General features: G+C 46.3%; 2 protein-coding genes across 4 annotated transcripts; both read right to left on the bottom strand.

The window, feature by feature from the left end:
• Positions 1–297: 297 nt before the first annotated feature.
• On the bottom strand, positions 298–43,018 carry STX3 (syntaxin 3). 3 transcript variants are annotated; one of them, XM_088017811.1, is made up of 11 exons: positions 42,529–43,018; positions 27,205–27,288; positions 11,922–12,021; positions 9,767–9,841; positions 8,670–8,737; positions 7,056–7,164; positions 6,507–6,580; positions 6,182–6,316; positions 4,347–4,457; positions 2,762–2,875; positions 298–455 (listed from the first exon to the last, which is right to left on the bottom strand). In XM_088017811.1, exons 2-10 carry the CDS (start codon positions 27,223–27,225, stop codon positions 2,792–2,794), a joined length of 777 nt encoding a protein of 258 aa, XP_087873937.1. In that variant the 5' UTR covers positions 27,226–27,288; positions 42,529–43,018; the 3' UTR covers positions 298–455; positions 2,762–2,791. The 3 variants fall into 3 exon arrangements, with proteins under 3 accessions (XP_087873937.1, XP_087873936.1, XP_087873938.1); XM_088017810.1 differs by lacking the exon at positions 42,529–43,018 and adding an exon at positions 42,099–42,325; XM_088017812.1 differs by lacking the exon at positions 42,529–43,018 and adding an exon at positions 27,393–27,462.
• A 9,030-nt stretch (positions 43,019–52,048) lies between these two features.
• LOC114215153 (olfactory receptor 10V1-like) lies at positions 52,049–52,987 on the bottom strand. The gene has a single exon (XM_028111073.1). The coding sequence runs from the start codon at positions 52,985–52,987 to the stop codon at positions 52,049–52,051; it is 939 nt and encodes a 312-aa protein (XP_027966874.1).
• Positions 52,988–71,733: the final 18,746 nt, after the last annotated feature.

Genomic DNA, 71,733 nt, shown 5'->3' on the forward strand with positions numbered 1-71,733 from the left:
AGAAGGCTCAAGCCAAGCCTTATTGTTGCCACACTTAGAAGAATCCCTTTGTGTGGTTAACGATAACCCCCTACAAAATACACTGCAATTTCTGGGAGGAGAACACTCCATGAGGTAGAAAATACAGCACCTTGGGAAGGTTTGGAATGGGCTTTCCAAGGTGCAAGGCATAATTTGACACATTCAGAGGGAATAAAGAGAAGCTGGGTTGGTTCTTACTGTCTGGGAGAGAAGGCACTTCAGAGTTGGTGGGGCAGGAGAAGGTTTTGAGGAGAACTCAGGGTTGCATCAGGTAGATTAGCTTCCTCTGGGGCTAAATTGTTTGCTGGGTGAGGTCCAAGGACGGTTACAAGGAAACAAAGGAACAGGTCGCACTCTCTCTCAGGAAGTCCATTCAAACTCTGTTCCCGTCTGAAGACAAGGGTGGCCACACCAGGCTGGAGTGAAATCAGGTTCTAGGAGAGGCAGGGGAAGGAGGAGCTGATCAGTACACAGGATGGAGGTGGGGAGCAACATTAACACGCAGGCACAAACCTAGAAGGTGGAGACGGAAGATCAGACATCACTGCAAAAAGGAGAGCAACGGAGAAGTCAACAGTAAACCTGAGAAATCCTGTAGACAAACCCAAGACAGGACCCAGAAATAAATATCCTGTCGTGAAAGAAACAAAAAGCCGTATTAAAAATAAATCCCTGGGCTTTTTATAATCCTTCACACAGGCTGTCACATTCCCGTGGAAGGACCTGCCAGGGGGTGGCACAGTCGATCCACAAAAGGTACCCGTTCTCTCTACGAGGACCTCATCAGCACTTTTCAAATACAAGTTCCAGAATTTGAATCTTCTCCGTTACTCCCCTACTCCGCACTTCTCTTACACGGTGAAAAGAATAAAGAAAAGCTCGGGGTCATCATGGCTGCTCCATCTTAAGTGCTGGGTAGGCTTCGGCAAGTTTATTAACTTCACTGTGCTTCAGAAGAGTTTCCAATCTGAAAATGCGGACAATGTTACTATCCTAAAACAGTACCTGGCACACAACTGGGGAGTCAAAGGAAGGCTGTCTTCCCTCCCTCCTGTTCAGAGACCTCTTGCCCTCAGGCCACAGTGGGGGGTGGGGTGGTCCAAACCTAAAAGCAGCAACCAGTCCCAACTTTATGAAACACACTACAGTAAACAGCCCAACACTGCTCAGCGACGACACAGCATTTTGGAGATCAGGTAAGTCAACTAAAAACAATACATTAATTAGTCTCCTCATTAAAAAAAGGAATTCATTTACATTCTCAAGAAGAAGTTGATGTTTAGTGCTATAAATATCTGACTTCGAGACCCTCTGGTCACATGGGAGGAGGAAGGAGGAAGAAGAGGCACACGGAAGCAAAAATGAAGAGAAGAATAAGGTCTCGGTACCAATATGGAAGTATGTGTCAAGTATTAAAGACATTGGTATCTATTACCTCAGCAACCTGACTTCTCTGAATTCATAAGAGAAAAGAGCAATGAGAAAAATAGAGGTTGGTTATACTGTTAATTATAGTAACACAGTAATCACAAAACTCCAACTTTGGGGAAGTATTAAATAATTGAAAGTATATTCACAATCTTGTGTTGAAAATTAGATTTACAAAGAGATTTCAGTGATGTGGAATGATGCATAGGATTTTTGAACTGGATCTAAAACCATCGATAATGTAGTCTGAAGTCTGTGAAACCATGTCTCAATGTGTGAACGTGCCACAAGGTCATCAGCAATAACATTAAAAATTAATTCAGTTCACCTTTCCTGTGTTTTATATGTTTTGTTAATATTACATCCTATATTTTATTCAGAAAAGTAATATTTAAGAAGTCACAAAAGTGTTAAACAGTGCCAATAATTAGATCATGCCCGTTGTGCTGCTACTATGCACATGAAGCCCTGACTCAGTGGTCAGCTCTATTCTTTTTACCATATTTAAAGAAATTAAGAGCCTAAAATTTAAACTTACTCTCCTTCAAGGTTTTCTGGACTTTGTAGACAATGATAAATGGCTACCTGGTTTTATAAAGAGAAGCTAAGATGTAAGAAAGAACTCTCCTAGGCCCACCATCAGCTGTGTGTTCAAACTTGGCCCTGTGACTTAACATCTCTTTAAGCCTGAGTGTCTTCGTCTGTAAAATATGATAAACAACAGTACCTACCTCAAGAAGGTGTTGTGGGGACTCAAGGACGTGTGTATGAGGTGTTCAATACACGGTCTGGCACAACTCAACACTCAAAAATGTTAACTGCTATATCATTCAAGATCCAACCCATCAGCCACAAACAAAACCCCACCACCCCAAACTCCAATCCAAAGCTTTGTTTACACTAAAAAGGGTATGGAAAGCAAGCCCAACATCCATGAAAGTCAGCCAGAATTCAGAAGATGAACCCAGACTCAGGACATAGATTGTACCCAATTAGGAGCATGCTTTCCAAGCAAAAGGAGCGAAAATGTGGTGCTCAGGTGTGCCAGGACAGGTGGCAACACACAGTAGAAGGCAAAGAGCTAGGACAGAGTCCCCAGGAGAGGAATCAACAGGAGCCCGGCCCCGAAGAGAACTTTCCCTGGCACCAGAAGCCCAGAAGAGTATTTCAAGGAGATGAAAGAAGGCACAGGTGATGGAAAGTCTGAGAGAGCTCAGTGTGTCCAAGGGAGGAGCACTGCCATGTGAAATCCCAGGCCAATTTCTCAAGAGGAAGCCAATCCAGAATCCCCAAGACCCTTCCATTTACTTACATTTCAGTGCAGCAACCACTTGGGCCGCCATTACTTCAGCCCAACGGAAAGTCCAATAATCAATGCTAAAATGCCCAGCAACACCACTACTACCACAATGATAATTATCAATTTCTGGAGAGGATAAGAGAAACAAACAAACCATTATTACAAAAAACAACAATTCATCCAAAACCCAACCCCTCTCACCTCTACATTGAAAGCCTCTTATCAACCCAAATAAGACTATAGATCTACATAAAGACATTCTATTAGGATATTTTATAGATCTTAAGGGACTTCCTGGCTAGCAAGACCAGCAGATGGAAATATGGAGCTTCTGTGGGCTCTCGACTCACACTAAGTCTTGCACATGTGGACAGATAAAAAAGCAACCACCAGGGAGTCTCCAAGAGGCAACAAGCCAAGGTATCAAGAGACCAGTTTTTCCTTTTCAAGAAGAAGTGTATGTTTTCAAATAGTCCTAATTTCAAACTTGTCTTTCTTTCCCCTAAAGCATACGCCCATCCATCAGACCCAGTCCAGTGATTGGGGATCAGAAAGCAGGATGGCAGTCCTATTGTGAGCCAGCCTGGATTCATCAGGTGAAATAATTTCCCAACTCCTTGAATCCCTGCACAAGCAATAGGTAAAGTTGGAAGAAAATCAAAGAACTGAAGAACAAAATTATCAGAGCCCAGGAGAATAGTCAGAAAAGAACAGTCTAAAAAGTACAAGCCACCAGAGCTGGCTACCACAATGGGCAGAGAAGCTGAGAAGTTCTCAAGCAACAGGGACACCGGAAGAGGGGTAAATATGCTGGTGTGGGGGAAAGAGCATGATTGGAATCTGAATTTAAATCCCAATCCTATACTTACTAGGTGCCATGAAGCCAATTACTTAACCTCTGACCCTCAACAGTTTCATCTATAAGTAGGAACAACAGGTGCTCCTTAAGATAGGAGGTAATGTTGCATGGAGATCAGCACAGCACTGGGTTCACAGTAGAGAAAAGGGGGGGTGGTCTTCGTTAATGTTGTGGAAGAGAGTGAACAGGTTTCTAAAGAACAAAGGAGTCAAGTGTAACATCTGAAAGGATCATGAGCTCCGTCCAGGAGAAGTCTAGCAGCAACACTGGGCAATGCATCCACCCTGCAGAACTGTCTTCAAGCGTGGGTTCTTGGGGAGAGAGCATGTGAGCCAGATCCATGCAAGGCACACCAAGGGAGAAAGGGCAGCTACTCTCTGGGAAAGGCTGACGAAGGTGTTGGGATGAGGCCAAGACAGAGGGAAAGCATGGGCTCAAGGACACAGGTGGGGAGGACCAGAGAGAGAGGAGAAGCAAGCCAGACCAGTGGAGACTAAGGTGCTCACCCTCCGAGCTTCACTCTGAAACTTGACAGCCTTTTTGGTATCTGCCACGGCCCGCTCCACAAAGCCCACTGACTGGTCCATGTTGTTCTCGATACGGTCAATCATGGCTCCCTTTCCCCAGATGCAAGAGGTGGTGGCAGCAGAAACAGAGACAGGCAGAGGGAAGAGAGAAAGAGCAAGAGACAGCAAGCAGAATGGACTCTCTTCTCTGAAGGCAGCCAGAGAGTCTCACCTTCCGGGCCTGACCCTGGTATTTCACGGCTCTTTTCGTTTCTTCCCGTGCCTTCTCCACATGGTCCACTGTGTGCATGACATTCAGCTCTATGTTATCTAGCATCTCACCCTGCAAAGAACAGACATGAGTCACACCCATAAACCCACGCCAGAGAGTTGGAGCTCACATGGGGACGGGGCTCTCGGTTATAATCCCCACTGCAAAGAGGAGCATCCAGAAGTCTTCTGCGGGGCACACGTTCCATCTTACATGGGCTTACCTATGGCTCCCCAGTCCCTGGTGGTGGTCACTCACTCAAGCAACACTCAGTAAATTACTTCTCTGGGACAGGCACTGCATGGAGCACCTGGAGCACACTGTCGAGATGCCTGGCAAATACATGTTCTAACAGATCCCACCACCACCATTCTGTTTTTAATTAAGCATATGAGGAGAGGAACCAAAATAAGAATATCTTAGGGCATAGTAACTGGGATGCTGGCCTCTTCCTAGTTGTGCAGACCTGAACCAAGTTCATTTGGCCTGAGGCAAGTTTGTCGCCTAGTTCTTCAGAACAGTCCTGGCCAACAGGAGCTGCTCCGTAAACACCTAAGGTTGGGAACATCTGCTTTCTCCAGGAGAAACTCCCAGGCCCCTAAGGTGACAGACATTGGGTTTACGTAAGCTGTCTGGTTACATCTTATATCTCTGTGGTTATTAAGAGACAGTGATCTCTTGGCAAGATTCCCAAACATCTCCCAGCGATAACTTCCTAATGGGGAAGTTTGGTTGCTCCAGTTAATTCTGGGCATCTTAGGATGGGAATGCCCCTCACCTACCTCGACCTGCCTCAACCCAACCCGTTGCTTTACAGCACTCTATAAGCAGAGAAAGGCACTTACCATCACTTGACTCTCAAACCAAGTCCTCAGCAAGGCCGCGAGGAGAGAAGAAAGAAGAGCAGGGAAGGAGGCACTTAAGGAATGGTCTCAAAGGCCAGAAGGGAGCAGAGGAAAGGCACCTGGGCCCTGAGCAGGGGACGGCTGTCAGAAACCAGCCAAGCAGTGCTCGGGCTTCAGGCAGGTTTTGCGGTCCTTCCACAAAGGAAGCCGTTCTCAGTCCCTTCCAGGGGGCAGAACAGCTGGAAGTTCATGGTAACGGCGGCACACCTGGACCCCGTGGCGTCTCTGACTTCGTCATAAGAACCAGCAACCACCTGACCATGTGGAGCCAACACCCTCTGCAGGTGACAGAGACTTAAAACCCAGAGCAAGCATGCCCAGGGACAAAATAAGCCGTCAAACCATGAGTGTTTCGAGTGTTCCTACAAATATTATTCTACCTTTCCTTCCTTCATTTTGTTATGTGTTCTTGTTCCTTAGCAAAAGGGGCCAAAATTTTTGGAAAAACATACAGAAGAAAAAACAAAAATGGGAAAAAAATTAAAACCTCCGCGAAAGCTGACTTTTCATCATGAATTGGGGAAATGATCCTCTTTTCAGTGTCACCCGTGAAATTGTTCCTATCGGGAGACTGCTTTAAGGCATCCTCATTAAGAACCCACATCCCCACTTAGAAGGGAAACAAGAGGTGCAGGCGGAAGGAGGTAGTACTTGACTGAGCACATCAAACCCCACAGTAAGCAGAAGTGAGGCCAAAGCAGCAGGCAAGAGGACAAGGGTGAGTGGGCACTCGGGGGGACATTCCTTTCCTGGGACACTGGGATCCCGTCACTCCATCAAGAGGATTCCCGATGATTCCCCCACCGCACCTCACCGACCTTCCAGTCCGCCCTTCTCAGGAGGACCTGAGCTTTCCTCCCTCTCCCCAGGGTGGTGCCCACTGCCGGTTACCTGATTCTCCACCAGCATGGCGATGTCCATAAACATGTCATGAAGCTCCTTGATGCTGCTCTCTAGCCTCACAATGTCCTTGTGCCGCCCCTCGATCTCACTGAGGGCTTGCTTGGAAATCTGAGAGTCAATGATCTGCAACAGGCCACACAAAGACCAAACATCAGCCAGCACCCCTGCCACAGCCCCGACTCACACTCCGGCCAAGGCCCCTGCCTCCCTGCCTCCCTGCACCTGCAGCCCTTCCCTCACCAACCACACAGAGCTCCACGGCAGTCTCCCCTCTCCACGAGAGGGGCGTGCATCCCAGCTCCCAGACACTCACCCCAGAAGTGAAGATGGCGGGGTTCCCACTCTCCAGCATCTCCTCCAGCTCCTCATCTGTGGTCTTTTTGCCGGCTTTATAACAAAAGAAGTAGAGCATCAAATACAAGACCAAACAAAGCACACCAATTCAAAAGTTCCCTGAAAAGGGCGCCTGGGTGGCTCAGTCAGTTAAGCAGCAGCTATTGACCTGGGGCATGATCCCGGGGTCCTGGGATCCAGCCCCACATCAGGCTTCCTGTTCAGGGAGGAGTCTGCTTCTCCCTCTCCCAGCTTGTGCTCACTCATGCTCTCTGGTGCTATCTCTGTCTCTCTCAATTAAATAAAATCTTTAAAAAAACAAGAAAAGTTCCCTGAAAACCAGGAACACGGAAACGTGGCACCAGATGCACCGGTGCCCTAAGGCCTCTCCTGAGTTTGGGCGCAAATGCGGGCAGAAGCCACAAGCAGGGGTGCTGCTGCTTCTCACTCTCCCAGTTCTCCCGACTTAGGACAGATAGCCCCGTGGCAGGGAAAGGCGAAGGGGCGCGCACCAACTTCAAACACATACTGATTTCGAGCTGCCGCTGGATTCGCCCTTTACTGCGTTCACGGAAGTCCACCTGAGCCTCGTTGTATTTGGTCATCACCTCCACAAACTTCCGGGACAGGACGGAGTGCTGTGGGAACCATGCCAAGTGCAGTGAGCCCCCAGGGGCTGATGGCCAGGGACCCCACACTGTTATAGAGCCCCCACCCCTGTCCCCATATGCCCAGTCTGCGGCAGCACTGGACTTGAAAGCAAAAGACCAGGTATGAGACTCAACTTCCTGCTTTCCTAAATTCACACCATCAGGAGAGTCTGCTGACCTCTCCAAGGCATGTGTTCAGCATCTGTTTACCTGCCCTGCTGACCTCACATGATAATCCTGAGACCAAAGGAGAGCCCTGCATCCACACGACTAGCTGTGTTTTACTGGCACAACCCTTGGCTTGCTTTCTAAAGCTGCCAGACTCCCTTCCAAATCCAACACCTGCCAAAATCCTTGAGTTCTTACCCAACCTGACCTTCCTAACTTCCCTTGCTTATAACTCAATGCATCTGCTCAAGAGCCCCCTGTGTCTGTGTTCCAATCTTCACCATTATTTTTATTCCTTGCCCACCTCTCCACATCAAGGCCTACTGGCTTCTCCTTTGCAAAATCACTGGTATTTGTACCCTTTCCAAACCCACTAGCAGCACGCACATTCAAACCAAAGTCATTGCAAAAACCCAGCAAGAGACCCCCACCTGCCTCTCGCCCGTCCCCCACTCTGGTCCAGCTTTCAGGAGGCCCCCAGACTATCTCCTAACAGACTGCAAGCTGAAGTAAATGCACACAGGCCACCTGATCCTATCCAGGTTCCCCAGATAGGTATTCAAAGATCTCTGGAGTACAGCACTACATTCTCGATCAAAATTCAATGGCCACTAGCCCACAGCCAGCTTTTCTCTCCAGACAGGCTGTTCTCGCCATGCCAGCCCCTCACCCCTGCCCCACCCCCATCAGTACCACTGCTGCTACTAACACACCCCGCTCCTATCCCCAGGCCTCTTAGGGGAACCTCTCGACCCCTGAGCCTGTCCAAGTTGCCACGCTTGCCCATCCAAGGCCCAGCCCCCTCTGGCTACCCCCAGTTCTTCCCGAGCTCTGTGAATGCGGAGAGCACTGTGCACTTCATTGAGTCTTCCTACACTGCTCTCCTGTTAGGTCCCATGTGATAGCGTCCTTCTGCCACTTGAACATGACTGCCAGTTCTTTGAGGACACGGATCGTATCTTTGATGACCACCAGAGAGCCTAACTCCAACTGGACAACTAATGACAACAGTCTTCAGAGAGACCTCTGTCTCCTCCTGAGTAAAACAGGAGGCACACAAACTCTGAAGCTGTGCCCTAGAGGAACCTTGGGAAGTTCTTCATGGGCCTCCTTAGAGAAGCAGAGGGTGACAGAAGGGCCAAAAGGGCTGAACTCCGGCCCCTCTCCTGCTTCGGCCTGGGCAGCTCTCCTTTACCAGTTCTTCCAAATGAGTCCAAATAAGAATCGTACTTTACAAAAGAAAAAAAAAAAAAAAGACTCCACAGCTAACAACAACAACAACAACAAAAAATTAAGACTGGACGACATGACCAGGGAAATCTTACCTGGGATTTCCGAATCCGAAGGTCGGCCGATGACCGGACCTCATCTTCCTCGATGTGCCTCTCCATACCTACAGAGCAGAGCGAGGTTATTCCAGCAACACATCACTGCTCTCCTCCAAGAAGCACACGGCTCAGTGCCAGGCCCCCCCGCACACGCTCCCGCACCCAGCCCACAGAGAGATACAACAGGCTTCTACAGTCTCGACACATCAGCTCCCGAGTGAGCCACGGGCCTCACGTTCCACGCCCTTTACTGTACCAGGTCCTGTCTGACTGCGACTGAGCACAGCGGCTAACAGCAAGAGTCTCCGTCACCAGGAGGCTCGGGCTCAAATCCCTGCACTGCCACTCACTAGCTGTGTGACTTTGGGAAGGCCACGTCACCTTGGTGCTCCTGTTCCCTCATGTGCTGAATGGAGCGAGGACAGCCCCTCCCTCACCACGTGAGCAGGGAATGAGAACGCACACCGTGCCCCACACACTCTCACAGCTACTCCCGGAAGCTGCCCCGAACCACCTCCACCTCTGCCCATGACAACAGGTATTGTGATTCATTTGGGGAAGAAATGATGAATGCCGCCTCCACCCTCTGATCAACAGTCTGCATTCCCAAACCAACTGGGCAAAAATGCAGTTGGAACAAAGAGACCTTTTGGGCCCCAGGGGAACTCAGTCTATGACCTCGCCTCACTGAACAAAGGTCTAAACTGAAGGGGTGGAGACCTGGCCCCCCAAGAAATGTCTGCAGACTGAATAATAATATGTCCTGCACCTAGATAGCTCCAGCATTAGTGTTCACACGGACGTAGGGCTGGGAAACAGGACCAGTAAGAGAAAAGTCAAGGGACCAAGTTAAAACACCGAGTCGCACGACTCGGCAGCCGGCAGCACACTTTGGTTCTGCGCTCTTTCAGTTGCAGTCCTGCTTCCAGGACAGGCAAGATTTCAGGGGCAGTGCCCAACTACAAGCAAAGATGGGACGAGCGTATCATCTGGATGAGTTTCAGTCCAGAAGAGCCGGGCCCCGCAGATGGGGGCGCCGCGGATGGGAGGCGGCTGGTGGTGGGGCTGGCTTGTTGCCGTTGTTCCCTTCTTACTCTTCAGTTTGTTCCGGACGTTGTTGGCCCTCTTCTTGATCTCGGTCGTGAGCTGCTCTAGGTCATCCTTGGTTTCTGGGTAAACAAAGGCAAGCAGAATCACCTAGAAAAACTAATTGCTCTGTGAGCCTCACCAAGCAAGAGGAGGTGGGAGCTTTCTCAGGTACCCACCACCCACAGCAGTATTTATCCTGAGGTACTCCCCAGACATCTGTCCTTAGAATCACAGACAGCTTAATTAATAAGCACTTTTCTAGGCACCCCAGTCCCAGACCTACAGAATAAAAACACCCACAGTTGGAGCCCTACAATCTGTCTTTTTAACAAGCTTTCCCAATGTTTACTGCAGCAATGTCCACAAAAGCCAAAATATGGAAAGAGCCCAGATGTCCATCCACAGATGAATGGATAAAGAAGAGGTGGTCCATATAGACAATGGAATACTACTCAGCCGTCATAAAGGGTGAAATCTTGCCATTTGCAACAACATGGATGGATCTAGAGGGTATTATGCTTAGCAAAATAAGTCAGAGAAAGACAAATACCATATGATTTTACCCGTATGTGGAATTTAAGAAAGAAAACGGATGAACATAGGGGAAGGGAAGGAAAAATAAGATAAAAACAGAGAAAGAGGCAAACCATAAGAGACTCAACTCTAGGGAACAAACTGAGGGTTGCTGGAGGGGAGGTAAGGAGAGCACTTGATGTAATGAGCCGTGGGTGTCATATGCAACTGAAGAATCACTAAACTCTACCCTGAACCTAAAAATACACTATATGTTAACTAACTTTAAGTTGAATTTAAAAAAAAAAAAAAAAAAAAAAGCTTTCCCAAGTAATCCTCTGGCACACAAAATTATGAGAACCTTGCTTTTAGAGAAAATCATCTGGTTTACCATGATGGCTTCAGCTCAAAGGTAGGAGAGAATTTCACGGGATTTCTGAGAAAAGGGATGCCAACAAAGGCTCATCAACCTAAATTCAGGCAAATATTTATGACATACCTACTATGTGCACAATGCTATTCTAGGATGTATGGAGCAAAGGAAGTACTGGCCATGACTATTCATTCAGAAACCATCCTTCAGGACCTGCTACAAGCTTGGACCTGAGCTAGACACTAAGCCATCAGAGAGAAGATAGAGATCCTGCCTTCAGGGGCTCAGCGTCTACTGGGGGACAAGGAACGAATAAATCAGTTGTTCTAAGGTGCAGTGTGGAGTAAGGTGTGAGTTCTGGTCGAAGGTGTGCACAGGATGGTGATGAAGATCCCCTAGCGCAACCTGGAGGGATCTGGAAATGCTTCTAAAGACAGATGATAGTAAGACTGTGTCTTCACGAAGGAGGAAGTGTTAACCAGGCAGAAAAGGAGATGAAGAGCGGAGTCTCTGCGAGGAGGGACGATATGTAAAAGACACGAGGAGACAAGAATCATTTGGGGAACAGCCAAAGTTCAGTCTGGCTAAAGTGCGGGTGACGTGGGGGAAGGGTGGCAGGAGGAAAGGGTGTGGAGGACAGGCATGTGACCAAACCATCCCCATGTGCTCCGCTGAAACATTCCAGCTTTAACCTCCTGGTGCTAGGGAGCCGCTGAACAATTCAGAGCAAAATGATAGCATCTGGCTCGTTTCTCGTCCTTAAGGAACCTAAAATACAGCCCGAAACCCCACTCTAAAAATGTGGAAGTTTGCGGAGGTGGCGGTAACAAATGGGAGTCTCAGGATAGGAGAGACTGAAGGGAATGTGACCCATGCTGGAACAGCTCATGGAAAAAAGATGGCCTTGATCTGGCAGGATTTGGATGGGGGTGGGGGAAAAGCTTCTCAGGTGGGGACATAGCACACGCAAAGGTACAGCCGAGGGTCGGAGATGAGGGACGTGAGAAGCAGTCAGCGTCACTGCAGTCATGAGAGGGGCTGGATGGCAAGGAGAGGAGAGTGTGGCCACATGGATTCCACGGAGCCATGAAGACAAGAGCCGGATGCGCTGGGCGCGTGAGCTCAGGCAGGGAAAGGGGAATGGAGAGGATCCGACGTGCACACAGTGTGGTGTGGTGCACACCCCCCCTGCTGCTCACAAGAGGGAGGAAAACTGGCTCAGCCCCAAAGCCAAGGGCCATTGCTGGGTGACTCAGGTCTAAGTGAACACTCACTTGGCTCTGGAATCGGTGCAGACAGGATGATACTGTAGAGTTTCTTAGCCTCTTCCACATGCTCGGAGATCTTGTCAATGTTTTGCCGAGTTTCCTCAATCTAGAATCACAAAGACAATAGCCTTTGTTGGGAGAGGAAGAACATTCCCACAACTAAGATAAAAGCTTAGCAGAGCTCCCTGGTGAAAGCTCCCACCTTCTGGGTTGTGGGATAACATGAGGACTGAAAAGTCTTCTGCTGCTGGATGAGTGCCCTTTGCATGGCCAGATAAACTAGCATCCAGAGCAGTCACCAAAAACCCACACGCCCTGCTCCCTGAGAAGAACCATCCACCCATCTGGGATGGGAGGCTGTGGACCAGAGTCAAGAAGAGCGAGGAAAACCCAAGAAGACGAGTCAGATGACAGGGCCAATAAACCCTATCAGGCAGACCAGTCAGCCACACCCGGAACGAGAACAACAGAGGGGGGAGGATGGGAGAGAGAGAAAAGGGAAGTCGGGAAGAAAAGCAGTGAAGGGGAGAGAACAAACATAGAGAGTAAAAACAAAGGAGAGAGAGAGAGAGAGAGACTAATAAGCATGGCCCCCCAGGAGACATCGGAGTTTCCCTTGGACATGTGTTCTGCTGGATTCCCGCAGATGATCAGCCTCCAGACACTCCAGCCACAGACCATTTCTGCACCTGACTAAGGTTCCTGATTATGCAAGGTGTGCATCATAAAATATTCCCAGCAGCACTTCATTCCCAGATAGAATAGCATCACAAGGCACTGCTGCACAAGCACTCCCCTGCTGATAGGGGAGCCCGACAGAGACCTCAATGCCCACCAGGTCTAGCTGTCGCACTTCCAGAAGGACAGGCTTGTCAATGCTGTGGCAATTAACAGACAAATCTTGTAAAATACCATCAAGCAGCATCTTTCCATCAGGGATACAATAAAATACAACTCAGTATGCAGTGTCCAGCATACCTTTCTTCCAGCAAATAATTCACTTGATTTTGAAAACCCAGTCAGAGCTCTCCAGATTAAATAGAAAACAGGAAAAATAAAACTTGACTTCTCTAACCCTCGAATGAGCACTTCTGCCAGTGGAACCGTGAACTTTGCCCCTCTACAAATATGCTGGTTGTGATGAACCACAGTTTCAGAGTAGACTCAAGTGAGTAGACTCACTTGCTTCAAGATGTAGAATAAAATTTCAAAGTAATCGTATCATCAGAGTATAAATCCAAATACAAGTCGCTACCCACACATTTGTGAAGCATTTTCACAGCTGGCAAAACAATCCGTGGTGACACATAAGGACCGTTATTCACCTGAGGAACTTAAAGGTTGAAGAGGTCACAGGTCACGTAGTGGGACGACACTCAAATAGGGATGGTTGCATGTTAGAGCACTCCAGAATCCAACTGGGATGCTTTCTGCATTATTTCTAAGACTTGATCTTGTGGCTTCTCCATACTGTTTAACCTCTAGCAGAATCCCAGACCTACCCAACGCTAACAAGGGCCTGTGTTACCACCTGTGAATGCTGGCAGGCTCTAGAAGTGTGACCACCTCAGAATCAGGCCCTTGGGTGAACCCAGAAATTGCCACTTTGCCCTTCCCTTGTCTCTCACATCAAACACTGGCTCCTCTTACAACTCATATAATGTCATTGCATCACACCATGTCCCATTTCCATCATGTGACTGTCTTGCCAAAGTAATTCCACTATATCAAATAGGACTGAGAAAAAAAGGCTCTCTAGGATAAAACGCACAAACCACTTCAAAAAGGGTTTCACATAATAGAATCAGAGAAATAAGTGACACCATGAAGCGTTCCAATGTCAGAATTATTGGGATCCCGGAGGGGGTGGAGAGAGAGACAGGACTAGAAGATACACTTGAGCAAATCGTAGCTGAGAACTTCCCTAATCTGGGTAATGAAACAAATATTCATGTCCTAGAGGCAGAGACGACCCCTCCCAAGATCAAGGAAAACAGGCCAACACCCCAGCATGTAATAGTAAAACTCGCAAATCTTAGAGCCAAGGAAACCATCGTAAGGCAGTTGGGGGAAGAGATTCCTTACTACAGAGGGAGGAACATCAGAATAACGTCAGACCTCTCCACAGAGACCTGGCAAGCCAGAAAGGCCTGGCAAGACATATTCAGGGTACTAAACGAGAAGAACATGCAGCCAAGAATACTTTATCCGGCAAGGCTGTCATTTAGAATGGATGGAGAGATGCAGAGCTTCCAACACCAGCAGAAACTGAAAGAATATGTGACCACTAAGCCGGCCCTGCAAGAAATATTAAGGGGGGTTCTATAAAAGGAGAAAGACACCAAGAGTGATATACAACAGAAATTTAGAGACAATCTATAAAAACAAGGTCTTCACAGGCAACATGATGACAATTAATTCATATCTTTCAATAATCACTCTCAACGTGAACAGCCTAAATGCTCGCATAAAATGGCACAGGGCTGCAGATTGGGTAAAAAGACAGGACCCATCCATATGCTATCTACAAGAGACTCATTTTGAACCTAAAGATACATCCAGACTGAAAGCGAAGGGATGGAGATCCATCTTCCATGCCAGCGGACCTCAAAAGAAAGCTGGGGTAGCAATTCTTACATCACACAAATTAGATTTTAAACTAAAGACTGTAGTTAGAGACACAGAAGGACACTATATCATTCTTAAAGGGTCTATCCAACAAGAAGACCTAATAATTGTAAATATCTATGCCCCCAACATGGGAGCAGCCATCTACATAAGCCAACTGTCAACCAAAATAAAGTCATATTGATAACAATATGTTAATTGTAGGAGACCTCAATACTACACTCTCAGCAAGAGACAGATCATCTAAGCAGACAATCAACAAAGAAACAAGAGCGTTGAATGACACACTGGACCAGATGGACCTTATATAGAACATTCCACCCTAAAACAACAGAATAGTCATTCCTCTCGAGCGCACATGGAACTTTCTCCAGAATAGACCACATACTGGGTCACAAATCAGGTCTCAACCCATACCAAAAGACTGAGATTATTCCCTGCATATTCTCAGACCATAACGCTTTAAAACTGGAACTCAGTCACAAGAAAAAATTTGGCAGAAATTCAAACACTTGGAAGCTAAAGACCACTCTGCTCAAGAATGTTTGGGTCAACCAGGAAATCAAAGAAGACCTTAAACAATTCATGGAAACCAATGAGAATGAAAACACATCGGTCCAAAACCTACGGGATCCTGCAAAGGTGGTCCTAAGGGGGAAATACATAGCCATCCAAGCCTCACTCAAAAAAATAGAAAAATTCCAAATTCACCAACTAACTCTACACCTTAAAGAACTAGAAAAAAGCAACAAATGATGCCTAAGCCACGGATTAGAAGAGAAATAATTAAGATAAGAGCTGAGATCAAGGAATTAGAAACCAGAAACACAGTAGATCAGATCAACAAAACTAGAAGCTGGTTCTTTGAAAGAATTAATAAGATCGATAAACGACTGGCCAGACTTAGCCAAAAGAAAAGAGAAAGGACCCAAATTAATAAAATTATGAATGAAAGGGGAGAGATCACGACTAACACCAAGGAAATAAACAATTATTAGAAATTATTATCAACAACTATATGCCAATAAACTGAGCAATCTGGATGAAATGGAGGCCTTCCTAGAAACCTATAAGCTGCCAAGATTGAAACAGGAAGAAACTGACAACCTGAATAGGCCAATAACCAGTAACGAGATTGAGGCAGTGATCAAAAACCTCCCAAAAAACAAGAGTTCCGGGGTCTGATGGATTCCCTGAGGAATTCTACCAAACATTCAAAGAAGAAATAATAGGTATTCTCCTGAAGCTGTTTAAAAAAATAGAAACAGAAGGAAAGCTTCCAGACTCATTCTGTGAGGCCAGCATTACCTTAATCCCCAAACCAGGCAAAGACTCTATCAAAAAGGAGAATTTCAGACCGATATCCCTGATGAACATGGATTCCAAAATCCTCAACAAAATCCTAGCTAATAGGATCCAACAGTACATTAAAAGGATCATCCACCATGACCAAGTGGGATTTATCCCCAGGATGGAAGCGTGGTTCAGCATTCACAAATCAATCAGTGTGATACAACACATTAATAAGAGGAGGGAGAAGAACCATATGGTCCTCTCAACTGATGCAGAAAAAGCATTTGACAAAATACAGCACCCTTTCCTGATTAAAACTCTTCAGAGTATAGGGATAGAGGGAACATTCCTCAAGTTCATAAAATCCATCTATGAAAAACCCACAGCGAATATTATCCTCAATGGGGAAAAGCTGAGAGTCTTTCCCTTAAGATCAGGAACACATCAAGGATGTCCACTCTCGCCACTATTGTTCAGCATAGTACTAGAAATCCTAGCAATAGCAATCAGACAACAAAAGGAGATAAAAGGTATTCAAATTGGCAAAGAAGAAGTCAAACTCTCTCTTTTTGCAGACGACATGATACTTTATGTGGAAAACCCAAAAGATTCCACCCCCAAATTACTAAAATTCATACAGCAATTCAGTTATGTGGTAGGATACAAAATCAATGCACAAAATCGGTTGCTTTCTTATACACTAACAATGCAACTGTAGAAAGAGAAATTAGAGAAACGATTCCATTGACAATAGCACCAAAAACCATAAGATACCTCGGAATAAACCTAACCAAAGAGGTAAAGGATCTATACTCTAGGACTACAGAACACTCATGAAAGAAACTGAAGTAGACAAAAAGATGGAAAAACATTCCATGCTCATGGATCGGAAGAATAAACATTGTTAAAATGTCTATGCTGCCCAGAGCAATCTATACCTTCAATGCCAACCCGATCAAAATTCCAATGACATTTTTCAAAGTGCTGGAACAAACAATCCTAAAATTTGTATGGAATCAGAAAAGACCCCGAATCACCAAGGAAATGTTGAAAAAGAAAAACAAAGCTGGGGGCATCACGTTGCCCGATTTCAAACTATATTACAAAGACGGTGATCATCAAGACAACATGGTACTGGCACAAAAACAGACACATAGACCAATGGAGCAGAATAGAGAGCCCAGATATGGACCCTTAACTCTATGGTCAAATAATCTTTGACAAAGCAGGAAAAAATATGCAATGGGAAAAGACAGTCTCTTCAATAAATGGTGCTGGGAAAATTGGACAGCCACTTGCAGAAGAATGAAACTCGACCATTCTCTAACACCATACACGAAGATAAACTCAAAGTGGATGAAAGACCTCGATGAGAGAGAGGAATCCATCAAAACCCTAGAGGAGAACATAGGCAATAACCTCTTTGACATAGGCCACAGAAACTTCTTTCAAGACACATCACCAAAAGCTAGCAAAAATGAACTTTTGGGACTTCATCGAGATAAAAACCTTCTGCACAGCAAAGGAAACAGTCAACAAAACAAGGAGGCAAACCACAGAATGGGAGAAGATATTTGCAAATGACACTACAGGTAAAGGGCTGGTATCCAAGATCTATAAAGAAGTTCTCAAACTCAACACCCAAAAAACAAATAATCAAGTCAAAAAATGGGCAGAAGACATGAACAGACACTTCTCTGAAGAAGACATACAAATGGCTAACAGACCCATGAAAAAATGTTCATCATCATTAGCCATCAGGGAAATTCAAATCAAACCACATTGAGATACCACCTTACACCAGTTAGAATGGCAAAAATGGACAGGGCAAGAAACAACAAGTGTTGGAGAGGTTGTGGAGAAAGGGGAACCCTCTTGGTGGGAATGCAAGTTGGTACAGCCACTTTGGAAAACAGTGTGGAGGTTCCTCCAAAAATTAAAAATAGAGCTACCCTATGACTCAGCAATTGCACTACTGGGTATTTACCCCAAAGACACAGACGTAGTGAAAAGAAGGGTCATATGCACCCCAATGTTCATAGCAGCAATGTCTGCAATAGCCAAACTGTGGAAAGGGCAGAGATGCCCTTCAACAGATGAACAGATAAAGAAGATGCGGTCCATACATACAATGGAATATTACTCAGCCATCAGAAAGGATGAACACCCAACTTTTACATCAACATGGATGGGACCGGAGGAGATTATGCTAAGGGAAAAGTCGAGCAGAGAAAGTCAATTACCATATGGTTTCACTTATTTGTGGAACATAAGGAATAACACGGAGGACATTTGGAGAAGGAAGGGTAAAATGAAGGTGGAGGAATCGGAGGGGGAGAGGAAATATGAGAGACTATGGACTCCAAGAAACTGAGAGTTTTAGATGGAAGGGGGGTGGGGGGATGGGTTAGCCCGGTGATGGGTATTAAGAAGGGCACATACTGCATAGAACACTGGGTGTTATACGAAAACAATGAAGCGTGGATCACCACAGCAAAAACTAATGATGTATTGTATAGTGACGAACATAACATAATAAAATAAAATTTAAAAAATAGGTTTCACATATCTTAACACATCTTAAGGTCTTAGATGTTCCATGTTCAACAGATTGGATGTCTCAGAAAATATATTCTGGAATATTATTTCATAAAGCGAAGAACATCCTGATCCGAACTTTGGTCAATGATAGAAAGATGAGATAGGAAGCTGTTAGCTGCTGGGCCTCAAGTCCAGAGTCACTCCAGACATCCGGAGACTGGATGGTAGATGGCCTATCTGACCCTGTGGATGGAAGGGCAGAGCCCTACGTGCTGCACCCTCAGCCTTCCTGTGAGACTTCCGAGCCCAGGGAGCACAGGCTCCCACTCCCACCTCCTCCATCCTCCGCCCAGTGCAGGCTGGCTGCCCTGTTTCCTCTGTCCTCATCAACCTCACCACTTGGAGGCATTTCAGGGATTCTGATTTAGTAATCCAGGAACTTTGTCAATTCACCAAATAATCACAGGACCCATCTAGGACTTCAGGACGGGCAACTGGCCGATCACAGAGCGTTCTTTTTTGAACTCTGTGTCTTTCTTTTTTCTTAGAAGTGTGGTTTTCCTCCAAAGTGACTTTCTGGGTATTTCATGGTGGCAGCTGCATGCAATTAATTCTCTTTCGTGCATGTGCCAGATAAGCAAAGACTCATGGGGAGGGCAGGGCGGGGGAGGGTACGAACCTAGTATGAAGGCTGAATCTAAAAGCTCAGGGGCCATTTGTGTTTGTTGGGAGTTGTTCTAAATGTCCTGACATTACCTTATACAAGAATATATTTAAGAACTGAATTGATTTAACAAATACACGTGTCAGAAACAAGCTGACACTTCTGTGAGGTCATCCTCATCAGATCCTTTTTGTGCCTGAGAATACTGTGGCTCACAGAACAGGCACTCACTCCAGGCCATGCTGCAGGAAGAGGCAAAACGGGGCATCTGTTAGACACCAAATCCTGTCTCCTGAACCAGGTATAAAAGTGCAAGAACCGCCGATGGGAGGCTCCTGGATCTTCTCTCCCACGTCCCTGGGTATTCAGCTTGTGTCATGTTAATGCTCGTGTTCCACTCCGTTTTGTGAGGCCTGGCTCAGTGGCCGTTTGCTGAGATCAGGTGCCTATTCCTTCCTCCTCTAACCAAGGCTCCCTACAGAGAGCTTCATACACCAAGAGTGCTCGAGAATCGTTGCTGATTGAAAGAACGAATCTGAAAGTTGTATTTTTTTAATCACCATGCTAAACTTGCAGCCAGTACATCCTCAATGCCTGCTTATTGTATGTTACTTTTCAAAATGTATTTTTTGGGGCAACTAGTGGCTTTATTAAGCATCCGACTCTTGATTTCAGCTCATGTCGTGATCATAGGGTCACGAGATTGAGCCCCATGTCGGCCTCTGCACTCAGTGGGGAGTCTGCTTAAAGACTCTCCCTCTGCCCCTCCTCTCTCTCTCTGTCAAATAAATCAATCTTTAAAATAAAATAAAATAATAAAATGTATTTTTCAATGACTTGTCAGTAATGTGGCCATTCAAATAGTACAGTTGGGAAAATGTTAAGAATCTGATGGACACTGGCGAGGGTATGGGCTGTGGTGAGCGCTGTGAGTTGTGTGAGACTGATGAATCACAGACCTGTACCTCTGAAACAAATAATACATTATATGTTAATAAAAAAAAAGAAAAGAAAAGAAAAAGAAAATGTTACGAATCAAACAGGCCAGGCTCAACTTTCAGCTTCACGTCCCAGCAGTTTTATGATCTTGAACAATCCACTCACCCCCCCCACACACACCCAGCCCTGGTTCCCTTTTCTGTGAAACGAGGATTTTCATATTTCCCACTTCCTAGAGTTTTTGTGGGGATTAGAAGAGATAATGCATGTCAAACACTTAACGCAAAGTACATGCTCACAAAATGAAATGATGAGAAATCCAGGAACAGCCAGCAATTACTGCCCGTTTATTACGTGCCAGGTGCTCTGCTTGCCTTCACAAGCACGTCTCATCTACACCTCGCAGCAATCCCCAACGTTAACAAAATGCCCTGTGATGTTGTCAGCAGCCACCCAAGAAAATCAAGAATGACAGCAGGTCAATCACTCTTCACGTTGGGTGCTGCCTCAGGGAACCCATTATGATTACCAGATTATACTAATCACCACCATCTAACTAAAAGGAGGAGTTATTTTCAAGGCATGGATGGTCACCTCCTTCTGGACCTAAGTAGCCAGTAGAATCTAATTAGATAATGGGAAACAGAGAAAGTCCTACTTTGGAGAAGTGGTGGGTTGCCACGGGGTAGGGTGGAAGGCTTTGTCCATTCTACTTAACGAGTCTCTGCCTCCCCTAAGCTGCCACATACTCTGTACCTCTAGTTAGGTATTAATTAATTCCTTCATATTTATTATGTGCCACCCCCTTCCGGTGGCAAAGTAATGGGATTGTAAGGGTCAAAAAAATGACTCCTTTTCACAGTTCATACACCTTGACTATTCCCCAAAACGAGGAGAATCCAAAATAGTCCCTGTATTACACATTCTCAGTCAAGTCCTCTTTGATTTGTTTGCTTCTTTGCTTTGGAAAACACACACTGACTAGAAGGACCAGAGAGGTCTCAGTCCAAGCAACAGAAGTCAAGTCTGTCAGGGGTTTTATCAAGACTAGTGATAAACTAGTGGAACTCCCCTTTCATGAATGAAAAGAAAGGAGCAACCTCAGAGTTACACTGACCAATGAAAACTAGTATTCTTAGATAATAATCTCAAATCAATTAAGTACATTCGGGTTTTGCATCACTCAAAATTTGGTCAGGAAAACAAAAATCTATCTAGTTATTTCAGCCGAAATAACAGAGTGCAGGGGTTCTTTCCTCCAGGATGGAAGAGCTAAGAAGCCAAACAGAGGATGGTGAGGCACTCTGGAAATTCCCAACAGCAGGGTCACCAGAGCCCAGGGCCAGGCCCCCTCTGATGGGAGCCAGAGCATGGTGGAGTGGCCCAGCAGAACGCTTGGAGGCAGGGTCTACCCAGCGACAGTTGAGGCCATGGAGGAGACATGTCTGGGGAGGGAAACCACGACCTCTTCCCTCCCTTCCCTCCTCCTCGAGTCTTCTGCCAGTGCCTCCCCGGGTCAGACACACCAAAGCCAGTGCGCAAGGGAACCTGGGAAGTGAGTGCCCTGCAGTACGGAGCGGAGCCCAGAAAGGGCAGGGGACGGCCCTGAGAGCAAACGGGCACGTGACAGGAGAGGACAAGGCACTGCCCCGCTCACCGACTCACCCAAAGATTCCACCTGGAGAAGGAACTAAAGAATCCTTAACCTGCTAGCTTTGACTCCATGCTGAGGTTTCCATGCTACATTCATTCCGAGGTTCTTAGTTTTAACAAAACTCAAGCCTCCGCAGAAATGCCTCTGCTTCCAGTTCCTCTAAGTAGGCATCGCTCCGCCCTGCGAGGCGCCACAGCCCCCGGCACACACGCCCTGCACTCTCGCCTGTCCCAGCCCTGACTCAGTGACCTCTTTCCAGTTGCACTACCTCACAGCCATCACTGGCCAAGCACAGGGCGTCACTCGGTCTAAGTCTGTTGAAAGAGTAAATAAGTGAATACAAGTAACTTCGGGAGATAAGTAAGCTTCATACACCAGTGGAACTGCGAAACAGCCTCACAGAGTTTTTTCTTAAAACACTTCCCCCTGGGGTACCTGGGTGGCTCAGTTGGTTAGGCCTTCAGCTCAGGTCATGATTCCGGAGTCCCGGGATCGTGTCCCACATCACGCTCCCTGCTCAGCGGGGAGTCTGCTTCTCCCTCTGCCTCTACCCCGTCTTGTGCTCTCTCTCACTCTCTCTGTCTCTCTCTCTCTCTCTCTAATAAATAAAATCTTAAAAAAAATAAAAAAGAACACTTCCCCCGACCCCACAAAAGAAAAAAAAAAAAAACACGAAAAACTTTATAATAGCATTTTCTGAAATGTCCTCATTCACCCTTGCTAACAGAAGTTACACATCAGAAAGCGCTCTGTGGAAAAAATAAATGCTCAGACAAGCAAGTTAAGCAGGTTTCTTTATTACGGGACATCTCAGAGCCTTTAATAAGTTCGTGTATATTTTAATTCCCCATAGGACAAAATGAGTATGAAGCATTTTTTAAACGTATTTGCTCACCATCTGTGACGAGCACTTTGATGCACCAAATAGCCATCCCCTGGCCCTCGCCCTTTCTTGGGAACAGAACTCTGATTTTGTTTGGGCAGCAATGTTGTCAGCCCCAGGCGATGAATCAGGATCAGTTCTCTGTCAACCCTGGCAACGCTGTCCCTTTGCGAAGTACTCACTTCCCCGGTGTCCCTCCCAGCTGAGTGGCTGTGACCACGTGATCCACTGTTGGTCAATGGGCCACAAAGGGAAGTCAACTTGGAGGACTGGGGAGGTTTTCTCGCCTGATAAAAGGATCTGAGGACTTCTCTGGCTTCCCCCTTTCTGACTTCTTGCGATGATCATACACGGTGGTGTCACATGGAGCTGTGGCTCTGGAAGTCTTAAAACATGGCACCGATTCTTTAACGGTCCTCCCACTGAGAGGGGTATCTATGCACTGCTCTTGTGAACCTGACAGGCCTGTGACTACTTTGACATCAGAGTACAGAAGGGATGTGCCATATGACTTCCAGAGCTGGAACCTTGCGCTGGAGCCCTGAGCCTCCACGTAATACCCCGATGATCCTGAGTTGGCCAGGCTAAGAAACCCAAGCCACAGAAACGGGTCGGGTAGAGGCGCTCCAACTGATGGTCTCTACGGAGATTTCCCCTAAGTCATCAGACGTTTGAATAAAGAAGTCTCTATAAGGTTCCAGTGTACAGCTGTCTAAGTCTTCCCAACGAAGTGCCCAGAAATTGTGGAGCAAAAAAATCACCCACCCCCGCTGTTCCCTGTGCCTGAATTCCTAATCCACAGAATCTGTCGGCATTACAAACTGGTTGTTTTGACACCCTAACTGTTGGAGTGATTTGTCATTTGGCAACAGGTAATCAGAACAGACTCTATCTCCCAATCCCAAGGGAAAAGCCAAGAGGATCACAGAGACACTGACCTAGAACCCCACCTCCTCCAACCCACTGCACCACCCTCAATGCAGACTTCTTCACATGGGAAATGATTACCTACCTTGATTGCTTAAGCCACAGTTACTCAAAAGCACCCCTAGATGACACGCCATGCCGCTGCCAGGGTCCCAGATGCGGGTCAGAGCTCCCATCCTCCTTCCCATGAGCTACTGCACCAGCCAATTGCCTAGTCTCTCCATTGCTGGCCTTTCCCGCCCTCCACAAACTGCCACCAGAACGATTTTCCTAAAACACACCCTGATCTCAGCATTTCCTTGCTTAACACCTTCAAAGGCTCCCCGTCACTTTGCAGCGGTTCATAACTGGAGAGGCCAAAGAATCATCCCAAAAATCTGAAAGTCGAAGCCATTCCAGGCCCTCTGAACAAGGCACGAGGATGGGCAAAAGGCTCCCCAGGTGACTCTGCGGGGCAGGTCTAGTTAAGAACCACCGGGGCCTTCTCTCACCTTCCTCTCTCCCCTGCTGTGCTCCCCTAGGACCTGTGGACATTTCTGTTATTGTGACTCACCAGACAAAGAGCCACCAGAGGGCAAAGGACCCTGTCACACAGAATGTTGTGAGCCCCAGCCCTTAACACGCTGTGTGAAAGACAGTAAGCACATGTATATTCTGTTGAACGGACGAACGAATATAGAAGAATAAGCCCCTAATGTTTCTGCCTTCTCAGGCAGGTCCGCTTCCTCCGAAAATGTGTTCTCTCTGCCAACTGAGCAAACGGAGCAAAGAAAATACAAACAAGCACAAATTAGACAATAATCCGAGGTTTATCATTTACCAGCCCCTGGCTTAATCATCCAAGGCCCGGAGACCCAAGGGCCAATTTCTTTCTGTAACAGCTGAGAAGATGTAGAAACCATTTGAGTTTTACAGTGCAGTGCACATTTTGGAAAGCGTCCTGGTCCCGTGACTTCACCTGCACCTTGCACATGCCTCTCTGACGGGGTTGTGATTCACACACTCGGTCCTCGACAAACAGCCGTGGGTGACCTGCTTGTTGGAACAAGTCCAAACACAAGGTGTGTCACAAGAGTGCCTTCCCAAGCAATCTGTTTAGCTATATTCCTGCAGGATGCACTCGTTGTGTTGCCCAGCCACATATGGGGGCCCCCCTCGTTTCCCCAAACCCCATTACCTGGCAATTGCTTTATCCCACTTTCAAGGCTATTTCCAGACCACATTCCCAAACACATCAGGAATGGAACAGTGAGGACAGTTCAAACAGACTGAAGACATACTTACTGTACGTCAGGTGCTGTGCTACGTACATCCACATACGTTCTCGGTTTATATTTACAAAATCCAGAAGGTAACACCACTATTCCTGCTTTAGAGGAAGCTGGGGTTTAGGGTAGTAAAACAACTTTTCCAAAGTTATACCGCTGGTCAGGGCAGTGCTGAGATCCGGACCAGGACCCATGGGAGCCAGAGCCTGCGTGGCCTCTTTCCACCGCCCGTGGCCACCCTCACCCCCTCCCCCACCTCTGCCCCACTGCAGCATTACCCTCCCGGGGCCCCATCAGATGGAAAGCAGGGGAGTGACATTTACCTAAGCCCACACAAAGCACTTTTTGAGTGTCAGCTCCTTTACTCCCCAACAAATCTGCGAGGTGACTAATGTTGCTCCCCACTTCACAGACAAGTTCACAGAGACTGAGGGAAGTCAAGAAATGTACCCGAGATCACAGTTAGTAGCAGATAAGGAACTTAATTCCGAAGATGATTCTCTCTCCACCCCACCGTGCAGTACCCTTCTCCACCCTAAATATGACAGGGCTTGGGTTTATTTTTCCTAAATGACAGAAAAGCATCTGACAAGGAGAAAGCAAAAAAGAAAAGCAGCCCTCGAGGTCTTTCTTGTTAAGGCTCCAAAAATGACTATGATCTAGCCAGCACTTTTCTGTTTAGAGAACGCTTTCTGGATGTGTGATCCTCATGTTATCCTCACAACGACCTTGAAAGGTAAGTGCTGACATTCCCAATTTCCAGAGCAGAATTAGAGGCCAGGGGCGTTAAGTGACTGGACCAACGTCAACTGCTACGAAATGCTTGAGGATGAACTGAGACCACGTCATGGAGGCCCACCATCTTCCCACTTCACAAGGGACACTGCCCTTCAGGGACCCTCGCACTGGGTTAGAAGAGGTGAAGCACAGTTACAGGCAAAGCTGCCTTATCTAAGGGAAGAAGTTCTCTAATGTATCTGCTTATCCAGGGCAAGATCAGAACAAGCTATAGGACCTACAGGGGTCCTCCCTACCCCTGAAAAGGCATTTTCCTTCCAAGATCCACACCTGAGACAGCCCTGGACTCACAAAACTCAAGTGCTCTAGGGTCTCACGGTGACTCCTCGACCAGAAGGACTGACCCACCCAGGGAGAGGGTGGGGAACTGCAGAGCAAGTGCAAGCCAACTTCCCAATCAGGCCAGCACGCACTGCAGTTTGCTCCCACCCACTAACGACTCCCACAGATGACCTGCCATGAACCACCAAGCTATTTAGACAAGAGCTAGAGGGCGACTTTCCACATCCACGATCTAGAGATGGGAGGTGCCCACATTCTTCCTGTGGGAAAGAATGTGGCACTTCTTGTCTTCTTTCCAAAAAAATAAAAAGCCTAAATTTAAAAAAAACAACAACAAAAAAACACAGTATGATGGCAGAAACTTCCGGGACTGAACTTTTCGTGCTTTTGTTTTTGTTTTTTTTTTTTAAGATTTTATTTATTTTACAGAGAGAGAGAGACAGCCAGAGAGGGAACACAAGCAGGGGGAGTGGGAGAGGGAGAAGCAGGCTTCCCGCGGAGCAGGGAGCCTGATGCGGGGCTTCATCCCAGATCCCAGGACCCTGGGATCATGACCTGAGCCGAAGGCAGACGCCCAATGACTGAGCCACCCAGGCGCCCCCGTGCTTTTGTTTTGAAGGATCATCCATCAGGCACATACATGTCAGATGCTACACTGAATGCTTTACAAACATTGTTCCATGAAATCTTCATAATAACCCTAAGGGGAATTATAGTATCAGTCCCCATTTACAGATATGGAAAACAAGCGTGTGAAGGAACCACCACTGGTAAGAAGCAGGGCTGAGACTGGAGCCCCCTGACACTGTACTCCACCACTTACCATCGAACAGAGGCACTCCCCACAAGGACCTTCCAGATCAAAGATTATGCGGGTCTGTCGATGGGGGCAACCCATCTTTGCCCCTGTTGAACTTCCAAAAAAATAAACTGGTGGTTTCTTAGTGTTTCAGTTATCACTAGAATTAAGTCAAAGGGCCTGAATTTTTGGAAACAACAAATCGGATCTATCTGAATCACGGGCCTAAAAACATAATTTTTTTTTCTTTTACACTCACGACTGTGACCCCCACGGTTGATTCTGTATTGAAATCACATAATTTAGGCAAGAAAGGGTATCATTAAAATGTTGTCATGCAGCATAAAACTTTAAAAACATCTCTTTACATATAACTTACCCTCTGCTGACTTTCTCAATAAGATTAAAAATCCAGACCCTCCCCCCAAGTATGTATTGAAGAGAATCTCCGGGCAACTTCTTGGTCTGGCCGCCCCCACCCCAGGAAAAGACCGACCGTCCTCTGCTACCCTTGAAAGAGCCAAGTTTTATTCTTTACACAGTGGCTGTGTTTCCTTATGTACATTCAGGAAAAACAAAAACAAAAACAAAACATCACAGGAAGGTCTCCTACCTCAGCAAAGAACTCATCCATGAAGGCTGTGTTGTCAATAGCAATCTCCACCTCATCGGCATCATCATCCTGTGTCAGCCGCTTCTGTGAGAGACAAAAAGGAGCAGTGTGAGGCTCAGAACACAAGGCGCAGCTAACGGTACCAAATACTTACCCGGAGCTACATCTATATTAAGCATTATACATACATAATCTCCTCAAAACTCAGAACAGCTCTGCAATGCCTTAAACTCCAGCCTCACGCTGTCTGCACTTAAACCCTAGCTGCACCGCTTACTGACTTTTGGCGGGGGGGGGGGGGGGGGAGCTACTGACCTCACTGTGCCCGGGTTTCCTTATCTGTAAAATGCTGACAATGCACTACCTACTTCACGGGGTGGGGTTAAGAAATGAGACAATGAAGCTAAACCATGTTTGCTCTGTGCCTGGCATACTGTAAGTACTCAATAAATGCGAAGTTTTGTTATTGTTGTTGATGTTGGGGGTGGTGGGGGCAGTATTATGACTCATTCCAGTTGGAGAACCTAAAACAGAGAGGTTGCATAACTTGGCCAAAGTCACACAGCTAAAATGTGGAGACAGGCAGATTCTAGCCTGTCTTTTGGATTTGGACCCCATGTTCCTAGCCCCTTCCCCAGAGTGTTCAAATGCGTGATCCGCCCTACCAGAGATCTATATTAGAACAGTCTCTAGCCTCAGTTCCTCCCCAGCACTCGCTTCCAATCCTCACAGTAGGAGCAAAGATCTTCCTGTTTTCATAAACCACCTATTGCAAAAACACAGCACTGTGTGTTGTTCCCTGTCAGAGCTCATGTTTATAGGAAAAGGAAGTTCTCCCCTCAGCCCCTGGCAGCCCCTGGGGACCCCACGTTCTTGATCTCATTCCACTTCCTCTGCAAAATCACAAAATGGCTATCTAAAGCAAGTCCTTCATTCCCACCCAACATCCAGGGCCTGAGCTGTTTCTACATTCTCCCCAGCGCCGCACGACACACTGACCATTTCTAAGCACAGAGGGAGAATGGGTTCCTGGGAGTAGAGGTGGGGAGCGGGAAATCCCCTACACTTGCTTCTCCATGACCTCCAGTGGCCTTTCCAAACCAAGACGTGTCACTCTCAAACACTCAGAATGCCACAGGCCATGAAAGCCTGCTACCAACACCCCCCCCCAAAAACACACAACCCCATCTTCAACAGAGGATGGAATTACTGGGAATTCCCACTAAAATCTGAGACTCCCATGATGGGAAGAGTCTGTTCTGACTGGCTCCCCCATCATGTCATTCTCTGGCTTGTCTGGAACCACCAGCAACCCAAACTTAACAGCCACATTCAAAGAAACTGAATTTGAGGGCAGTGCTACAACCCCCGAATCGACTTCCTAAAAAGTCATTCCTTCTGTTCATCTCCTCAGATTAAAAGTCCCAACGCCTAATAGAGCGCAGAGGCCCCGTTAAGGTCTCGTCCCACCCACGCTCCTCACTCTGGGACGCGCTCTCCAGACCAGACAATTGCAACTCCATTCTTTCATCCGCTTCACTGTCTGTCACACAAGGACCAGCTGGAAAAATTTTACTTAGCCTTTAAAATTCAATCTCAACACCATCTCCTCTGTCTGCCTTCCCTGACACTCCCCCCTCCTGCAAAATTTTAAACCTCCCTAAGGTCCCACTGCATTCTGTGCAAACCTTCCAAAGCATCCAGCACAGCCTACTGTTAATTATTCCTTTACTTATCAATCTTCCCTCGCTGGCTATAAACCCCTGGAAGGCCAGGGTTGCCTTATCTACTGTAACAGATACTCTGAGTGTAAATGCCTGCCCAGAACACTTTCCTTTGTGTAGATAACCTTCCCAGAATTGTGCGGGGGGGGGGGGGGGGGGGGGGGGTGAAGTGGATCCATCTGGACCCAAGCTCCCTGAGGAATTTGAATTGCAAAGTGAATGGAGCTGAGTCAGCGGGTGGCAGCACCCAACAGAGATATCTGCTGGTTTTGAAGAGCCACCCTTGCCTCTACTCTTCCGAAGCCCGAAGTCGCCCCTCAGCTTCCAGCAGGCTCCACAGACCGACCTTCCCAGCACTCTTCCAATGAGTTGAACAGTATTCTTCTAATGTTTCAAAAAAATCCGTTTCAGAGGAATTGGCTCTTGTCACTCATTCCATGTATACACCCAGCACTTACCATGGGCTAGATATGTAAGGGAAATGGAATCAATTTTAGCTGAATGAACGACTAGCCTCCGCAGAGACGGCAGCCTGGATTGAGCCAGCAGTTTCTAAAGTGGAGACAGTGTGCTCCTTTTATCAACTATCATTAGTACATGGGCCTCTTGGCAGCCTCCAGAGGGCTCCACGTCCCGGGAAGGATCTCTGTGAACCTCCCTGGAAAACAGGGGCCCAGGCTTCCTCTGGGAAGTTGAGTTAATAAGTGTTTGTTGAGTTTCCTCTCTACAGATGTCTTGGAAGTGGGATGAGACTACCATCCTGGGATGGACTGAGGGAAGTTTCTGGAAGCTGGGAACAACTGTGTCCTGGAAGGTACCTAGCTGTCCGTCATGACATACATCTTTGAGACCCCTGGAATTTGTACAGGGTGCCCCCTCCCCAATCCGAGACGTCACCTCTTAGCTTGGAGCAGGCTCTAGGGGGGCAGCCTGCTCCATCTTCAGTGACAGAATGTGTGAACCAGGAAAAGAGAAGTCTGGAAACTCACAACCTAGGTCTAAGACCTGTTGTTACCACTTACTATATTACCACACACCTTACGACACTTATGGACGTCGGAAGACACCACATACGGAAGGTTTCTAGCACAATACTGGGCACACACCAGTGCCTAATAAATGTCAGTTTCCCTATCACCTCGCCGTAAAGACACGGTGTCTAAAAGAGTGAGTTCTCCTCCTTCTAGGAAGTCCTCACGCTAATGGCTAGGACCGTAAGGTCGGCTCCAGAGCATCATGACAACGTGGGTTCCATAACTCACTTCATCATATACCGGTCACGGAGCCTTACACAACTGGTTTAACATGTCTGAGCCTCAGTTTCCTTATCTACAAAATAGGAATAATAGTGCCCACCAATGCTTTTGTGAGGATTTAATAATACTTTAAAGTTCCTTAGGCAATGGACAGCACGTAGTTACAACTCAAAAACGTGGCCATGTAGAAGATCTAGCCAACTTCTCTATAGCTTTAACCTGGATCTAAGTACCTTTAAACAGGAAAGGGAAAAAAAAAAAGATACAGGACTTTTAGAGTTGAATGCAACCTTACAGATTCTATCATCAAATTCGCTCACTGAGAGATGGGCAAATCAAGGCCCACAGCCAAACACTGAGTTCCGGACACCGCCAGGAATAGCACCAGGGTTTCTTGATTCCCATCTTCCCATGCAGAGTCTCTCCCACTGTGCTGCACCACTTCCAAAAATTAACAACATCAATGACAACAGCACATGCTTTAGTCCAATCGGAGAATCCAAGCAAGAGGCCGTCATCACGGGTTATCTATCCGGAGTCTCGGGACATGGGGACTCCCACCAGGCTTCTGCACTGGGGGATCTAACTGATCCCAGAGAGACCCCCTCATCCCTTCTGACACAGCCAGGCTCTCCGGGCTGAGGCTTGGTGAGCCCAAGGGCAGGGAAAGCACGAAGCACCCTTTCTCTTCAGCCCACATGACTGAGCACAGGCCAGAAAAGAACTTCAGCATCTTTATCAAAGAATCAAGGCGTGTGGTAACAGAAACGTAGCAGGAACTGCAACATGGGGCCGCAGCAGAAACTCTGAGAACCACGAGCCCGGCCACTTCCTTCCCCTCCCCCAGGCCCAACCTCCTGCTGCCCCCGGCCACAACCCCCCAGGAGATGGGAGATCTGCCAGGGCGCAGCGCTGAGTCTGTCACCCATCCCTGCCACCCAAACGGGCCCCGAGAGGGAGCTGTGACCACGACCTTCTCTCTGCAGAGTGGGAAGAGTTCAGGGGCCCAGAGCACAATGTGCGGGGGCCGAAGCTCTCATTCCTCTCACTCCACACTAACTGCCTTCTCTGTCAACCTTAGTCTATTTGACTTGGGTCCCCCTCGTTAGCTTCTTTAATAAAAACATTTGCCACCCGTAGAGCCCCGACCAGACACCCTGGCTGCTTCACGTTCGCCCTGTCAGCGAGCCCTGTCTATGTTTCATAGTTGAGGACCTGCAAGTCATGGACGTTCTAAGTTCCCCGGGGTCCCCCAGCTTTGCAGAGTCTAGGCTCAAGCCTGAGTTGTCTGTCCGACGCCCTTGTTATTCCAGTGCCCCTTCCCAAAGCAGCCTATCGCCCGGAGCCACCAGGAACCATGGAGAGCAGCTGGGCACTTGTCTCATTAAGCCTGGGTTTTCTCACCAAGTAAGGAGCTTAGCTTTCCAGTACGGCTTTGTGGAACCCCAGGACACTCGACATGTCCCTCCCAAAGCGGCCAGGGAAGCCAGGGAGGGGGAGTCAAGCCAGCGGGCCCTTCCCTACTCTTAAATCTGCACAGCTTCCCTTTTATCTGCTTTATACACCGGGGCTGAATGTAACATTTCACTTAAAGAAAGAGTCCTGAAGTCAAAAAAGAAAGGAAGAGAAAAGGAGACAAGTAAGCAAGCAAACCAGCAAGCTTAGCTAGCCAGGAAACCACAGGCCTCAACAAATGGATGCCTTCTAGAGAACAGAGACAGAGAAAGAAATCCCCTTACTCCTTCCAGGTACAAACTTCCAGTTATAAAATAAAGAAGCCATAGGGATGAAAGTTACGACACAGGGAATATGGTCCCTACTGTGATAGCGCTATAAGGTGACAGACAGTAACTACACTTGCCGTGGTGAGCTCTGCGTAACATACAGAGTTGTCAAGTCACTGTGGTGTACACCTGAAACTAAGTAACACTGCATTTCGACTATACTTCAATTTAAAAATGTTAAAAAAAAATATACAAATCAGAGCAGCAAGACAAAGGAAGGGACAAAGAAAGAAAAAGGGAGCCGCCCCAAATGAAGAAATCACAGATTCCCTCCTTGCCACAGCGGCCAGGCCTCAGGAAGGCAAGAGGGTCCCAGGACAAGCCAGAAGGCCCGGGAGCTCTCAGGAATGTTTCGGGGTGAGGGAAATACTCAGAGGGGAAGGCACCAGCAGTCCGGAATAGGAAGGGACTAGGAAGGGACATCTGGTCCTTAACGTCCCACAGCAGGGTATTAAAGGATTGTGGGGGCGGGGGGGGGGGAGCAGGGCCCTCCTGGCTCAAGCAGGTGAGCACAAATTCGTACACTTCCTCCTCCCCACGGGGGAACAGTCTTTGCGTGGGAGCTACACACTCCCCTTCATAAGCCCAGATTCTCTCCCGATAAATGCAGAGACAATGGTATATGACTTTTCTTGTCCCTGCTGCCCCCACCCCAGCTGCCTCCCTCTGGAATGAGGGTCTACAGATTCCCAGAGACAAACACCACCACTGACAAGGATTCCAAACACACATACACACACCCACGACACACTGCCCAACATCTGGTCTTTCCAGTCCCTCTTCTTCAATTAAAAGAGCCAGAAATTCTGAGCAAGCGTGTCAGCTCTCAACAGGTACTCGGTGCTCTTGTGCTCCCCACTTACGGAGGCTGATGGCCCTTCTCCAACAGCCATCTTCCCTCCCACCCTGTTTTCTCCTCCGGTGAAACCCTCCCAGAGGGGACGCTTCCCTTTCTGCTGAACGCACCCTGTCAGATGAATCAAAAGGCATCAGCCTCAAACAACAGCCTAGTGAGCCTCACACTTTTACTTTCAAGATGCCTCCTGGATGGACAAGTTGAGGCCAACCCTGGCCCTGTTTCGAAAATGAAGAACTGAGGAATAAGCCCATGACCAGACTAGCCCAAGGCCAGCGAGTCTGTGGACAACTGAACAAGAGACGAAGTCCGTGATGGCCCCACTCCACACATTCTGCCATGACAACACTACTCTTATGTAGTATGTATTTTGTCACTGACACTCTTGTGGTTCCAAATACATGACTTCATTCTCACATCAACCTCTCAGGGACAAATATTATTCTCTCCATTGACTGATGAGGCAACCTCTCAATCAGGCTAAATACCGCGTCCATGGTGCTTTGGCTAGTAAGTGGGCAGTATGAGGGCCCCAAAGCAGGTCTGCGGGGCTGGAGCCCCGGTTCTTACCCTCCACACTCTCTCTGGAGATGTCCTTCCCACTCCGGCTCCTGACACACCCTCACTAATTTTAGGGGATGCTGCAAGGTCAGTAAAATGAAACTGGATTAATCTATGTGCATGAATGAAAAAGTTACCAGGACGGGGAGCCTGGGGGGCTCAGTCAGTTAAGCTGCCTCTTGGTTTCGGCTCAGGTCATGATCTCAGGGTCGTGAGGTTGAGCCCCATGTTGGGCTCCACGCTTAGTGCAGAGTCTGCTCGGGACGTTCTCTCTCCCTCTCCCTCTGCCCCTCCCCCCTGCTCTCTCTCTCTCTCTCTAAAAGAAATAATTTTTTTTTAAAGTTACCTATGCACGTAAATCCTATGACTCTTATGCATGTACATAGAGACACAGATGCATCTGACAGGCCCAAGTTGAGAACCCAGCTCTGCTGTTCAGTAGCTGTGTGATCTTAAACAAGTTACTGAACCTCTCTGTGGTGGGGTTTCCTCATTTGCAACATGAAGAATCTGCTCACAGAACTGCTGTGAGGATTAAATGAGTTAATACACATGAAATGTTGAGAGCAGTGCTGGGTCCATAGTAAATGGCCGAGACCATGCCACCTAAGCAGAGAACCGGGCCTATTTCCTCTGAAGAGAGTTTCTACCAAAGGTGCGATTCTAATACCAATGTTCGGGTGGGGACAGCAGGTCCCTCAGCGTGAAATGAAACTTACCTCATTTATTTGAATGAAGTCATTTTTCTGGAATATGTATTTAAAGAAATAAAGCTGTCTCTGAATTTTGCTTCTGCTACTTTCTCGCAAATTTTGGTACTTACTACTCTTATTATCACTCTAAATAATTTTGTCATTTCCTTTTTGGTTTCTTCTTAATCCAAGAGTTATTTAGAAAGGTTTTTTTTTAATTTCCAAAGAGGGTAAGCCCGGGGGGTGGGGGAGGATGTTTACTGTACTGTTAATTTTATTATGTCATAGTCAGGGAACATGGCCTAAAGGATTTCATATTCTGTGCAATCTGACATATTTTCTTCAGGGCTTCGTACGTGGCCAGTATTTTTCAATCTTCTACATGTGTTTGGAAAGATCCTGCTTTCCGTTTGTTGGATACAAAACTCATCAAAGTTTCATCCCTAGTGCCATGTTAATTACCACCTGTTTCTGCCCCTCAGGACCTGAGCTAGGTCCGGAGAAGAACAGTGAAAAGGGATGGAAGTTCACCCGAAGAAAAGAAGGCAGGGGGAAAAATGTCCTGGGTAGATGTTGTCTATACAGATGAGGAATCTGTGGGGGGGGGGGGTTAATTCGTCCAGAATCATACGGCTAATATGGAACAAAGGCAGGACAGAACCCTGCCTGGTCCAATCCATTGGGTTCACAGTGCATTAACTTGGAGAGACGATGGGGTGTCATAACCAACCCCACATCCACACATTCTCTTTCCCACTACAAGGTCCCATCCATTCATTCAGCCAACGGTATTTACTGAACACCATCATTTGCCAGACACCAATACAGACACTGGAGATGCACAGATCAAACTCAGCACCCCTGCTCTCCAGGACCTCACTGGCTCTGACGGGAGGCACACAGGTCTTTACAACCCCACGTGGTGAGTGAGGACAGCACTTAAGGAATCACATACCCAGGAGAAGACGGGGGGCCCAACCTCGCCTGAATCCAAGGGGGGATTCCCTCCTGGTGAGGAGAGAAGCCTATTAGGGAATGTGTGCAAAAGTGATCCCTTGGGGAAATGTTGAAAGATGAGTGGATTTACCCACAGGATACCTGCAGGAAGACCACCAGAGTGAGAAAACCACCCCTTTTCCTGCATGCTCTCACGTCCCAGGAGCCATTCAAAGAGACTGAGAGAGTATCTTCTGCTTCCCCCTGGAGAGTTCAGATCCGCTTCTAGCTCTTCCCCCACTACTCCATCCTGTCTTCACTCTTTTCTGACTTCCTCTCCCTCCACACCCCGCCTCTCAACACCCCCCAGCATCCCGTTCTCAAGGGCACAGAATGGAGGAACCAATAACATCTTCCTCTCTACTCATCCCCAGCCTTCTGCTCAACACTTCCTTTCAGCTCCTGTCCCACAAGCCCCCTCCCCATCATGATCCTTCTAGAACACTTCACTATTAGTTACATGAGGTACCATCTACCCAGCACTCCCCACGGGCTGAGGATTCTTCTAAGACATGCACTTTACATTTACCATTTAATCTCTACAACGATCTTCTGGGGACCCTCCCCGTCTTGCAGCTGAGAAAATGAAAGCATAAAGATGCCAAGCAACCTGCCCAAGAAGGCACAGATGGTGAGTGCCTGAGCTAGGAGAGCCCTTGCTCTCAACCACATGGAACGACATCTCCCAACAGCCACCGCACCCCAGCGGCAGCATGCAGCACTGGCCTCCGGAAATACACTTCCAAGGCATGAAAACACACAAGCCATACTGACCAGGCTGTGGAAAACAAGGAACGATGGAGAAACCATCGCAGGCCAGGGAAGGTGAAGGAAGCAGGACACCTAACTGCCATGTGCTGTCCGGGATTGGATCCCAGATCAGAGAACGGGACATTCGTGGGGAAATGAGTGGAATCCAAATAAAGTCTGGAGTTCAGTGAGTTAACAGGCCAGTACTGGTTCCTGAGTTTTGGCAAATGTACCATCATAATGGAAGGTGTCATCAAGGGAGGAAACCAGGTGCAGGTAGACAGGGGCTCTCTGTACTGTCTTTGTAATTTTTCTGTAAATCTAAAATTAGTCCAAAGTTACAAGTTTATTTTTTAATAAAGCAAGCCCAATGCCACACTACGCTGCCATACCCCAGACAGCTAAGCATCCCCCGAGAGCGGCTGTTCCCCTAATCTCCTTTAGGTTGAACTGCACTCACAGTGCCCACAGGGGAACACTGCCATGGAAATGGCCCACTGCCGGAAAACCGGCTGACCTGACCGTGGAGACTGGGGACACTGGTGACAGGAGGAAGCTGCAGAGGCCTGAGATCCAGGTAGCTGCATGTACAACCCCTCGGGGACTCCAGAATCCAAGTCAGCTCATTTGCAGACTGTCTCCATTCATTCACTGGAGGTCTGCAGCGTGGTCTGCAGCCTTCCCTGCTGTGGGCCGTGTGGTCAGTGCTCCCCCAGTCAGCACACACGCAGGGCAGGCAGCTTCCGACACACACTAGGTCCCCGCTGTTACCCACCAAAAAGAATAAAGAGTTTGAGGTATCGGAAATGCTGCCCGCTCAGGGTGTGGAGGCTGCCCTGCGGTGACACTGGAACAGAGCATTGATGTCTAAGACTTTGCCAGGGGAGAAATGGGGTGAGCTAGATTTTCACCGTGGCACCCACATCTTCTCCTTCATTGTCCTTCTAAATGGGGCCACCCTCCATGATGAACTGGGCTAAGGGTTTAGGAACAGCTAGGAGCCTTGGAACTCATCCATCCTTGTCCTTGAGGATAGAACCAGTGACCTCCGGCTCCATTAGCAAAGTCATGGGCTCCCTGAGGGAAGCCAAAGCCATAAGGATGAGTAAGGGATGTGTAAGGGCCAAGCTGTGGATTCATCAATACACAAATGTTTGCTGGATAACCACCATGCAGAGTGCTAGGCGCTGGGGTCCCACAGCAATACCCTCTCTGCCGCTGCGTCAAGAGGTGTGCAGTGCAGTGTAGTTGGGGAGAGGATCAAATATGGTGCAGGGAGATCGAAAAAAGCCAGACAGACATGTTCAATTCTTGATCCCAACATTTCCCAGCTGGAATGTCAACCAAACCTGAGTCTCAATCTCCTGACCTGTGAAATGGGAATAATATAAAACACCACCTTGCCTTGCAGGGTTGAAAGGGTTAGAGACAATGTCTGTAAGGTACCTAACACAAGTCCTGTCAGATAGTAAGTAGCTGCCCAATAAATGATCATTTTTACAGCAGCTGATGACATGGTGACAAGGAAGAGAATTATTGATTGTTAAGATTTTATTTTTAAGTCATCTCTATACCCAATGTGGGGCTCAAACCCACAATCTGAGATCAAGAGTCATCTGCCCTAGAGTCCCAGCAAGCCAGGCACCCCTAGAATCATCAATCTTAAAGACAACAGGAGCTAGGAGACAGAGAGTCCAACTCACGAAAAAACAAATGAAGGTGGTTTCAAGCCTGCTCTGTGGTGACAAAAACTCCACTGACCCAATAGGAGAAAGGCATTTGCTACAAAGGAATACAGCTCATATGGGCAGCTGGACTGGAGGGAGAGTATCTAGGCTGCAGTTAGGGTAAGTATAAAGAATGTGTTTTGGAAGATAGGTAGGAATTTTGACAGGAGGGGAGGGGAGAGAGCATGACACAAACCAGCATTTCCCCCCCGGCTCCTGCCAGGCCCCAGCCTCCCGCTCACTCCCAGGAACAAAAATAAATCTAATCCCCTTCTCTCCACCAAGCATTTTCCCTTCTGGCCTCTGGCTGATGAGTCCGTAATCCCTACTCAATCCACTGTCACTCATCTCAGCTGGGCCTCCTGTCTGCTCCAGCTAAACTGCTCTACCATGGGGTGAATCCTCCCAGGAAGAAATCACTGACCAGTAAGAAATCTTATCACTAAAGGACAGAATCTCAATGAGAAGGTTCTTAAGTTGAATCTCAATGAAGAGATTCTCAAGTCAGGATGTTAGGATTTGGTTATGAGCCAAAGCACCTGGCACACAGTAGGAGTTCAATATATATTTACTGAACAAAGTAAGCTTTAAAGGGAAGTACAGCCCCATGCTTCTGAGGGGGGGTACCCTCAAACCCTTATCATCGGGACCTCTGGTCCTACGGAGACCCCAGAATGTCAAATGCAGCAGGAGGCCAAGGAGCCCTTGGGGATGCAGGAAGACACAAGACAGAACAGAAAGAATAAAGAGTTAGTCTGGCCTTGAGAGCCCCACATGGTTGATTTCATTAGTGTGTCCCTATGGGCACTGGCTTCGGAGGGCCTGGTGTACCCCAAGTTATTTCTAGTCCTCCAGAGGTCCAAAGTCCTTGACCTCTATTTCCTACATCACTGCTATCATTACTTACCTTTGATTTGGGTTTTTTTTTTCATACATGACCATTTACTCTTTAAGACCTGGACTTTGTGACCTAATTCTGCCTAACATGATGTTCAGCAGGAAGAGGTCCAGAAGGATGAGGAGGAGCATTCCCAGAACATAGAAGTCCCAAAGCACTGATCGTGGTGAAGAAGTGAAGCACTCACTAATGGGAGAGTGGCTGAGAAAATCCCGGATCCTCGCCTCTCAGGAGACTCTACGTTCCTTGAAGAGATGGGACTTGGTCTTAACAGGACCTGAGCTCAAGCATCCCTTCGGGGAAGCACCCCCCCACTCTCTAGTGCCTTGTCCCCGGAGGCCCATCAACGGGGTCTTTCCACGGTGGCTTCCACCACAAGGATGGTATCATCATTTTCTGCTTCTTGTGGGTCTCCCTCTCTGTGAACTTCGTAAGAACATCCAGGAACAGGTGGTAATCACCAGTATAGCCCAGTACCTTTCACAGGTGCTTGGGCCACTGTAGGTGGTCGGTGAATGTTTGCTGAATGAAAAGAGAGCCGGGACAGGAATTGGCTTGGACTCAGCAGACCCAAAATTCGACTAGTGAGAAATCAGCAAGAACTGCCTTGTGAGACGTGCTGGGGGTACGCATCCTGGCAAGCCGGTCCTACTCTCTGGCAAAGCAGGCTGCTGACTAAGCCTACCAGGAAGAGGAGGGCAAGGGATGAGTCAGGTCTGTGACCCTGGCCTCTGGAGGTATGCCCCCTCAGTGTGGATGCGGCTCCCAGAAGGTCAAGTTGGGGAACTCACGTGTCCTATGGCAGGTGATTATCTCGGATTATCTCATTCAACTTCCACGATGGCCCTATGGGGAAAGTACGATGACCCACTTTATGGGCACAACTGAGACTTCGGTCCTAGAGACCCCAGAGCCTCACGGTGCCTAGCACAGGCTCACAGACAACAAAGCATCCACACATCATCAGGGTGGGTAAGGGCTTGAAATCTTTTTGTTTGCCCCCCAGCCCTCAAAGAGCTGCTCAGATTCCTACAACGTTCGATGTTCCCGCAAGCTTCCTGCCTCACCCCCAGGCTTGAGGCTTCACAACCTCTCTGGCCAGCCCAGTCCATCCTTGGGCAGCTCTGACTACTGACAAAGCTTTTGTGCAGAGTCCTGAGTTCTACCCATCAACTTCAATCTTCTCCCTTTACCTACAAGGAGGAAAGCTAATCTCCTGCACATGACAGCCCTCCAACTACCTGGAGGCAGCTCTCATCTCGCCTCCCCCAAGGTTTAGAAAGATGCCACAGAGATTGCACAGGATTGCTCGGTGTGAAACTGGTTTCATGCAGGGTAACGAACATCCTTTATCAATGAAAGGAAACAGAGAGGGGTTATCTTGCTGCAGTGAAGGCATCTCTCCCCTGCAGGGGTTCAGGGATGGGGTGTGGGCTAGAAACCCAAATCCATGCAAACTTGAACAACAGCCCTCACAGAAGACGTGAACATTTGCCAGGAGGGGCTTCCGAGATGAACCAAAATTCTCGTTTAACAAAAGAGGAACAGAGAAGCAGAGAGGTAAGGATACAAAGGAAACGAAGGAACGCAGCTATTCGGTGTCCAGGCGACAATTAGAACCTTCGAACCTGCAGCCTGGTCCTCTTTGTACAGCTCTACCAGCCAAACCCCTGCTCCAAAACACCAGGGCGGCACCCCATAACTACACAGCCTTCAGGCTGACTTTGACCTTCCCCAGGGATGAAGCTCCATTTGACAGAGGGTAACAATGAGGCTCTGGGAAGCAAGGGGACTTGCTTGGCTTTCCTGGCAAGGAAACTCAGAACTCAAAGTTCTTTGCTTTTTGTTGACAGTGGGCTTGAAAGAGGCTGTGGGCTATCTTCCTCTGGAAACGAACTTCCTAACACAAGGAAGGGAGTTGCCGCTGCCCGCTGTTCAGTCCTGCGCTGTTTTAGGATTGCTGGCTGTGCTGGCTGATAGAGGAAGAGCTTCAAGACCTTTCCTTTCTGCCTCCCCAACCAGCACGCCTCAGGAAAAGAGTCCAGTGGAGAGCACCAGGAGCCTGGGTTCCTCCCCGGGTTGCGCCCTGCCCAGCTCTGGGACACCCCTCCTACCCAAGTTGAGCGCTACTTGCCTCTTGTATAAAAATAGGGGCAATAAAATCTGCCCTGTCCGCGACCAGGGTGTTATGAGGCTCAGATGAGAGCCAGCAAGCAGGCGGGAGGCAGGGAGGCTCCCTCCCACTCCCTGCGGCTGTGCCTTCTGCTTCTCTTGTTCCTCATCACCCTCACCTCCTCTGCAGCCCTGGGACCCACAGCAGGCAGAGAAGGCCAGAGGGCCATGAAGGTCTCACCAGAGACAAGGGAAGAGTGCAACGCCATCCCAGCAGTCCCTCACACTTGCAGGAGGCCCGCATTTTTCCAAAGAGCTTCGACAGCTAGCTATCAGCATAATAATTTACCATCTATTAAACCTACCTGTGCTCTGCACCTTACAAGGGCTCTGCGTGCTCTCTCACACTCTCAGTCCCCACAACCACACGCTTTACAGATGGCAAAACTAGGCTCAGAGTAAGCAGCGTAGCCAGGAGGCAAGCCCAGTTCTATCCATTCCTGTGCTCCCCAAACTTGAATGTGGTCTTGCATCACCCGGGGAGATTCGTGAGTAATCAGACTGATTTTGTAGGTCCAGGCGGGGACCTAGGCTTCGCACTCCTAACAAGCTCCCAGGCAGAGGGACTGCTTTGTATCTATCAAAGGCTAGATTTAAAAACTCCGTAAAGACAGAGCCTGTGTCACCCAATCCCCAGGGCTTAGCACGGGGCCTGCCCCATAGAATGTACTCAGTAATTATTTGTTGAATGAGTCAGTGACTCAAAAACCCACGCTTTAACAATTCTCCATATCGAGCCCCATTATGTCATTTGATATCATAACAAATCTCTAAGGTATGATCATCCTCACTCGACAGATAAGGAAACAGACGCTCAGAAGAGTAAGTAGCCTGAGGTTTTACAGCTTTTGTGCAGTAGGACCGGAGGCGGTCTACCTTTGGATCCTTTGCTCAGCTGTCCCGAGGATGAGGGAGAAATTAATAATTATAGACCTCGGAATGGCGAGGAGCGGGGCCCATCCTGGCACGTGACAAGCTCACAGCTCAGGAGGTCACCCAGGAACTCTGAGCTGCTCCTGGGGGGAGGGGCAGCCCGATTCGACGCCCCCCCCCCCCCCCCCCGCCCAGGGAGACAAGAAGGGAGGGTAGGAGGAGGCTGCCCCTGGGCATAGTGCCAGGCAGTAGCAGGCAGGCGGAGGTGACCCCTGACCTCACAGAGAACCCCACTGGGCTCAGGCAGCCCCCACCTGCGGACCCCAGCTCTGGAGTGACACTGTCCAGCTTGGGGGAGGGACGGGGGCGGGGGGAGAGAGCTGCTGGCATCCATGGAAATCGCAGCCCAGGGATGAATCACCGGCACATGACCCCGAAGAGGAGGAGAGGGAGGTGCGGAAAGGGGACAGATGCGGCTGGAGCTCGGGGAGCTCAGGCCTCGCGCGGGGGGGCCCTCTAGCCCCGATGTGGGGAGCAAGGGGAAGGCCCTCTCCCGCGCAGCTGCAGCCCCCGGCCCGCCAGTTCCCGGGTGCGGCGGGACTCACGGCCTTCAGCTGCTCCAGCCGGTCCTTCATCCCGGTGCCCAGGCGCCCGGAGGCAGGTGAGCGCGTCCCAGGTGAGCGGCCGGAAGTGGCGGCCGGCCGGGCCGGGGCGAAGGAGCTGGAGGCACAGGCGGAGACGGGCGGCGGCCGCGGGCTAGGAGGAGCGTCCGAGGCCACTGGAGGCTCCGCCGCGCCGCCCCCTGCGGCCCCGCCGGCGCCGAGCGCTCCAAATCCGGCTCCCGGGCCGGCGCCGGCGCGCAGCGCAGATCCGCCCGGCGGGCCCGCCCCTCACCTGGGCCGCGCCCCGCGCTCCTCCTTAAAGGGCCCGAGCGGGTCTCCGCCCCCATGACCCCAGCTACCCGCGCGGCTGGCCCCTCCGGGGACTGAGAAGTCCTGCTGGAGAGCCCATCCTTTCCAGCCGACCGCCACTCACCGGCTGCACCAACCTGTGCCGGGCCCAGCCGCACACAGTCCTGCGAACCGAGAACTCTGGCGATGCCAGGGAGAGCCCGGCGTCCCGCCGGGAGGAGGGGCACTCCGAGTGTCTGAGTTGGCCGTCCAGGAGCCCGCGGGTTGGCGCTATGGACGCGTGTTCCTAGAGGAAATAACTGGGAATACGACGGGACGGAACAGGTGGGGGGCGAAGAATTTGGGTTTGACACCGTTGGCAATCGGGACTCCTCCGAGAAATGGAAGCAGTCCAATGTTGAAGTCAGCACCTGCTGCTAAGAATGTGTACAACTTTGGGGAAGTCGCCGTTTCTCTACGGTACTCCGTTTCCGTGTCTATAAGTCAGAGTAAATACCCACTTCGGTGTGCCGTGAGGCCCGGGCGACAAAGGAGGAATGACTGGTTCGTACCGCAGAGCTCAGGGTGGTAAGATGGAGATGTGTGTTATCTCTATCTATTCGGAAAGCTGAAGCTGTCTCAGTTCCTACGCGGTGTAGGTTCCCCGGTGGGATGTGTCTTCTGAAAAAGTGGGCGGGATCTTCGTGCTGACCCCTCCCTCTACACCCCTGCCCACCCCCTCTTCCCTCTTCCCCATTCGTCTTCTCCCTTGGGAACCAGTGATCTATCCCGCGGAGGGCGGCGCTCAGCAAGTGGGTCTGGCAGTGCGAAGACTGAATTCTCAAGTCAGGAAAAGAATGTGCTACATGTATTCAGGTTAAAAGGCTGTAAATATTTTCGTAATTCTAACAGAACTTTGCCCTCTTCAGCGATCTTAGTGCTTGCTCCATGCTGACTTCATCGCCTCCCATAAAGATACGGTCTGTAGGCGGTCGGGTGGATGAACTCTGTGATTCTCAGCCCAGATCCTCCCTGTAGGCTACACTTCCTTCCACCCCGGCCTTCCCTTAGGTGGGTTCCCGACTTTGGTAAAGGAAGGCTTCTGCGCCCGCTGGTGGTCATAAATGGAAAAGGTGAGTAAGTCAGAAACCGTATCCCACCTTTCTTTAAATTTTTGTTAGTGGGGATGGGTGGCTAGGTCCCGCGCCTTAGGAAAAGAGAGTCTCCTGAGGGAAACAGATATGTGAACAGCTCTACATTAAAGTCTGGAAAGGGCCATAGGAGTCTGGAATAAGGATCAAGGTTAGCCATTCAGCTTCTGCCTGAACACATCCAGAGATGGAACATTCAAGGCCTCCTTGTTCATGATAATTGTTTTTAAAAAGATAAAATCGGGGGCGCATGGGTGGCTCATTCGGTCAAGCGTCTGCCTTCGGCTCAGGTCATGATCCCAGGGTCCTGGGAAATTAATGAGGGAACGATTAAGGTGTCAAAAAAACTGTTTAGAGAAGGACCCAAAGAACACACATATACAGGCAATCAGGAATGCTGAAATGAGTATGTTAAACGCAAAACTGGTTTCTGGGGGTGGGAGGAGATCAATGGCACCTCCATCAGAAAGATTTCATTTGCATCTCTATGAACAAGAATTATTTGCATTACCAGCAGTTTTCTACAATTCACAGAATTGTAAAATAGTTACAAGACCATAGGAGGCACAGATCAATAATAAAAGCAAATAACCCAGAAAGGCCTAGCATGCCATCTGACACCTGGTAATCTTTTTTATTTTTTTTTCCCCATCTTAATTGTTTCACAATTTTTCCAGACACCCTCAAGGAAGCATCTTTCCTGGTGGAAGAGTTCCAACCATTGTTTGTTTGTTTGTTTGTTGCAATACAAAACAAAAATTTCCCTCCCTATAATTTCCACCACTATTTCTTGCTCCTTGCCTTTGTCCAAACATTTAAGAAATGTAATCTGTCCTTTGCATGAAGGGAGAGTTGCTATGGGGCTGTAGAATGATTGCTGACACAGCGCTGGGAGGCCTGGGTTCTAGGCAGAGTTTCTGCCATGCAACGGCTGTCACTTCACATCACACAACCTTCTTTCTCATTTGTGACATAGGGGGCTGGTCAAAACTAGTGGTTCCCAACCTTTTCAAGATCAAGTCTTTGTTTTCATTCATGGATCTCTTAGTTCAAAAGATTCCTTATCCTTATCAAAATATATTTACAGGGTAAATTCCTCGAATTGGATTCCTCGAACTCAGATGCCGAGACCAGATTGGTGGTTGCGAGGGGTGGGGGTGCAAAATGGATGAAGGAGGTCAAAGGGTACAAACTGCCAGTTATAAGTCCTGGGGATGTAACATACTGCATGGCAACCAGAGTTAACAAGAATGTATTGTGCATTTCAAAGTCACCAAGACAGTAGATCTTAAAAGCTCTCGGGACCCCTGGGTGGCTCAGACGGTCAAATGTCTGCCTTCAGCTCAGGTCATGATCTCAGGGTCCTGGGATCAAGTCGGGCATCATTGGGCTCCTTGCTCAGCAGGGAGCCTGCTTCTCCCTCTGCCCGCCGATCCCCCTGCTTGTGCTCTCTCTCTTGCTGTCTCTCTGACAAATAAATAAATAAATAAAATCTTAAAAAAAAAAAAGTTCTCATCACAGGAAAAAAATTGTTAACTATGTGAGGTCACAGATGTTAACTAAATTTATTTTGCACTACATATATATATATAAAATCTCAAATCATTATGCTGTATGCCTTAAATTAATACCATGTCATATGTTAATTATATCTCAATAAAACTAGAAAACCAAAAAGACATTTGATTTCCTACTGATGTTTCCATGAAGAAAAAATATAATAACCTCTTGGTTAGTCTATGGGGCCATAACAGAAATGACTATATGATTTCCTTAAAACTTTTTAAATATTAAAAATACTGTAAAGAGCCCTCTTAAGTGCCATTGGAGTCCAGGAACCCAAGAGGGGACACCTCAGCAGACGTCTATTATTATAGCATTCTATTTGAAGGTAGTTACAGACTTCAAGCCTTCTTTAAAACTCTCATTAGGCATGAACCCTATTTTATTCATTTTCTATTAGTATATTAATATTTACTCATCCCTGCCAGGCAGAGAAGTATGGATTCCACGTGCTAGTTGTGTATAAGGAACTGGAAAAAGTCAAGTTAACTGGAATATGGAACCTGGGCAAGGAGAGTCCAGAGGCTGGTGAAAAAGACTGATATTGAGCCCAAGTGGACGCTAGGGTCTCCAGGTCAGTGGACAGGGACTTAAGGTTCCAGGCTCAGTAGGAGCCCCTTCTCTCTGATGTATTTTTATTTTTCTGCCCCACAGTGGAACTTGGTTCCCCACCCACTCTGTCTTGGTGTAGCTGTTTCCCCATTAAACATAGTCCAGATCAAGTGTGCGTTTTGGCTATGTATAATTCAGCCAACACTTAATTTCACTTTTACAAACAAACCAAAAAGAGGATCCGGGCATTTGGGAGTTCCACTTCCTTCTCCCTCCCCACTCTGAGCCTACTTCTTTTCCCATTGGAGAAAAGGACTGAGCCTTACCCCATCTGGGCCATCTGCGGAACAGGCGAGACCACTTTCTGGCTGGTGCACCTCAAGGTAATGGTGGTGAGTAGAGATAAGGGGAACTAGAGAATTTAAGGGGAAGGTCCTTTCTGTTCCCAAGAGCATCTCTTCCCCCACTGCAGGAGGGATGGAGAATAAACTTACTGACCTGTGGTTTTCTCCCCCTTACCCCTATTGTTTGTATTGGTTGTATACAGCTGCATAGCAAATGGCCCTTGAATCTAGCAGCTGGAAACAATAAACCTTTATTACCCTCTGGCTTCTGTGATTCGGGGGGATCCCCGTGCAGCTGAGCTGGGTGCGTCTGTCTCACAATCTCTCACAGACAGCAGAGGAGGTGTTGCCTGGGGCAACAGTCTCATCTCATGGCTTAACTTGGGAGGGTCTGCTTCCAAGTTCACTCTGGTTGGCAGGATTGGGCTCCTCAAGGGCTATTGGCCAGAAGCTTCCCTTGGTTTCTTTGCCATGTAGTCCTCTCCATAGAGCGGCTCACAACATGGCAGCTGGTTTCCATCAGAGCAGGAAGACGAGAGAGAGAGAGAGAGAGAGATGGAAGCCAAGGTGTATTTGTAACCTAATCTCAGCTGTGACATCACTTTTTCTGTATTCTGTTCACTAGAAGCTACTCACCAGCTGCAGCCAACACTCAAGGTGAAGGGATTACACAGGAGAATGAAAGCCAGGAGCCATCTCTTAGCTACCCAGTACATAGTTCAAATCCCAAATTAATGCCAGAGTTATGCTATTCACCTTCTAGAGCTCTCTTCTCCCCCATATCCGTCCTGGACAACTCTGATATATCCTCCAGGCCTCAGAGCAAATGTTTCACCCTCCAGGATTGACTTAAGTGTCTCCCAAACGTGCCCCTGTGACACCCTGGACTTCACCATAGCCCTACCACACTACGAATGACCTGGTCTGCCTCGCACACCTTCTGTCAACTCCGTGAGGGCAGCAGTCTTGTCTCTTCTCTTCTATCAACATGGACCCAGACCCAGGCATAGGGCCAAAAATGGACTAGGCACTCACAGTTAATGGTTACCAAATTTAATAAATGAATCTTCCCATAATATGGCTCCATTATGTCTTTCTTCTGATTGAAACTTCTCAGTGGCCTCTCATTACAAAGAGGAGGGAGTCCGTACTCTTAGAATGGCATTCAGGCCCTTGCCCCTTCTGGCCCCGGCCCCATGCACTGTCACTCCATGACACACACAACTCCATTGTCAGCCTCACCAAACTCCCACCTCTTCTCTGAGCCAGATGTGCCCAGGATTTCCCACCTACCTCTGCCCGATAGGCCCTTTTACCATTTCATGTCTGGCAGACCCCTGCTCCTTGTTCAAGACAGAACCCTCTGGTTCACTCAGGCGGCCCCTTGGCCCCCCTGCCTGCTTGCCCCCAAGAGAACTTGTTCAGACCTCTTTTTAAAGCCCACCTTTGTTGTCTTGTACCTAGCTGCTTACCCATCTGTCTCCCTGGCTAGCCCATGAACTGCTTAAGAGCAACAAACCAGTATTATTCACCTTCCAGGGCTACTATGAAGTAAGTGGAATGCAAATATTTGGAGATTAACCAAGGCATGGTTGGCCTCTAACACACACACACACACACACACACACACACACACACACACACACAGTCCCTGGGGATCCTCCTCTCTTCTCCCTGAGGAAGAAAGATGATCCTTCCTTAAAACTAAATGCAATTGCAACTCCATGTGTTTTGGAGAATGAGCCCTGTGTCATTGAACTGAGTTTAAAATAACATGTTTTATTTACAAACATGTCTTTTTTTTTTTTAAGTAGGAGCCCACCATGGGGCTTGAACTCATGACACTAGAAATAAACCCAGGTATCTGTGGTCAACTTATTTTTTTTTTCTTTTCTTTTTTTTTTTTTTTTTTTTTTTTCAGTAGGCTCCAGGCCCAGCATGGACCCCATTGCAGAACTTGAACTCATAACCCTGATATCAAGGCCTGAGCGGAGATCAAGTCGGATTCTTAACCAACTGAACCATCCAGGCACCCCTTACAAAGAGATCTTATATCACGTTATTCAGATGTTTTCCTAGTACGAACCTCCACATGCCATATACCTATGCCTTTGATTTGACAATATAAATAATTTGAACCTTATACATTTCTTGTTATGTTTACATAAACTCCTCAGTCCCTAGAGCCTAAAAGCACCAAGTGCTCCCCTGAAGAGCCTAGAACAGAAGCTTCACCCAGAGGAGCTTGTGGTTACTTTGAGCTGCAGAAGACGTGTTTGTTTCTTACAACACCTTTGAAACACCTGTCAAGAGGAACAGATAAATACAGTGGAGCCTAGGGGAAAGGCAAGTGAATAACTATGGCTTTAAAATGTTTATAACTAAAAAAATAAGCCATCTCGTACATTTCTCCATTTGGATATTATTTTTTTAAGCAGCCTCCATGCCCAATGTGGGGTTTGAACCCACAACCTTGAGATCAAGAGTTGCATGCTCTACCAACTGCACCAACATAGGCACCCCTCCATTTGGATATTAAACTAACCATGCTGAATCTTTCATTGCACTTTTACAGTTTTTCTGTGCCCCCCCAGATGTCACAATAAAATTTGAGGAAATAGAGTAGATATTATTGCCCCCATTTTATTATGAAATTAACTACAGAAGAATGAAGGGATCTCCCCACGCTCCCATAATACAGGGATAGTTTGCTGGGGAGAGGTAATAGTTTTGTTCCCCGGGCTTTGAAACCACACCATGCACATCAAATCTCATGTTCTGCCTGTTCTGGCTGTGTGACCTTGAACACGTTACCGAAATTCCCTGTGTCACAGTTTCCTTATCTGTAAGCAGAGAAAACAACAGGGTCCACCTCATGGGTTTTTGTGACGATAAATGAGCAATCATTAATTCCCTTATGCAATCACTTGAGAAGAAGCCTACTAACCCATGATAACTACACTTGTTTTTCTCAAGGAGCATGGAGAATTAAAAAATGCCTGGACTATTTCAATCACTAGTGAAACCACCCTCTTGGTAGTTAGCCAGCCTCAGCAGGTTCAACCCGGTAAGGAATAAAAGAGTTCAGTGGTGACAGAATTCAGAAAACATCAGAGAAATGCATCCCTCATCCTAGAGTCTGACTGCACATTTGCACTTACAGGCACCAAGTGAACCTGTAGGAGACCACTGGTTGGGGTTTGATCAGCACAGTACTCTTCACACTAGTTTGACCATAGAAAGTTTATTTCTCCCAAACACCAATTATTCAACAAGACTCGTGTCCAGAAAATAACACTGATGTAGGGGAATAGCGCAGTAGAACACGGGAAGGGCAGCAAGTGTCTGTAAGTGAACCAAAGAAGATCCTTTCCGGTTCTTGTCTGTCTTTTCTTTTTTTAAGATTTTATTTATTCATTTGACAGAGAGAGATAGCACAAGCAGGGTGAGTGGCGGGGCCGAGGGAGAAGCAGGCTCCCCACGGAGCAAGGAGCCCGATACGGGACTCGATCATAGGACTCCAGGATCAAGATCAGAGCTGAAGGCAGACGCTTAACCAACTGAGCCACCTACGTGCCCCAAGTTCTTGTCTTTCAAAGGAAGATGGGAACATTTCAGTTCCATGTAATATGAATCCTGGTCATGGTTTCTAGCTTCTAAGTCTGTGATACATTTTCAGAAAAAAAAAAAAAATGTAGCAGACATTTTATACTTTTCCAGATAAGGAAACAGAGGCACAAAGAGCTCATTCTTCTGCCTTTACAATTCCCCCCTTCAGAAATGCCCTTCCTGGGCGCCTGGCTGGCTCAGTCAGTTAAGGGTCATGAGACTGAGGCCCTTATCAGGCTCAGCTGAGTCTGCTTGTCCCTGCCCCCCCAGCCCCCTCCCACATGAGCAGGCACGCTCTCTTTCTCTCTCTTTCTCTCTCAAATAAATAAATAAAATCTTTTAAAAAGTACGAAGAAGGAAGAAAGAAATGCCCTTCCTGCTCCTCTTTGCACACAGAGAGAGACCTGGACACCTGCATGGTGTTGCTCAAATACCACCTCCCCCATCACACTTGTCTTGATTCCTTTATCTGCTCCTCCTCCAGAAGCTCATAGCATTGTATCGCTTGCCCTTGGGCTATCATGGTTTGTGTTCTTTTTTTTTTTTTTTTTTATGGTTTGTGTTCTTAAACACTACTAGACTTAACTTCCTTCAAGGCGGGAGTTGCCTCTTACTTACCTTTCGACTTCTTGCTCCACCTGCCACAGGTGGGTACATAGTACATAGCAGAGTTCAATAAACAGTTGTTTACTGTCTTCTTAAATATTGTTGAATGAATAAATCACTCATAATTTTTTATTTTTGTTTTTTTAAAGTAGGCTCCACACCAACACGGGGCTTGAACTCACAGCCCTGAGATCAAGAGGGGCACACTCCACCAACTGAGCCAGTCAAGCACCCCAGTAAATCCCTCACTAATCAATGGGCAGAGGAATAAATGAGCTTCCCCCACCCTACAAAAGGACAGTAAACTATCTATGTTCTGATGTTCTGATGCCATTACCCTGAGACAGGGATCGTCCTGAAACAATTACCCTCCTGCTCACAGCCACATTAGAGTCCTTTCCCCTCATTGTGTCCAGCCAGTGTTTATCTTCACAGAACTAGCTTTTCCTCAACCTGAATCCAGATCTGAACCAACATTACTGAGAAAGGCTCAGTTTAAAAAGGCAATCTTTCCATAGTATGTACACTTCGTGTCTTCGTCCATTCAGGCTGCCATTACAAAGTACCATAGACTGGGTGGCTTTGTAAACAACAGATATGTATTTCTCACGGTTCTGGAGGCTGGAAGTCTGAGGTCAGGGTTGGGTGAGGAACCTCTTCCAGGTCACAGACTTTTTGTATCTTCACATGGCGGAAGGGCCAGGGAGCTCTGTGGGGTCTCTTTTATGAATGCGCTAATCCTGTTCCTGAGGGCTCCATCCTCATGACCTAATTACCTCCCAAAGGCCCCACCTCCTGATACCATGCCATTGGGGATTAGGATTTCAACAGATGAACCTGAGGTAGGAGGACACAAATAATCAGACCATAGCAGCTAGGGACAGAGAGAAATGTGAAACATGTAAGTGTGTGTGTGTGTGTGTGTGTGTGTGTGTGTGTGTGTGTGTGTGTATCTGAGACAGAAAGGACACAATGGGGAGGAGACCCAATAGGCACGGGGAGAGTGAGTTAGACGCAGACTAACAACTAATAGAGTCAGAGATTGAGATGGAGACAGATTAGCTCTGGGTATAAAGGTAAGAAAAAAGAACCACAACTTTTTTTAAACTCCAGCGCTTTCCCCATCACCTTTCCCAGGAAGAAGAATTTAGGGTGAAAGTGAATTCGAGGGGCGCCTGGGGGGCTCAGATGTTAAGCGTCTGCCTTCGGCTCAGGTCATGATCCCAGGGTCCTGGGATCGAGCCCCGCATCGGGCTCCCCTGCTCAGCGGGAGGCCTGCTTCTCCCTCTCCCACTCCCCCTGCTTGTGTTTCCTCTCTCAAATAAATAAATAAAATCTTTAAGAAATTAAAAAAAAAAGAGAATTTGAAAAGGTATAAGCTAAGCTCAGCATTTGCACCCCGGAAATCAGCAGAGAGTGGTTGCAACGGTGCCGGTTTGATGTGCATCTTGTTCTTGGCTCTGGCCCTGAGCACATGTGTCAACACGTGAGCCCGCTAAGAACCTGAGAATGGACATAGACTTTACATGTAATGATGAGGATAAGCAATGACCACATTCACTGCCATATCGCCCTTTAAAAGTCATGAAGTATTTTCACTTTGGGTCCTCAAAACTACCCCAGATTTAAGTCTCGTGGGCATTTTCATCCCCATTTTAGAGATGAAGAATCGGAGGCTGAGAAAAAAAAAAAATGACTTTTCGGGAATAATATAACCAGGAAGAAGTAACAGTATAAATCCAATGACCTCTTAGCTCCCACCTCCTCATCTTCCAGAAAGCACACTCATTTGTTTCTTCCCAGCAGTGTTGGAGAGGAACATCCAGAGTGTTCACCGTGCTTAGGACAACAGGAACCTGATCATTGTCCTCTTCAAAGCATCCCTAAGCTCTCTGTTTCTCATGCTGTAGATCAAGGGGTTCAGCCCAGGGGTGATGAATGTGTACACCACAGACACTACCTGGTCCCTCTCTGGAGAGTAGCTGGAGCTGGGGCACAGGTAGATGAGCCCCCCACATCCGTACTGGAGCAGGACCACAGTCAGGTGGGAGGAGCAGGTGGAGAAGGCCTTGTGCCTCCCCTCTGCCGAGCGGATCTTCAGGATGGCGGCCGCGATGAAGACATAGGAGAGAATGATAAGCAGGAAGGGGATGGGGAGGACGATGATGCTGACCACAAACAGCGTGGCCTCGTGGACCAAGGTATCTGCACAGGCCAGTCTCATGACAGGGAGGACATCGCAATAGAACAGGCTGATTTCTTTGCTGCTGCAGAAGGGGAGTTGGAAGATGAGAATGGTCAGCTGCATTGCCAGGATGAACCCCAGCACAAGAGACCCCAGGGCCAGCTGGACACACAACCGCCAGCTCATCGTGAGGGTGTAACGCAAAGGGTGACAGATGGCCACAAACCTGTCATAGGCCATGACAGCTAGTAGAATGCAGTCAGCGCTGCCTAGGAAGATGAAGAAGAACATCTGGGTACCACAGCCAGGCAAGGAGATGAAGTCTCTCTCCGTGGACAGGACGCTGGCCAGAGTCAGAGGGGCAATGGTGGAAGAGTAGCAAATCTCCAGAACTGCCAAGTTGGCCAGGAAAAAGTACATGGGGGTATGCAGAGAATGGTTAATCCAGATGATGAGAGAAATGGAGACATTGCCACTGATGCTGACCAGGTACATGATCAGGAAGGCCACGAAAATCAGCATCTGCACCTCAGGGAGTTTGGAGAAGGGGCGGAAATGGAAGTGAATCATCCCAGTTTGATTTGCACTCTCCATGTATTCAGTGCATTGGGCCTGTTGATGGCACCGTGCTGCCCCCTGAGGACAGATTAATGTCAGGACATAGAGCTCCTGCTGGGTGACCCATTCAACTCTTGGCCTCTCCCTTTCCTGAGCTCCCCAACCCTAACCATCTCCACCTCCAGGCTAAACTCCACAACTGGGGCACCTGGGTGGTGCACACAGTCAGTTAAGCATTTGACTTTTGGTTTCAGCTCAGGTCATGATCTCATGGTGTTGAGATGGGGCTCACGTCAGACTCCATTTTCAGCACAGAGTCTGCTTGAGATTCTGTCTCCGTCACCCTCTGCCTCTCCCACTCGTGCTCTCTCTCTCTTTCTCAGATAAATCTTTAAAATACATAAATAAATTCTGCAAATCGCTTCTAAATCAGACTTTTTGTTGTAAGCACCCAGAAGTAGTTCACCACAGAAATCCTTTTTTTTAAATTGTGGTAGAATGTACATTGCATAATTTAGAAGTTTAGCCCTGTGTAAGCGTACAATTCAAGGGCATCAAATACATCCACAATGTTGTGTAACTATCACCTCTATCCATAACCAAAACTTCTTTTATCATCCCCAACAAACACTGTGTACCCACTAAACAATAACTCACCATATGTTCTCCTCCCAGCCCCTAGTTACCTCTTTCCTAATTTCTGTCTCTCTGAGTTTGCCTATTCTAGGTACCTTCACACAAGTGGAATCATACAATATTTGTCCTTGTGTGCCTGGTTTATTTCACTAAGCATAATGTTTTCAAGGTCCATCCGTGTGGTAGCATATTTCAAATTTCTTTTATGTTTTATGGCTGAATAGTATTCCATTGTGTGTACATACCACATTTTGTTTATCCATTCATCCGTTCATGGACACTTGGTTTGTTTCCACCTTTTGCCTCCTGTGAATAGTGCTATCGTGAACATAGGTGTATAAGTATCTATTTGCATCAGCACTGAAATCTTAAGTCACAGAATACCATACCCAGACCACAAATCTCTCTACTCCCTAATCCCTTGCCTGGTTCTCAAGAGCACAGCCTCTGGGATTGGACCATTTAGGTTCTAATCTCTGATCTGCCATTGACCAAGAGTATGACTTAGAGCAACTCACTGAAGCTTTCTGCTTCAATTTCTCTATCTATAAAAATAACAATAGGACAGAACTCTTAAGATTATTGTGAGAAGTAAATATGTCTGGCCCCTAGTAAACTCTCCATGACTGTTAGCAATAATCATTAATATTTCTCTTCTTCCACCTCTTCGAGACCACCTTGATGCTTCCAGTTCCCCCAAATAAGCCTCCTTTGGGCTTTACTCCCTTCGCCCACCCAACCAAGACCTATGGTTCATCTCTTCCATTAGTCTTTTGCCAATATTGCCACTATCCTTGGCTCCTTGACCTTTTGTCAACCCTGTTACCTTCTGTAATATCCAACATACCTATTCCAGGCTGAACAGGACTAAAGACTACAAAGTCCTGCCGAATGGGGCCACAACAAAGGGGCATTACCAACCCCAGCACTGTCCCCAGTCCCCTAAAAAGCTCCTCCTTCTGGCCCCCACCAAGACTAGTGCAAATTTCCCTGGTCTGTTCAAGTCTTCCCTCTGCTACCTCCTTCTTCGCTAACAGTAGATGACCCAGCCTTCAACTTCACAGAAAGAAATAACAAAAGCTACTTGAAGGCAGTTCATCATCATCCTCACTAGCACTGGACCTATAACATAGGACCTGTAACATATCCATAACACATTCCCTCAATCTTACATCACCCTCTAATGCCTCCCTATCTCCTTCCCATTACTTCTTCCCTACTCCTTCTTTAGCACAGGCAATCCAGTTTCCATCTTACTCCTTGAAACCACTCTAATGAAGGTCACCAATGACTTCCAAATCATTGAATCCAACAGCTATTTTGACTTGATCTGCATTGCATTTGAAGCTGTCAGATACTCCCTACTCCTTGAAATTCCTCACTCGTAGCCTCTGTAATGCTATTCTACCCAGACTTTCTTCCTACCTCTCTGGACACTTTCCCATCTTTTTTCACTTTCCCATTTCTGTCACTTTCAGAGACTGCTCTTCCTCTTAGTAATTTGCAAAAGGAAGATTTTGTTGGTTATTCTAGGTCGGCTCCCCAGATCCACTCTCCACCCTGCTCTGCCCCATGGGAGGCTAGTCCCAAGGACTGCATTAGCCAGTCTCCTTCACCCTTTGGTTTCTGGTTGAATTTGGCCAATGAGAGGTACTGGCAGGAGAATGAAGAGTAGCATAAAAAGCACTAGGGTATTTACCTTCCCTCCAACACAAACACACACACACACACACACCCCATACCGCATCTCTTACAGAAACAAAAACTGACACTTTGCCTTTCTTCCAATGATTAAGCAATTCATGATACCACAGTATGAAGGGGGAAGGGACCACATTGCACCCTGGGTTAAACCAAAACAAGATCACCCTGACTGGTTTATGGTTGCCCAAAAGAATGTATTTTTATTATTTTTGCTATGCTGATGTCTAAAGATGTGTCATGACCTTTGAAAATATGATAATCATGTAAGAATGTTATTTTCCACCATAAAGAGAATAATACAACCTTAGTATTCTTGCTGATTTGCAGTTTTATCCTTTGAATATTTGTTGGGTTTTTGTGTCTGACGAGCCAGTCTTTTTATTTTTTTAAATTTTTTTAATGTTTTACTTATTTATTCATGAGAGTCAGAGAGAGAGAGGAAGAGGCAGAGGGAGAAGCAGGCTCCCCACCTAGCAGGGAGCCCGATGCAGGACTCAATCCCAGGACCCTGGGATCATGACCTGAGCCGAAGGCAGACGCTTAACCATCTGAGCCACCCAGGCGCCCCCAAGCCAGTCTTTTTAAAGTCTGATGCCCTGCGGGCTTTGCAAGTAAAGTGTTTTCTCTTCCTAAATGCATCTGCCCCCACTGGGTCATCTGTTTGGCACAGCCTTATGTAGGGTAGGAGGGCTAGAAGATGGCTGGAATCATGGTGGGGTAAAGTTCATCAGTTTCTGAGAGTATCGTTCCTTGAAAATTTTAACTCCTTTTCTGGGAGCAACATTAGGAGCACACACCTGGCTGCCTCTCTCTCTATGCAGAGTAAGTGAGGATGGTCAGCACATCCTCTATCCCAAATATTTGATCTCCGTGAATTAAACAGTTATAGGAGAAGGACTATTGTCTATAAACAGGGATCTCATCATTCCTGAATGATGTGTTTGCTTCTGTGTTCACTTGTGTATTTCTGTCCCCTCCATGGACTCTAAGTTCCACAAGGGCAGGGGCAATTGGGACCCATTCTTCACTGATGCCCAGGACACTAGCACAGTGCTAGGAACAATGTAATTCTGTATTGACATGAACACTGGAGACTTACTGAGGCCCTATCAATGCCAATGACTGATACTTAGTACTTTTGAAGTAGAAATAGTAATCTTCATTTTAGCACTCTGATACTAAGCACATCCTTTCTGGAGAGATAATCAGCTGTTTTTCTTATTTTTTTAAGATCTATTTATTTATTTTAGAGAGAGAGAGTTGGGGCGGAGCTGCAGAGGGAGAGGGAGAGAGAAAATCCTCAAGCAGACTCCCTGCTGAGCACAGAACCTGACAAGGGGCTCAATTCCAGGACTCAGAGATCATGACCTGAGCCAAAATTGAGAGCTGGCAGCTCAACCGACTGAGCCACCCAGGTGCCCCAAAGATAATCAGCTGTTTTCAAGAAGTGATTTAAGACGTCATATGCACTGGGGCATCTGGGTGACTCAGTCAGTGGGGCATCTGGGTGACTCAGTCGGTTAAGCATCCGATAAGATTCTCTCTCCCCTCTCCTTCTGCCCCTACCCCCCCCCAAAAAGAAAAAACAAAAGGATGTCATATGCATTGAATCAGTTTTCTCAACATTGAAGGATCTACCCTAAGGAAATAGCCTGGAATATGAAGCCAAATCCACAAAGAGGTGTACAATATGCCTTATTAATCCTTTATAAGGAAGCAAAACAAAAGCTTAACAAAAAGTAACATTTCAATCACTTGGGGTATATTCATATGACAAACTATTATATTGCCATTAAAACTGTTATAATTAAGAGGTTTAATAAAGTAAGAAGATGCTTATAACATGACGTTAAATGAAGAAAACAAAGAGGCAAAACTGCATGCATAGCACGAACCAGGTATGTTACCAGTATAAAGGGCAACAGTAAACTCTTAATAGTGTTTTTGAGAGAAATGGGTGACTACTATTTTCTTCATACTTTTCTCCACTTCTCAAATTTTCTTCCAAAAACGTGTGTTTATCTTTTTAGCTATAAAAATTTTATTGATTTTTAGAATTCTCATTTGGGAAGCAATGAAACTGAAGTTACATAACACACCCCTAGTTATACAACCAGTCATTGTTGGAACCAGGATTAACATCCAGATATAGCCACAAGATCTGCACACTTGCCAATGATGCAGTCCAAGATTGTGCTAAATCTAGGTATTTATTCATAGGTTTGTTAATTTCCAGACATATCACACTCTTGACTTGGGCTGAATCTATTGTTGTGTTCTTCCTTCCTTTCATTTCCTCTCTTCTTTCTTTCCTTCCCCATTTATTTTTACCTTCATCTCTTCTTTTTTTTAAGATTTTATTTATTTACCCTAATGAGAGAGAGAGAGAATTTCCAGCAGACTCCCTGCTGAGCTCAAAGCCTGACTCGGGGCTCCATCTCATGACCCCAGAGACCACAGCACTAGCCGAAACCAAGAGTCAGACGTTCAACTGCGCCTCTCTCCTCATCTCTTCTTAAAGCCAACCCTTTAGATTTAGCTCATCATTCCAGCCCATCAAGATCTTACTGAGAATTGCAATTCTTTGCTCTAACAAGTAATCAATTTCTCTCCCACTGTCATCTACAAATTTAATGAACATGTTTCTCAAAGCTATAACTGGTCTAATGCCTAGTTATATTAGACCATATGCGGAAGCCACATCCCTCAAGTGTACTACCACCAATACCCCTCAAAATTTTCTTTAGAACATCAATAGGTTTTCAAAGAAAGGTTCTCTGTGTGGAATGTCTTTAAAACTACAGTGAATTCCACTGCAATACACAATCACGTTGATTACAGAAGGGATGTTCAACATTCCTTAGATAAGGAATTCTAATTTTCATTCCTTAGACTCACCTGAATTCACAACACACTCCCCACGCCCTTGCCCAGACACACACATTTTTTTCTAATGAACACATATATGTCATCCTACTTGACTATTAATTCATGTTTCCCTTTTTGCCTTAGCTGCTAGGAAGCTTACAACTAAGTTTTATATTCAACTGCTTATCATTCCTCAACTTCAGTAACTCTGTTTCTGTTTCATTCTTGCCTTTTATACTGTGCAAGTGGATTTTGATCTTACTGCAGCTAGGGTTTTATTGCAAGGCACTCCATTTTTAGGAGCATTCAAAGCATAACAAATATATTATACGAATAAAAAATTATTCTTGCCTTTTGTGTGTTCATCCAAGGTACTGACGAGTAAATGAGAAATCTCTCCACTCTCCACTCCCAAGTTTGCTCCTCCTCTGGGGTCTTCTCAATGGTATAAAAATGACAATCCTGTAAGCTTGGTTGCAGTTAAATGTTCTCTTTCATTGTCTGCTTTCTTCTGCCTTTGCTGATGCATAATCCCTTGTTACTTGAAAGTTGGATCAGGGAATTCTAGCTCTCTACTTACACAGGAAATATAAATCCTCAATAATGTTGCATCTTCTCAGATGAGTCTCTTTTGTGGTAACAGGACTGCTTCCAAAGACCAGTACTGCTACTGGTTTAATTGCGAACATTCACAGAGAGGACCCTTCCTCTTCCATAAAACACTGGCATACTCCTCTACCTTCTTCCCTCATAAGGTGTAATTAACAGGACTGTTCATGGATTCACTTGTTCAACAAGTATTTCGTGAGGGTCTACTATCAACTAGGTATTGAGTATGTAACTCAGAAACAGAGTAGATCACACCATATTATCTGGGTGTCCCAATGAAGCATGTACCCCTCCTACAAGGAGGGTGGATAACTCTTTCTCACCACTCTCAGGCAACCTAGGAAATTGATTACACTTCGAGAGAGAGGCAGACTTATTCTCTCACCCTCAACAGGAGACTGTTTTGAAGACTTGTTTGTTGTTAGAATATTTGGCATAAACAGTGTCACTTCATTTGTTCCAGGAGATGGCACAAATGTTCCAACTCAACTGTAATGCCACCCCAGGAAGCCCTCACAGGATTGGGGAATCCCAATCATTGGGTCCATTCCCCAGGGTCTAGACCACACAACAGCTCAATCACCCCGGTCTTCTCTCTGCCCTTCTTACCCTCTGCCTGGAGAGCCTGGCAACCACATCCTTCCCTAAGGCTGAGTGAAGCCCACAGTGGAATCCTCTTCTCAATGATCTTGGGAATCATGGAGACTGACTCTCTGAGAAACCACCCGGCACTGAGGGGAGCACACATCCAGACACTGCTAATCCTTCCCCGCTGTGTCTTGTCAAGGGAAAAGCATGGGACTTTGGGTCTTGCAGAGACAGAATTCTGGGTTCTCCCTTAGCTCTCAGTTCTTCTCATCTTATTTCTGGGGAATTCCCTGCCAGCCTTGGTTCAATAAAGCCCCAAGAGGCTAACTTAGCTTTTAACTTGACCATCCCCTATAGGTCAATGCTTGAACACAAATAGGAATTGTTTGGAGACTTGATATTCTAAACTGGTTTAATTGCTACTAGACTTAGCTATTTTCTAATTATTGCTTAGTTTTTACTCTCCAAGTTTGAGAGAGCTTAAAAGATACATAGTTTTAATTTATTCAAGTAGAGATTAATTTTGTGCACCTAGACAAATTCTAGGAATCCTTCAGAACTCAGCCAAGTGTCACCTGTTAAATGAAGCCATATTCTGATATACACCCCTTCCCTCACCCTCCTCCAAAAAAAGGAAAAATCACTCCCTGCTCCATGCTGTGGTGACTTTTTCCCCACCCAAATTATAGCATCTATCACTCTGTATTGTATTTATTATATTAATAAATGGACCCACAACATAGGTCCTCATGGGAGCAACTAATTCAACTAGGTTTTGCATTGCATGGTGTAGTGTGGTGCACAACCTTGAAATCCTGACCCAAGCTGAAACCAAGAGTCAGATGCTTAGTCAACTGAGCCACCCAGGTGCCCCTAAATTGTCTTATACCAACAGTTGATAGTGATCCCGGTTAAGGAAAACGTAGGAAAATGTAGGAAAAAAACGTAGGAAAAACATTTCCCAAACTTCAGGCATTAATGAATAGTCTTCACGATTTATGTTTTATCTGAGTTACTGGTATGAATTACTTAATGTTTTTCTTGACTTAAATTCAACTTACTTTTTGCTACATGACAATATGTATTATACCAGTTCTATGAAATCTCTCGTTTTTAAGTAAATACAAACAAATGTTTAAATGCTGGTCCGTGTGTCACCTAAAACTTTCCTTTCGAGAACCAGTAACTCTGAAAACTCTGTGAACATGGCTAAAATGAAGGCCTGCAGGGGTGTGTGTACATGTGTGAGAGGGAGAGAATTTGGCAGGAGATTGTCAAAACAATCTAGAAAGACAAAGGCAAAACGATTCCTGAAACACAATCACCAAGCCGTTTGAAAGTCTCGTGGCATCTATACTGAACTGGAACATGTTTCAGAAAGGGGAAGTGGTCAGGTGTCCTTGCAGAGAAGGGCCAACAGAACCGTTCTGTTGGCTCTAGAGTAGATGGCGCAAGCTACTGCCCACAAGCTACCAGCCGGTGGTGGTTGGCCTTCAGGTGGCTGCACTCATGGTTTCATTGCCTTGCAGAAAGCCCCAGAACACAACACAGCAGAGCAGCTGCCATGCTTGAGTTGCGACTCCATTTCTTTGGAGTCCATACCTCTTTCCACTGTAGCCAGAGCCACAGATGTCTCTCGAGTGACGCCGTGGGCAATGTGGCAGTTTACTCATGATTTTTCTCAATCCCACTCCTCTCTCTCTTTCCATTTCTTCCCCCTATTTTTCTCTTATTTTTTCCTGCAACCCCAACAATGGTTTTCTCTCTGCCAAAGTTAATGTGCCTGTGACTTATTGATGTTAAATAAATATCATTTTTAAGAAGCTACGGGGAGAAAAATCCACCGACTCCTTAGCAAATGACACCAGCCTTGAGTCATCTTCTTATCCTTCTAGAATCAGACTCCAGGGAGCTTGGAAAAGAGGGTGAGTGCATTCAAGGAGGCCATGAAGCGATGTCTATGACCAGTGTACCTCTTTCCTGCAACGGTCTCTCCACATTCTCCAGTGATTCACTGAGTGCGTCCAGCTGATCCCATCTTTCAATCCAGTTCTCCCACAGGCAACCACAAACCACAGCAGGCATAGTTAGCAAATGTGTCTTTATGGGACGAGGGGGGTCAGTGAATCTTGCTGTTGATAGAGAAGCCCTTGACCTTCATCTTGACCTACATCTCACTTCTCTAGGAAGAGCAAACAGAGAGATGCCATAGGAAACACTGCATGGCCCCAAAGATGGTTTTCCTTGCTAAGAGCAAAGACCAGGAGTGGTGAGCTCTGAATTTCACTACAAATAAATTATGAAGTCATCTGGCTTTTGCTATTCTTTCTTGAAAGTTTTTAGTTTCTATGTCAAACTTACCTGAGTAACAATCAAATTTTAAAATATACGTACAGGGGCGCCTGGGTGGCTCAGTCGGTTAAGCGGCTGCCTTCGGCTCAGGTCATGATCCTGGGGTCCTGGGATCAAGCCCCGCGTCAGGCTCCCTGCTCAGCAGAGAGCCTGCTTCTCCCTCTCTGCCTGCCTCTCTGCTTACTTGTGCTCTCTATCTCTCTGTCAAATAAAATAAAATCTTTAAAAAAATAAAATAAAATATACGTACAAGGATTTGTGTTCAATAACATCCAGGAGCAAACAGGTTGCATTTTTCAATTTGCTCATGTGTTTTCCTTTACAGCCCATCTTCTGTTACAACAGACTCATTTCATTCAGAGCTGAGGCACTATTCTATCTGGTACCACTCCCCTAAATATCTGTTGTTGGTCATTTACACAACCATTTCCCCAAGAGTGTTCACAGAAGATTATCTTGATCAGGTTAAGTTAATTAGGTGAGAAAGGAAGGAAGGAAGGAAGGAAGGAAGGAAGGAAGGAAGGAAGGAAGGAAGGAAGGAGAAAGAAAGAAGAAGAGGAAGGAAGGAAGGAAGAAGGATGAAGGGTGATGTCCTAAATCACTCTCTTCTGTCAGTTTGCATCAAGAAGAAGAGGATTTGGGGGTCCACAGGGGCCCACCTAAAGCTGAGTTACAGCCTACCTGATATTTTTAGTTAAAAAAAGGGAATGTTTTCTTAAATAAGGACCTTCTATAAACTAGTTAGGCAGTAGGGCTATGACTTAGTTAGATCTGGCTGTTAGAACAAAGTGCCAGATACTGGGTGGCTTCTAAAAAACAGAAATTTATTTCTCACAATCCTGGAGGCTGGAAGGCTGAGATCAGAGTGCCACATGGTTGGGTGAGGGCCCTCTTCCACACTCTCATTATATCCTCACATGGTAGAAAGGGCTAGGGAGCTTTGTGGGATTTCTGTTATAAGAGTGCTAATACCATCCACGAGGGCTCCACTCTCATGACCTAATTACCTCCAAAAAGTACCACCTCCAAATACCATCACATCAGGGATTAGATTCAATATATAAATTTTGAGGGGACACAAACATTCAGCACACACTAGGCCACTTCCTTTGCATAGCTAATGCCACTAGGAGTCTTTCCAGTAGGCTCAGACCAATGAGTAAATAAAATCAAATTAGAATATGATGACATTATTTTGTGCTGCTCAAATCTAATTCCACTGGAACACCATTATGAAATTGGAGCATGCTGATGGATGTGTAATGGAAGAAAAGAAAACCAATCGTGTCCAAATCTTGTGTAGTAAGCACAAAACTTCTTGGCTCATTATTAATGCAGAATATATGTGTTCCACCTCTTGGATAATAACAATAACCAGGAACTTTCTCTTCTCCAATTTCTATCCAGATCCTGGTTGAATAAAATAGTGTTTGTGGAGTACTTCCTTTTTTTTAATAATTTTTTATTGTTATGTTAATCACCATACATTACATCATTAGTTTTTGATGTAGTGTTCCATGATTCATTGTTTGTGCATAACACCCAGTGCTCCACGCAGAATGTGCCCTCTTTAATACCCATCACCAGGCTAACCCATCCCCACACCCCCCTCCCCTCTAGAACCCTCAGTTTGTTTTTCAGAGTCCATCTTCTCTCATGGTTCGTCTCCCCCTCTGACTTACTCCCCTTCATTCTTCCCCTCCTGCTATCTTCTTTTTTTTTTTCTTAACATATATTGCATTATTTGTTTCAGAAGTACAGATCCGTGATTCATCAGTCTTGTACAATTCACAGTGCTCACCATATGTCTATTACCCCAATGTCTCCCCAGTGTCTATCACCCAGCCACCCAATCCCTCCCACCCCCCACCACTTCAGCAACCCTCAGTTTGTTTCCTGAGATTAAGAATTCCTCATATCAGTGAGGTCATATGATACATGTCTTTCTCTGATTGACTTATTTCACTCAGCATAACAACCTCCAGTTCCATCCACGTCATTGCAAATGGCAAGATCTCATTCCTTTTGATGGCTGCATAATATTCCATTGTGTATATATACCACTTCTTCTTTATCCATTCATCTGTCGATGGACATCTTGGCTCTTTCCACAGTTTGGCTATTGTGGACATTGCTGCTATAAACATTGGGGTGCACATACCCCTTCGGATCCCTACATTTCTATCTTTGGGGGAAATACCCAGTAGTGCAATTGCTGGATCGCATGGTAGCTCTATTTTCAACTGTTTGTGGAACCTCCATACTGTTTTCCAGAGGGGTTGCACCAGCTTGCATTCCCACCAACAGTGTAAGAGGGTTCCCCTTTCTCCACATCCCCGCCAGCATCTGTCGTTTCCTGACTTGTTAATTTTAGCCATTCTGACTGGTGTAAGGTGGTATCTCATTGAGGTTTTGATTTGGATTTCCCTGATGCCGAGCGATGTTGAGCACTTTTTCATGTGCCTGTTGGCCATTTGGATATCTTCTTTGGAAAAATGTCTGTTCATGTCTTCTGCCCATTTCTTGATTGGATTATTTGTTCTTTGGGTGTTGGGTTGGATAAGTTCTTTATAGATTTTGGATACTAGCCCTTTATCTGATATGTCATTTGCAAATATTTTCTCCCATTCTGTCGGTTGTCTTTTGGTTTTGTGGACTGTTTCTTTAGCTGTGCAAAAGCTTTTTATCTTCATGAAATCCCAATAGTTCATTTTTGCCGTGGCTTCCCTTGCCTTTGGCGATGTTTCTAGGAAGAAGTTGCTGCGGCTGAGGTCGAAGAGGTTGCTGCCTGTGTTCTCCTTTAGGATTTTGATGGACTCCTGTCTCACGTTTAGGTCTTTCAACCATTTGGAGTCTATTTTTGTGTGTGGTGTAAGGAAGTGGTCCAGTTTCATTCTTCTGCATGTGGCTGTCCAATTTTCCCAACACCATTTGTTGAAGAGACTGTCTTTTTGCCATTGGACATTCTTTCCTGCTTTGTCAAAGATGAGTTGACCATAGAGTTGAGGGTCCATTTCTGGGCTCTCGATTCTGTTCCATTGATCTATGTGTCTGTTTTTGTGCCAGTACCATACTGTCTTGATGATGACAGCTTTGTAATAGAGCTGGAAGTCCGGAATTGTGATGCCGCCAGCTTTGCTTTTCTTTTTCAACATTCCTCTGGCTATTCGGGGTCTCTTCTGGTTCCATACAAATTTTAGGATTATTTGTTCCATTTCTTTGAAAAAGGTGGATGGTATTTTGATGGGGATTGCATTGAATGTGTACATTGCTCTAGGTAGCACTGACATCTTCACAATGTTTGTTCTTCCAATCCATGAGCATGGAACGTTTTTCCATTTCTTTGTGTCTTCTTCAATTTCTTTCATGAGTATTTTATAGTTTTCTGAGTACAGATCCTTTGCCTCTTTGGTTAAATTTATTCCTAGGTATCTTATGGTTTTGGGTGCAATTGTGAATGGGATCGACTCCTTGATTTGCCTCTCTTCTGTCTTGTTGTTGGTGTATAGGAATGCCACTGATTTCTGTGCATTGATTTTATAGCCTGCTACTTGACTGAATTCCTGTATGAGTTCTAGCAGTTTTGGGGTGGAGTCTTTTGGGTTTTCCACATACAGTATCATATCATCTGCAAAGAGTGAGAGTTTGACTTCCTCTTTGCCAATTTGGATGCCTTTGATTTCTTTTTGTTGTCTGATTGCTGTGGCTAGGACTTCTAATACTATGTTGAATAGCAGTGGTGAGAGTGGACATCCCTGCCGTGTTCCTGACCTTAGGGGAAAAGCTCTCAGCTTTTCCCCATTGAGAATGATATTCGCTGTGGGTTTTTCATAGATGGCTTTTATGATATTGAGGTATGTACCCTCTATTCCTATACTCTGAAGAGTTTTGATCAAGAAAGGATGCTGTACTTTGTCAAATGCTTTTTCTGCATCTATTGAGAGAATCATATGATTCTTGTTCTTTCTTTTGTTAATGTATTGTATCACGTTGATTGATTTGCGGATCTTGAACCAGCCTTGCAGCCCAGGGATAAATCCCACTTGGTCATGGTGAATAATCCTTTTAATGTACTGTTGGATCCTATTGGCTAGTACTTTGGTGAGAATTTTTGCATCCATGTTCATCAAGGACATTGGTCTGTAATTCTCCTTTTTGATGGGGTCTTTGTCTGGTTTTGGGATCAAGGTAATGCTGGCCTCATAAAATGAGTTTGGAAGTTTTCCTTCCATTTCTATTTTTTGGAACAGTTTCAGAATAGGTATTAATTCTTCTTTAAATGTCTGATAGAATTCCCCTGGGAAGCCATCTGGCCCTGGGCTTTTGTTTGTTGGGAGATTTTTGATGACTGCTTCAATTTCCTTAGTGGTTATAGGTTCGTTCAGGTTTTCTATTTCTTCCTGGTTCAATTTTGGTAGTTGATACATCTCTAGGAATGCACCCATTTCTTCCAGGTTATCTAATTTGCTGGCATAGAGTTGCTCATAATATGTTCTTATATTTGTTTGTATTTCTTTGGTGTTGGTTATGATCTCTCCTCTTTCATTCATGATTTTGTTCATTTGGGTCATTTCTCTTTTCTTTTGGATAAGTCTGGCCAGGGGTTTATCAATCTTGTTAATTCTTTCAAAGAACCAGCTCCTAGTTTCGTTGATCTGTTCTACTGTTCTTTTGGTTTCTAGTTCATTGATTTCTGCTCTGATCTTTATGATTTCTCTTCTCCTGCTGGGTTTAGGCTTTATTTGCTGTTCTTTCTCCAGCTCCTTTAGGTGTAGGGTTAGGTTGTGTATTTGAGACCTTTCTTGTTTCTTGAGAAAGGCTTGTATTGCTATATACTTTCCTCTCAGGACTGCCTTTGCTGTATCCCAAAGATTTTGAACAGTTGTGTTTTCATTTTCATTGGTTTCCATGAATTTTTTTAATTCTTCTTTAATTTCCTGGTTGACCCATTCATTCTTTAGTAGGATGCTCTTTAGCCTCCATGTATTTGAGTTCTTTCCGACTTTCCTCTTGTGATTGAGTTCTAGTTTCAAAGCATTGTGGTCTGAAAATATGCAGGGAATAATCCCAATCTTTTGGTACCGGTTGAGACCTGATTTGTGACCTAGGATGTGATCAATTCTGGAGAATGTTCCATGGGCACTAGAGAAGAATGTGTATTCTGTTGCTTTGAGATGGAATGTTCTGAATATGTCTGTAAAGTCCATTTGGTCCAGTGTTTCATTTAAAGTCTTTATTTCCTTGTTGATCTTTTACTTAGATGATCTGTCCATTTCAGTGAGGGGGGTGTTAAAGTCCCCCACTATTATTGTATTGTTGTCAATGTGTTTCTTTGCTTTTGTTATTAATTGCCTTACATAATTGGCTGCTCCCACGTTAGGGGCATAGATATTTACAATTGTTAGATCTTCTTGTTGGATAGACCCTTTAAGTAGGATATAGTGTCCTTCTTCATCTCTTATTACAGTCTTTGGTTTAAAATCTAATTTGTCTGATATAAGGATTGCCACCCCAGCTTTCTTTTGGTGTCCATTAGCATGGTAATTGGTTTTCCACCGCCTCATTTTCAATGTGGGGGTGTCTGTGGGTCTAAAATGAGTCTTTTGCAGACAGCATATGGATGCGTCTTGTTTTTTAATCCAATCTGATAGCCTGTGTCTTTTCATTGGGGCATTCAGCCCATTTACATTCAGGGTAACTATTGAAAGGTACAAATTTAGTGCCATTGTATTGCCTGTAAGGTGACTGTTACTGTATATTGTCTGTGTTCCTTTCTGATCTATGCTGCTTTTAGGCTCTCTTTTTGCTTAGAGGACCTCTTTCAATATTTTTGGTAGGGCTGGTTTTGTGTTTGCAAATTCCTTTAGTTTTTGTTTGTCCTGGAAGCTTTTTATCTCTCCTTCTATTTTCAATGATAGCCTAGCTGGATATAGTATTCTTGGCTGCATATTTTTCTCATTTAGTGCTCTGAAGATATTGTGCCAGTCCTTTCTGGCCTGCCAGGTCTCTGTGGATAGGTCTGTTGCCAATCTAATGTTTCTACCATTGTAGGTTACATATCTCTTCTCCCAAGCTGCTTTCAGGATTTTCTCTTTGTCTCTGAGACTCGTAAGTTTTACTATTAGATGTCGGGGTGTTGACCTATTTTTATTGATTTTGAGAGGAGTTCTCTGTGCCTCCTGGATTTTGATGCCTGTTTCCTTCCCCACATTAGGGAAGTTCTCTGCTATTATTTGCTCCAATATACCTTCTCCCCCTCTCTCTCTTTCTTCTTCTTCTGGGATCCCAATTATTCTAATGTTGTTTCGTCTTATCGTATCGCTTATCTCTCGAATCTGCCTCGTGATCCTGTAGTTGTTTATCTCTCTTTTTCTCAGCCTCTTTATTTTCCATCATTTGGTCTTCTATATTGCTGATTCTTTCTTCTGCCTCATGTATCCTAGCAGTTAGTGCCCCCATTTTTGCTTGCACCTCATTAATAGCCTTTTTGATTTCGACTTGGTTAGATTTTAGTTCTTTTATTTCTCCAGAAAGGGTTTCTCTAATAACTTCCACGCTTTTTTCAAGCCCAGCTAGTATCTTTAAATTCATGATTCTGAACTCTAGGTCCGACATCGTACTAATGTCAGTATTGAGTAGGTCCCTGGCAGACGGTACTACCTCTTGTTCATTTTGCTGAGGTGATTTTTTTTGTCTTGTCATTTTGTCCAGAGGAGAACAGATGAATGAGAGAACAGAATGCTAACAGGTTAACAACGTCTCCAGCAAATATACTCTATACAAATCAGAAAAGACCTGAAACCAGGGGACAAGAAAGGGAAAGAAAGAAGAGAAAAAAATAAAAAGGAAAAAGAAAAAGATAAAAACAAACAAAAACAGAAAAAAAAACCAGAATATGATCAAATATGATCAGGCTAGTGCATAGATCAGTGCCACACACTAGCTTTGGGGCATATTTTGGTCTGTTAGAAGAAAGTGCCTGCTAAAATTTTAAAGGAAGAAAGACTTATATATGTACAAAATAAGGGTTGATACAATGAAGGGATGGCAGATGACTGTAAAGATGAAAATTATAAAAGATTTTATAAAAGGACTTGATAAGATAAGAAGTTGTTTTTAAAAAGAAAGAAGAAGATTTAAAAAAAAGAAAAAAGAAAAAAAAAGGGAGAGAATGTGATCAGGCAGGAGACTAGAACAAAGCCATACACTAGTGATTTAGGGTATATTTTGATCTGTTAGAAGAAACTGTATCTCAAAATTTTAAAGAGAGAACAACTTATATATATATATACATATATATGCCAAAAATAAGGGTAACTACTATGAAGGGATAAAATATGAGTCTAAAAATGAAAAATAAAAAATGTTTTTTTAAAAAAGGGATTGATAAGATGTTGGTTGAAAAAGGGAAAAAGAAAAATTCAAAAAAAAAACCAGTTAAAAATATTAACTTTGAAAAACTAATCAGGGTAAAAAAAAAAGCCATGAATTCTATGTGCAGTGTTCCCCTAGCGCTGGAGTTCTCCCGTTCTCCTTGCTCGGTAAACTTGGTCTTGACTGGCTGTTCGTGCTGATCTGGGGGAGGGGCCTGTTGCCGTGGTTCCCAAATGTCTTTGCCGGAGGCGGAATTGACCCGCCCTTGTTGGTCCGGGCTAAGCAAGCTGCTCGGGTTTGCTCTCAGGAGCTTTGGTTCCCTGCAAGTTCTTGGTACAGCTTTGGAGGACCAGGGTGAAAATGGTGGCCTCCCAATCTCCGCCCGGAAGGGGATGAGAACTCGGGGCCCCGCTCCTCAGTGCGCCCCCAGAGAAAAGCAGTCACTCCCGTCTCCCCGGTCTCCCACCACACTCCGTGCTCACCCGGCCTGTGACCGAGCGTTTCTATCTCTGGCACCCGACCCCGTGTGGAGTCTCCAAACCCAGCAGATCCCTGTGGTGCGCTCCTGCGCCGCTCCTCCCCGGGAAGGAAGGGGAGTCTCCCCGGCTCTGCCGCTTGTTGGGTCCCTGCTGGAGGAGCAGTGGCCCAACTGGGCCGCGGATCACAGTTTATGGCCACCCCGAGCTGAGAGCCCACGCCTTGGCTCCGTCTCTGCAGCCGGCTTCCCCGCTCCGATACCTGTGAGCTCTGCCGCACTCAGGCTCCCCCGGTCTTTCTGTGACCCCAAGGGTCCTGAGACCCCACTGTCCCGCGAGGGTTCCACCCCCCGCTTAGCCACTGCAGCGACGTCCCTCAGCGGAGCCGACTTCTAAAAGGTCCGATTTTGTGCTCCGCGGCTCTAGCACTTGCCAGAAGCGGCCGCCGGAGGCCCCTCCCCCGCCGTCTATCCTCCCGAATATCGCCTCGGATTCACATCTCCGCACGTCCTACCTTCCAGAAAGTGGTCGCTTTTCTGTTCAGAGAGTTGTTACTCTTCTTATCTTCGATCTCCTGTTGAGTTCATAGGTGTTCAGAATGGTTTGATCCCTATTCAGCTGAATTCCTGAGACCAGACGAAATCCAGGTCTCCTACTCCTCCGCCATCTTGCTCCGCCCCCCTGTGGAGCACTTCCTGAAAGACATGCTGGTCAATCAGGCTCTAATAGTTTAGGTTTATTCCCTAAAATCAAGTTAGAAAATTTGAGAGGTATATCCTTTTTTGACCATAATCATCCCTTCCATAACTGCTTTAAGTGACTTGGACATGTCACACCATCAGCTTACATGGAGAATTAACCCTAGAAAATTCATTTCATATTTACTGTATGTTACATTGGTTAAGGTCATGGGCTTTGGAGTCAGACTGTGACAGCACTTACTAGCTGTGTGATCTTGAAGAAATTACTTAACATCTCTGAGCCTCAGTTCTTTATGTGTAAAATACGGAAAATAATGGTATCTATCTTATAAGATGTTGTGGGAATCAAGTGAGTTAAGGTGTACTAAGCACCTAAACAATGTCTGGCACATTATTCAGTGCTCAATAAATGATAGCTAGTGTTATTATTGTAATTGCTGGTATGTTGTTAAACATGCAATATTCTCCTTTGAAAAATTGTGAGAAAAGATTCTTTTACACCTGAGATTTAACAAAAAAAAGTTAGGTTTCTCCATATTTCTACTGTATATTATTTTGTGAACTCTGAGTTTTCCAACTGAATTTTATTTTATTCTTTTCCTCGGTTACTAGAAATCTCAGATACCTGTAGGTGACCATTGTATAGACTGTAGAGAGCACATGGTTTGCATTTCTGCATACAATTTTACTACTATATTCTCTATAATCACACCTAAATTTTTCCTTTACCCCAATCTTCTTGCCTATGTGTTTTTAACATTTGTATCGAAGTATTTTTAAACTGCTTCACACCTTTTGTGCAAGCATATTGGAAACAGAATAAATTAAAAGTAGAGAAGTAGGGGTGCCTGGTTGTCTCAGTCGTTGGGCGTCTGTCTTCGGCTCGGGTCATGATCCCAGGGTCCTGGGATCAAGCCCCACATCAGGCTCTCTGCTCAGCGGGAAGCCTGCTTCTCTCTCTCTCACTCCCCCTGCTTGTGTTCCTGCTCTCACTGTCTCTCTCTCTGTCAAATAAATAAATGAAATCTTTAAAAAAAAAGTAGAGAAGTAATATATTAATTCCAACAAACACCATTGCTATCAATAAAATATCTATTGAATCTCCACATAAGCACAACTAAAAATACTTGGATGCCCCAGGAATTCTACCATCAGGATTCCATATTCCCCCTCTTTCTCACATGTAACACAATCAGATATGAAAGAGGCTAGTTTTTATCACTAGCAACATCAAGAGAGAACGGGATTCTTTTCTTTTTCTCTTATCAAGGAAGATGTCTTAGAAATACCTTTCCCTACTCTCAATCCTCCATCTGGTCTCCACTACCAGTGTCCCTAACAGTCCTGCTCATTGCCTGCTATGGTTTGGGGTTCCCCTGAGAGGGTCAGAGGACCCACCTGCTGTGATGAGAAGCCACTGACTCTACTGCTTTGGGAAGGGCTGATCAGACCAGCAGGAAGGCAGGACTTGAAC

Source organism: Eumetopias jubatus, unplaced genomic scaffold (assembly GCF_037043125.1).
Source record: "Eumetopias jubatus isolate StellerSeaLion01/CBP00866 unplaced genomic scaffold, mEumJub1_p1.0 scaffold_13, whole genome shotgun sequence".
NCBI classification, from domain to species: domain Eukaryota; kingdom Metazoa; phylum Chordata; class Mammalia; order Carnivora; family Otariidae; genus Eumetopias; species Eumetopias jubatus.

What these genes read in the sequence shown, in the direction of transcription:
- LOC114215153 (XM_028111073.1), bottom strand. Translation starts at nt 52,987, where the DNA reads ATGGAGAGTGCAAATCAAACTGGGATGATTCACTTCCATTTCCGCCCC.
- STX3 (XM_088017810.1), bottom strand. Translation starts at nt 42,128, where the DNA reads ATGAAGGACCGGCTGGAGCAGCTGAAGGCC. An exon ending in TTCGGATTCGGAAATCCCAG is followed by an intron (nt 7,165 to 8,669) that starts GTAAGATTTCCC and finishes TGGTTCCCACAG; the next exon opens with CACTCCGTCCTGTCCCGGAA. An exon ending in CCATGCTGGTGGAGAATCAG is followed by an intron (nt 4,458 to 6,181) that starts GTAACCGGCAGT and finishes TGTTCTTTGCAG; the next exon opens with GGTGAGATGCTAGATAACAT.